Source organism: Clarias gariepinus, chromosome 24 (genome assembly GCF_024256425.1).
Source record: "Clarias gariepinus isolate MV-2021 ecotype Netherlands chromosome 24, CGAR_prim_01v2, whole genome shotgun sequence".
NCBI lineage: Eukaryota > Metazoa > Chordata > Actinopteri > Siluriformes > Clariidae > Clarias > Clarias gariepinus.
Window position 1 is genome coordinate 10,561,811 of NC_071123.1, and position 72,089 is coordinate 10,633,899.

A 72,089-nucleotide genomic window follows, 5' to 3' on the forward strand; every position below is an offset into this window, starting at 1 on the left:
CAGCAGATGTGCAGGCCTTGGCGGTGAAGCGGCAGCCACAGGACCTGGGCACCTTGTTATCATTGAGTGATCAGAAAAATAATACTCCAGGCCACCACTGTATTGATTTACCAAAGATAACTGATGTTCCTGCTGCTTCTATTTGGGTTACTTACTGTATGGTAGTAGAATGCAAACTTAAAATAAAATTGTACTATTTAACACTGAATTTTACTCTCTTTTTGCCTTTATAATTCCCATTGCACATTCCCCTATCAACAGACAGCTATCAAACAGGGAATCAATAGCTTTGTCTTAGACATATAGTGGCAACTGACCAAATCTTTTTGATTTAACACTGGAGGTGGCCTAACATTTACTCATCGTCTATACCACTTAATCCTGTATATAGGGTCGTGAGGGAACTGGACCCTATCCCAGGAGACTTAGGCCATGAGGCGGGGTACACCCTGGACAGGGTGCCAATCCATCGCAGGGCACACACACTCATTCACACATTATGGGCAATTTGGGATTGCCAATTAGCCTAATCTACAGGTTTTTTGGACTCTAGAAGGAGACTGAGTACCTGGAGAAAACCGTGGCCTAACGCACCTGGAGGAAAACTTAAACACTTAAGGTTCAGAAAACAGAAATATAGTATCGAGAATTTTCTATAGTTTTGCAAAATACTAGTCACATAAATAAATTAGAAGCCATCAATTTTATGTGTCTACAATGGTGGTGGTAAGGTGGATAGAACCAACTACTGTAATTACTCCAGCATTAACCTGTCTATAATGCTGTCTCTGTCTGATCATTATACACTATAAACATCTAAACAGGGCTTTAAAGTGACTCTTTCTTCTTTTTGAAAATAATGCATTCTCAGCATTTTTGGACACATTTTAAAAGCTTAGAAGAAAAGGTCAGATATAGCTTTGCTGTGAGCTGCACTCCCTAGGAAGTACAGTAACACTAGGCAGAAATATTTACAAGAGCTCAGCTTTGTAAGATCAGTCAAATGTAATCATTGGTAGAAGAACATATGTGCTGTATTACAGGGTGCATTATCCTCTGGTTGAGTTAAAATGGAATGACCCCAAATCTTTATAGTTATGAGTGTGTTGTTGTTGAATAGATTAATTTAAAATCAATTTTTTCACATTTTTATATAGCACTTTTAACAGTGGTCACTGTCACAAAGCAGCTTTATAGAATTCTAAAGAAAGTTAGGGAAATTAGTTGGAAATGTGCGAGAAAATATGTATAAATTAAAATGATCAGATTGTCCCTACTTAGCAAGCCGAAGGCGATGGTGACAAGGAAAAACTCACTGAGATGGATGGAATTGGATGAAACCTTTAGAGGAATGGGACTTAATAGGGCACTTATCCTCATTTGGGTAATATCAGATAGATTGATTTGCAGTCATACTGAGTGTTGTGACCCTGGAGGTTCAGTATAGCAGAAAAGTAGTTTTGTTACAGGATATTGTTTGTAGGAATTTCAGACCTAAAGTTTTGAGGGACTGCAGTCACAAGTGATCAGAGAACACAGACATATAGTGCGAAGAAAGTTTGAGTGATGTCCGTTTAGGATAGTCATGATTTGCAATTTTCTTATTATAAGTAGTTTGGGATCAAGATAGCATAAAGAGGTTGAATAATACATGAGCCAATATTAAGCCTTGTAATGATTTGCTCAGGTTCGTAACTGTATTAACACACATAATAAAATGAAGTACAAAAGGATAAAACATCTTGAAAAATTCCTTCTAAAACTCACAATTAATTAAATTCAATCTTATTTATATAGTGTTTTAACAATGGTCAGTTTCGCTAAGAAGCTTTACAGAATCAAAAGAAATAATAATAAGCTTTGCACTCTCAGTAAGTCTTATGTCCAAAACATGCACTGTGTTTTAGGAACTCCTCAAAAAAAAAAAAAAAAAAGAATAGTTAATTTAAATTAAACTTACAGTATGACTATTACATTTCGCCATGTTTTACACTATTTCACTACAGTAAGTCCAGTATAGTATATAGGTGTTATATATTTTACAGTAAGTCCAGTACAGTGTATCTATATATAGGTGCTCTTTGCATATTGACTATATGAAATGATTACAGATATTTTCTGTAATAGCTTAATCTCACGAGTTAAGCTTAAATATTTGAAGGTTGTTTCACAATAGCACAGGTGGTTTCAGCTGTAGTAGCATTTTAAAGTATCCACAGCACAGAGCTTACCCCAGAGTCCAGGCAAACTCTTTCCAACTGGATCCAGTCCAGCACTCCAGCATGTCTGTTACCTGGATCACTATAACAACTTGGCTGAAAAAAATAATCAGGTTTAATTGGTGTCACTAAGCTGAAAGGTGCTAAGAAGGGCTGGACTTCTCCTGTCACGCCTACAGGTGAAAGTCACACGTGCTACATTTGGCAATGCGTACACACCATTCATTCTCCCAGATTAAAAACTCACATCCGTAGTAGGTTCACTATCAGGCAGCAAAAGCTTTCTTGAGTAAAGCAGCAGTCAGAGTTCACCATCAGCTTGGCAACACCAAATAACATGGTGAAGTGCCGGGATATCAAGTGTAAGAGTCAGACAAGCGGTTACCAGGCCATGAAAGCAGGAGCTGGTCTCAAAAGAAAGGTCACAGAGGAGGTGGCTGTGAGAGTTGGTGTGTTTTGGAATGGTGGGGGCTTTAAGAAAGCTTTTCATTCCTTGCCCTGTACCAGGAGCAAACGTGTTCTGGCTAAGCTGCTGGTAGCCTGATCCATCCTCTGCACCACAAAGCTGGGGAAGGACAGGGAGGGCTGAAGGAAGCTCATTGTGTGGCCAGGAGAGGGAGTAATTTTGGGGAGGTTTAGGTTACCTGAAAGGAGCTCGACATTGTGGACAAAGGGAAAAAAGAATCAACAACTAAGCACCAGATGGATAGGGAATGGTGATGGGCCAGGACTGTTACCCCTTCCAAGCTCAACCCTGGTAGACCTACCAAAACACTGTGACAGCATTGAAGATCCTGGGTGCATTTGACCCCTTTCCCATGGAAATGGTTCACACTACCTCTTCAGTCCTTAGTTGTGCTTGTTAACATTGCAACTCAGTCAGTATTATTTGAATCAAATTGGTTGGCAAGTGGTTGGTAAAGCTGGTGACTTGTGGCTGCGTTTTATCGGACATTTGACTCTTATACCCAAACAGTGATGTTAGTGCTTATCACCAAGCATGTCACAGTCTCTTCTTTGTGAAACAGAAACTGGTTCAGATGACACACAGCCATCTTGGTTGAGCTGACCTATTGCACAATCACCAAGCAAATGTTCTGGAAAGGGAATTAGAAGAATGGGAGGAAGATGGAGAGAAAAGACATGGCTGATATGTCTTATTAGCAAACTCATTACATCATAAGGAAGACAAGATAGTGAAAAGATAGAAATCACTGTCTTTCTCTCTCCTGCCCTTTCTTCTTCTCTTACCTGTGTTTATACTGTTACTCTAGGATAGAATGAGTGCTGAGTTGTACCGTCTCACATTGTACTCTTTATCATCTTTTCTGTCTTCTTGCATGGATTGGTTAAGAATATGGGTGCATTTACACAACAAGGCAACAAGGTGTAATAGAATCCTCCACTGGGATTCCTACGTTGGACATAGGGAATCCAGGTTTGGCCTTCTGTCCAGAAGATTTTCACACGTCCAGCCCCTTTCGGGTCTCTAGTTACCTCCACTGTCCCTCTGTGAACAAAGGTGCATCTGACTCCCATCTCTTTCCCATCTACTTCCCAGACCCTATCACCATGGATTTACCAGCTATTTCCCCGCCTTTCGATTTTATCTAAGCACCAGATCTATGGAAATCAGCTCCCCTGGTGACTGACCCAGCCTAATGTGTGCCATTGCAAATGCGACTGTCCTTAATTAGTGTAGGAAACCAAGCAAACAGGAGGGGGAGCACTTATACACATCTCTTACATACACTTAGTCGTTAACTCATGAGCACACACTAAATGTTCTGACTAACTCATGTTCTCATTCTGACTAACAATGCTGTAATTCTAACCACCTCTCCTTTATATGTACAATGAGACTTTTCCCATCTTGTTTTTTTTTTTTTTGTAAAACTGAATGACCTAAGGGTGGACAACATAGCTTTACACTTTTATGAAGAGATTTTTGGCATGGAAGGAATTTAGAATGAAATCTGAAATCTTAGTCTTAAATGACTTCAAAACGTGGAGGAAAAACTGAAATTGTTCACATAATGGCAATTTAAATTATAAAGTAGCAGGCAGTAGTTAATTCCCTACATTCTTGCATGCTTTTTTTGCAATGTCCTCTGCATACCATCATGTTGGTTAAATTAAATGTTCAGAAGAAGAGCCAGATACAAGGTGTGTACATTTGAGGTATTTGTTATACAAGTGAAATAATGTAGAAATCACTGAATGTAATTAAATGTTACAGTTCGTTTTTTGATTATGAAAAACACTCCAATAGTAATTATAAATTAGTTGGCATGGGCTAAAACTGCCACTGTGCTGACATTTTTAATATTGCTTTTATTTACTCACCTGACTTTTGCTATTATTGACCCCCCACCAACCACTACCACCACCACCACCACTCCTTTTCTCTTCTTCCTTGCTCTCCCTCCCTCATCTGAAAAGTCTCAACCCTTTCTTCATCTCCATCCCCCTCCATCTCCAGTCACCCCCCTTTCCCACAAACACTCTCAGATTAACTTTAACACTATCTGCAGTCTAAAAGCTAGAGCCTGCCTCTCTCACTTCTTCTTCAGCTCGCCACGAAAGGGGCACACACACATACACACACAAACACTTTTCTCTCATCTTGAGATCATTTTTGCAAATTTCTAGCTTTTCAAGCCAAACGGCAAAACACGCCGCGGGCTCGGATTGGGCTTGATTTGCTGGTCTTGTTTTCCTCTGTAATCTTGCATACCTGGACTTGCAGAGTGCTCTTGCGTGAGGGGGTTTAAGGAAGCCTTTCTTGGGTGCCTTCCCCCTCCCCTTCCCTTTCCCCAGTTCCAGCACAGACCCTGTCCACTCCTAAAACAGTGTGGATGGTACCCAGTTTGATGGGATTGGAAGGCTAATGCCACAAGTGAGGTGCTGAGCTTCTGTCTTCTGAAGACAGGTGAGTTGATACCAGCCTTTGTCCTATTCCTGTCATAACTCAGATAACTTGTTAGCAGTAGGTTGGTGATGCTGTGTGTGTGCTTTTTTTTATTTTTTAAAGATAAGCCTCTAGGAAGTAATATCTGCCTTTCTTTATCCCTGACTCAGGTCCTCAGCTTCAGGCTCTCCCTCTCTTTTTATCCCTCTCCTCTCTGCTGTTTAGGATCACACTTAATGTGTGAATAAGTAAATCATTGGTTTATCTGGCAATACGTAGCCCAGAGATTTTGATAACATCTATCTCTGGCTTTGATGCGGGTCTTAATGTGTTGTCAAGAAGACAACTTCTCAGATCAGTTTCTCATGGGGTTAGCCAACTAAACCCTGTTTGAGAGATGGAGAGATGGATTTACTCCTTTGGCATTTCTCACAATCTCTTGTGGTGCACTTGGGATTTCCACCAAACACTGGTTTCGACTATAGTAGGTTTCATTTCAGAGTACATCACACATGACCATGTGGTCCAAACACCACATGCTCTCTGGAAGACTAGGTTTCAGTTATGTTGGAAGGTGGGGAACTGTAGTCATTTGTAATGAGGGGAGTTGCTACTTTGCCTGCTGGAGGAACTCTGGCATCAATAAAAATGAATCCCTGGTATGAATAAATAATAAATCTCAAGATATTACAGGCTACATACTTAAATATACTACTAGACCTGTTGTAATTTTAATTACTTGTGTGTTTTTCTTTTTGGAAATAATGATAGCTTTTAAGCTATTAACAAAATACTCTGTTACCAAGAAATAAGAGAATGCCTTAAAGACCATATAGTATTCAGTAAATGACGTTTTATTTTTTTTCTTATTCCAGGAGATAAGATTTGATGATGAATGTCATTTTAACTAGACACTCACTAATGATGACTCTAAAGATAAAGTTCATAATGTCAGCTTTAATTAGACAGCATACAGTATAAACCAATATATTTATTATTTAAGTTCATTTTACAGCAGGTACAGAAGCAAGACAAATACTCTTTTAAAACAAGACAGCACTCTAAAATACAATCAAATAAATAAATAAATTATATTACTTTTTTTAAAAGTGTGTAAAAATGCCAAAAATGTATAAGCCACATTGCACACTTGGTTTGAGGTCACCAAGAGAGATGCCAGTGTCTAGTGATGTCTCTGTGTTGCTTTCAGGCCAAGAGTACCTACTAGCAAAGTTTTTATCTTATCTGCTTAGCTACAAACTTCAAACTAATACAATGCACACACAAATATATATGTATGCAGTCAGCCCAATGCATTCCAACTTCATGAAAAGAATATGAAAAATTGCATATAGTAAAATAGCATGATATTATATTGATAGTATAGTATATTATATTATTGCAATATTATATATAAAGTATAGCGTATAACGTTTAGCAATAAATTAAGTATTAAAATATGTTTACAAGTTTGTATGACTAACTACATATATATATACATACAAATGTTAAAAAAAAATTTTTTTGTAATAATACTTATTGGATTTCAGATTTCAGATACTGGCATTGTTTTAGTCATGTAAACAATTAATTAGAAAACATCCAGTTAATAATGGATGCATTTTGGGGAAAACTCCATATCAAATAATTTTCTTGATTCAGCAATATTTGCAGAATAAACTAAAACATACATTTCTGATCTGCATTTATGTGTCCAAAAGCACTTTTTTAGTGCTCTTACAAGATACAAGATGTAATCACCTGAGACAAATCACAGAACAATTCACACTTGCACTTACGAGATAATTTAGATGTTTGGTCATCATGGGGTTAAAGGTGAAGTGAATGTGTTTCCAGTGTAAGACCACCCTTAACTCCTTATTGTCTGGGTGGTAAACTAAGAAGTAATGTAACTGTAACATAATATCCACCAAAGGGATTGGTCAGCTGACTCAGAGTTAACAGAATTCCTCTAGTTGTTTCCAACTGTTCATTTATGATTAAGCAGGATTTAGATCTTTCATCTGGATACACATTATGGTATTGGGATTTTCAGTAGAAATTGGATAAAATTAAACAAAGTCCAAGTTTTGGAGGCCATCAAAAGATTTGGGGGGGAAAATGTCTTTAAAATCAAGCAGACTGAAATTCAAACTTGGGTGCCTCGGGTTGTCCGTGGCAATTTAAGCCTCCTCAATTAGACCCATTAGCTGAACTGCTCAAGTCCCCTCTCTAAAGCCAATGAGACATACCACACGACACTGGGTAACAGACCCTCCAAATGACAGCAAGCAGTGAGTTTGACTCCTCGCCACTGGCTCACTCGCAGTGTAGAAGCCTAGAACTGCTCCTCTTGCCCACTAACACTGGTGAATGTGATCCCTGCACATTGTTCACTATCACATAATGGGACCTTTTCAGCAAAGGGCCAACAGGCCCACCATGGCAGGGAACAGAGAAAGCAGTGAAGACCCAAGGGATGCCTGGGAGACCGCTCTTAAAATCAGGGAAGATTAGAGCAGGTTGAACTTATCTTATTTGTCTTCTTAATGTGCTTTGTAGTTTAAAGTTCAATTCACATGCCTAATATAAGCTGTTATTAACCCCAAATCACCGGCATCAGTCATTCAAACACATAACAACATTTGCCACCATACGCTACCATTTAAATAATAGATATTTCTGATTTCGATAATTTCAGTTGTCAGCTTTTAGCTTAAACAGTTCTGCATTTCTTTAGGTCTTTAGGATGGTCAAAACAAGCACTTTAGTGTCTCTTCTCCAGCTTTTCAGCACTCTTGCTCCCAGAGGAGGTGAGTCTTCTTGCTTCTTTTAGTTCCTCCTAATTAATTTATTACTCATCTTGCTTCTTCATCTGAATAATATTCATCTGAATAATTTATTGGAAATTGACAATATTACACAAAAAAGAGTGCTGTTGTACAAAATATCAGCACAACTGTCATTCAGACAAAAGTTCTTACACAACAGTCCTATCTATGAAGAAGAAATTAGTATTGTTTGGCAAATAATAAACAAATATTGTCTGTTTTATCCTAAAGAATTTATAGCTAGATAGAGCATTATGTGTTGACATGCACATCACAGACTGACTGATAGCATGTAGTAACCGTTTCACTAACAGTTGAAAAAATTTTTGAATGTGTAATAATTACTGTACAAATATGCTGCATTTGAAGGTTTAATGCTTGGCATAATTTTTAGACTTGTAGGTTAATAAAATGCACCACAAATAGAATTAGAGTTCTGTAACTGCTGTCTCAGATTACTCAGGATATACATTTAAAATCTGTATATATGTTTAGCTTCTTTTTCTTTTCCTTAGCTTTTTCTCAGGATATCCTCTACCCCTTTGGACCAGCTCATAGGGACTCAGAAACTCCCAAGATGGATGATGGCAGTTCAACAGAAGTTTCTCTATTAATTCCATTTATCTTTTTCAATGTCCCATACCGCTCTCTATATGTGAGTGCATTAGAGGAAAAAAAACGTTATATTTAATAATATACAAATAAATATGTTATAGAAAAATATCATTATTATGAGTTCATAGAAATAAATAGTCAATTGTCAGGCCACCTACACATGACCACTAGTTATTTTTCTTATTATATAGAAATTATCCAACTATTCAACACAAATATTAATGTACTCCTTTTGTAAAATTAGATCCCAACAATGCTTTTTACCACACAGGTAAACAACAATGGTGTAATCTCCTTCAACGTTCAGGTGAGCCAGTTTACTCCTGAGCCTTTTCCCCTCAGTGACAGTCGGTCATTTATTGCTCCCTTATGGGCCGATGTGCACAATGGAATTCGTGGGGACGTGTATTATCGTGAAACCACAGAGCCAGAGATTCTAGCAAGAGCTACTCAGGATGTCAGGAAGTATATCAAGAGCATGTCATCCTTTACTGCTACCTGGATTTTTATTGCCACCTGGAACCAGGTCACGTTCTATGGTGGGAGTCAGACAACACCGGTAAAGAAAGGAGAAACACTCCTATTCCTAACCATTCATTTCAGAAGAATACATACTGTAGATGGATATATTTCTGGTGCCATATACATGAATACTTATATAGTAAAGTAGTATGTATTTATTTGTCACAGGTGAATACATTCCAGTCAGTGTTAATCTCAGATGGTATGGTCCACTTTGCCATGTTTAACTTTGGAGAAATTACATGGAGCACAGGAACGGCTAGTGGGGGAGATCCTCTTACAGGACTGGGAGGAACCACCGCACAGGTACACTTGATTTCAAAATTTTTTCTTCAAAAGGCCAATCAGAGTTTTACATAAAGCTGTGGCTTATGTTTCGGATATTATTGACCTTTCTAGTCAGGTTTCAATGGTGGGGATGTCAGTCACTTCTTCAACCTGCCTGGTTCCCGCACAAATGATGTGGTCAACATTGAGCACACTACAAATGTCAATGTTCCTGGTCGTTGGTTCTTCCGTGTCGACACCGAACAGATCGACCCAGCCAATGGCTGCAGCTACAATGGTAAAAGGATCATATCTGTATCTTAAACTTGAACAGTACTTTTTTATTATGATGTGGTAAGTAAAAGCTCTAAAAATTTTATAGAACTTGCATGTCTAATAGTTTGAGTAAAGTTTGTTTAGGAGGGGTGGGAATAGATCTATGATTCCTTTACAGTTTCATGTTGAAATGTTAAAGTTTGTTCTTTAACTTCTTTGAGTTCAACATTGTTTTTCTTCTTTGTTAAATGTTATGTCAAGCAGAATGTTGACTCAGCAAAAAAAAAAAAAAAAAAAAACACTATAATTAGCACAATTAACAAAATGACTCCTCCTGGGATAATGCATGTTTGCATTGTGGGTAATTATTGTAGCAAGCAGAATTATGGGTTATGGGTAAAGATGCAAAGACATGCTAGAGCTTAGCAATTGTTTTTACTTGTCTATATTGATGGTTCAACATAAGTGACTTTTGTATTAAATCCACTTTTTTAATCCCAATCACAATTTCAAAAAAATTATTTCATCTATTGCATAGATGGTTGTGCTAAATTTGGTGTTCATTGAGTTGCAATTGACCTACACCAGAGCGTTCAATCATATCCACACCTTGCGGAAGGTTCATGTTTTTATTCCAGTCAAGCAGAAACCACACCCGATTTCATCAGTTTAATTAGTTGATCTGGGCTTTATTAAAAAAATACACTGGGTGTAGCTTCTACTTGGGTAAAATAAAAACCTACCCCACATTTGCCATTTCTGGATAACAGTGGACATCCCTGTGCTACACTGTGTCTTTACTGGGGGTCTGAAAAGAAAAGTGAAGTGTCTGATCCTACTGTATGGAATTAAGCTGTCTATTATTACGAACTGACGCTTTATTTTAACATATAGCACAACAGGGAAAAAAGCATTAAAGCTTCCATGACAGAACTATTTAAACTTTAAACATCAAACAAGTACCTGATGTGGTCAATGGTATAGATATAAATACCCTGTTTACAGTTTATGCAACCATATTGATATGATGTCACTTCATAGATGGAGAAGCAATGGGTAGTTGAGACGACTAGTACAGTATGTGAAACTGCTCATATAATTTATGCTAATATTATGTGAAAGTATTACTTCACCTCTGTGTACAAGGTTTTATTATTTTCTCAGAACTATAAATCAAAATTTTATATTTCACATTTAGGGCGGTTTTATCGACGTGGTGAGGTGTTTTGGCTGTCCGACCAGTGTTCTCAGCGTTGCAGATGTCTGGATTTAGACAATGAAGTCATTTGCCAGGAGGCTCCATGTGGTCAGCTAGAGACCTGTGAACAGCAAGAAGGAGCATACTACTGTCAACCAACCCGAACTAGCACCTGTGTGGTCTTTGGAGACCCCCATTATCACACCTTTGATGGCTTTCTCTACCATTTCCAAGTAAGATTAAATGTGCCTAAATTTGGAAAAAGTTTGTTGTTGTTGTTGTGCATCTCATAGTCTGGACATTTTTTTTGATTTTCACATGCAGGCTACAATAAAATAACTAGGTTGTTCTGTTAATGTTATAAAATGATCTCCATTGTTATTCTGTCCATTCCTACAGGGTACCTGCTCTTACCTCCTGGCTCGGCCATGCTGGGAGGTACCTGGTCTCCCATTTTTCAGTGTTGAGGCTAAGAATGAAAATCGTGGCATGACTTCTGTGTCTTGGTTAAAAGATGTCACTGTGGAAGTGTATGGGCATCGAGTTACACTACCAAAAGGAACACTGGGCACTGTACAGGTAAAAGGTTCATGTATATTTATGCCATCATTTATATAATATAAGACAAAATAGTATACAAAAAGTATACATTAAATTTACTGAGGTATTCATTCATGGTTTCAGGTGGACAGTCTCTTGAAGACTCTTCCTGTCCAGCTCCAGTTAGGTGCTATTAAGGTATACCAGTCTGGTCTTGCAGTTGCTTTAGAAACTGACTTTGGTCTGTTAGTAACATATGATGGGCAGCACTATGCTTCGATCTCCCTTCCGAGCTCCTACTTCAACAATACATGTGGCTTGTGTGGTAACTATAATGATGACCCTGCCGATGACCCTGTGTTGCCAGATGGTTCTTTAGCAGATAGCATTGTTGAGTTAGGTGGAAGCTGGCGAGCAGAAGACACAGATTTTCGTTGCACAGATGGTTGTGCTCAGAACTGCAGTTTGTGTGAACCAGCAGCTGAAGCTTTTTACTTTCGTCCTGATTACTGTGGGCTCATAAACAAGACTGATGGGCCATTCCGAGACTGCAGGGCTGTCGTTGACCCCACTGCATTTGTTTACAGTTGTGTGTATGACATGTGCAGCAATCGTGACAACATCACAACTCTTTGCCAGGCTATACAGGCATATGCTTTAGCTTGCCAAGCTTTGGGAGTAACCATAAGAGCCTGGAGATCACGTACATTCTGTAGTAAGTCACTCCATGCTTATTATATATATATAATTAAAAATATATATATATATATTGGTCTTGTTACTTTTATTAATAATCATTATGCCTTTTTGTCCTATTCCTCAACTGCCATTGTTTTTAGCTTTAACATGCCCAGAGAACAGCCACTACCAGGTCTGCACAAGCACTTGCCCCCCTTCCTGCTCTGATCTGACCTCTCATCTATACTGCACACATCCATGTACAGAGGGCTGCCAGTGTGACCAGGGATTTGTCCTGAGTGGCAGCCGTTGTGTCCGCCGTTCTGACTGTGGCTGCGAGCGCGACGGCCTGTACTATGCTCTTAATGAAACCTTTTGGGTAGGTGAGGGGGGTGAGGTGGGCAGTGACTGTTTCCAGCGCTGTGTGTGTGGCCTTGCAGGTGAGGTCACCTGCTTTAATGACTCCTGCCAGGAAGGTGAGGTGTGCACAGCAGAAGTGGGGTTGCTGGGGTGTTATCCTCGTAGAGACGCCATGTGTTCATTATCACAGACATACATTTTAGCTACCTTCGATGGTTCATCCATGCCATTCCCAGACGAGAGCTCCTTCTACCTGGTAAAGACTATGGGACGCTTGCCAGCTAACGTGACTGCGGTGGAGGTGAAAATAGGAAGAAAGTTGGTGAATAAGGGTCCCACATGGAAAAGGCCTGTTGTCATCAGGGTTGCATACCTGGAAGCTCAGATTGGTGGCTCCGATTTTGACCTTGTTAAGGTGTCTGCAATCCAAACTCCATTTAAAATTTGTACATTTTAATAATCATTATAAGTAGTTATAAGCATGTTTTTATGCAAAGTAAGGTGTAAGTAGTATACTTACTTTAATTGAGCATGTATAATTATATAACAATGACACATGTCCTGTTTCTCCTTAGATAAATGGTGAGCAAGTTGTTCTTCCATATGTCCACCCAATGGAACCTCTTATTGTTTACCGTGCTCCTGGCAACGCTACTGTAGTGGAATGGACTGGTCTAATTCGGGCCTGTTACTCCCGCCAAGGCTTTCTCAACATCACCCTATCTACCTTATTTTACAACTCAACATGTGGCCTGTGTGGTTTCTTTAATGGAGATCCTTCTGATGATCTACGATTGCCGAGTGGCCGTCAGGCTGACACAGCTGACCAGTTTGTTGAGGGATGGAGGGCCATTGCTGATGATCTAACATGCAATGGTGACTGTGATGATCTTTACCGCATGTGTACAGATCTAAGGTTATACCAGAGCCCCTGGCTCTGTGGCAACATCAATGACCCTGGAAACAGCTCATTCCTGGCTTGCCATTTAGCTGTCAACCCCTCGCCATTCTTCAGGAACTGCCTGTATAACATGTGTGTGAAGGAGGGCAATCGCTCTGCTTTGTGCTCTTCCTTGCAGGCCTATGCTTCGGCCTGTCAGGATGCTCAGATCAACCTAGGGCCCTGGAGGAGTGCCACAAACTGTCGTAAGATATATTTGACTTCAAAAGCTAGTGTTATTTACATCAATAGTGTTTCAGTTTTAAAGTGGTTTTGATATTGTCTTGTCTCTCCCCTGTCCAGCATTGCCATGCTCAGAAAACAGCCATTTTGATGAGTGCACCACAGCATGCCCACTGACTTGTGAAAATCTGGATGAGCCAGAGGAGCCCTGTCCATATTCCTGCTCTGAAGGCTGCCAGTGTGAAGAAGGCTTTGTGGTCCGTGATGGGCTTTGTGTACCCCGTAGTGACTGTGGCTGCTTTTACCTTGGCCGTCAACTAGCAACCAATGACACATTCTGGACTGATTGGGAATGTCAAGAACGCTGTTTCTGCAATGGAACAGACAACAGTGTCTACTGCAATTTTTCTCCATGCCACCCTGAGGAATACTGCCAAGAGACCGATGGGCTATTTTTCTGTCAGCCTCGGACTGAGGCTCTATGTGCGGTGGCGGGATATGGGCATTTTATGCCTTTTGGAGGTGTCCCATTTGATCTTCAGAGTAGCTGCTCACTTCATCTGGTTACCACAGACTGTGCAGGGCTGAATGAAGATGACAGACATGGAGAGTTTGATGAAAGTTACAATGCTGATTTAGGACTAGGGGACCTGCCCCGGTTCCAGCTTTCAGCCCGCAATGAGGAGAGGGATACAGGACAGGCCATCTGGGTGCAAGGTTTTGTGTTGGAGGTTTATGGATATGAGATTGAGGTGTCAAGAAGCTTTAAACATACAGTCATGGTAAGATATATATTTACACTTACATTTACTCTTCCTTAGGCTTATCAGTTTCATTTCCTATATACCAGGCCCTACAGCTGCACAAGAACACAAGGCCATGGAATACTGACCATTTGTTTAATTTTTTTGAGGCAAAATATTTCATGATCACAAGAATGTGTCTGCTTTTTTTAATATATAAATGGTCATTTTCTGGAGGTCAAGCACATGTTTATGTCACAAAGTTATTTTTAATCAAGCAGACAGACCTGAATACAATGGAACATGTGAGGGAACATGAGGAATATCTGATTACAATCTATGTCTGTTAACAAGCTGGAGTAAAGTCACAGAAAACCCATACTTGAATGATAGCTGGAAGAAGTTCACAACAACATCTAAAGATCTGAGGGACTTTAGATCAAATAAAGATAGCAGAAGAGAGCAGAAGAAAGATGCAGTAAATTGTTCTTTTGACCTCTCTATGTAATACAAAATCAGAAAAATGGGAAATGGACGAAATGAAAAGAGAAACATGAATTATGCTCACACTACTACTACTACTACAGTATATATATGTAAAAAGTATTACATTTTTTAATGTGAATACTTTTCAATTTATTTCTGCAAGGTGAATAAAGAGCGATTGTACCTGCCTCTGAAATTGGGCCCAGGGAAGGTCAACATATACACCCTGGGATTACAGTTACTGGTGGAGACTGACTTTGGACTAAAGGTGAAGTAGCATTAATGCTATCACTTGGCTGAGAAAGAACCAATATTTAATCCAATGATGGATATTCTACATTGAGTCAAAAGGTTTCACTAAGCCATGTGCAGTAGTAGGAACATTGGGCCTAGTACTGACTGTTTCTAATTATCTTTGCTTCTTAGGTGGCGTTTGACTGGAATACACTACTTCTGCTTTCTCTGCCTCGGACCATTTTTAATTCCACTTGTGGTCTGTGCCAGGGAATGCCCATCTCTGGTCCTGCCCTCAGTGTCAGCGAATGGGGCATGATGTGGGCAGAGCGTGACACATTTTGTCAAGTTGGGTGTGGTGACTCTTGTCCACGCTGTGGATTAGTTGAAAGAGGCCTGACAGTGGATGTCCATACCCCTGTACAGACAATAGATGCAAACAACAACAATGACATTGAGAACTCTCTCCCAGGGAATCGTTTCCACCTAGCCGAGGGCTTGTATGTTTATGTAGAACCAGAGGCGGTGCGATTATGTGGACTTATTATTGACCGTGGAGGTGTGTTTGCCAGATGTCACAGCAAGGTGGCACCAGCATACTTTTACCAGAGCTGTCTGCAGGACACATGTGTGGACCAGGGAGCAAGAGAAACTATCTGTAACTGGTTGCAGATATATGCTGGTACCTGTCAAATTCAGGGGGTGTCTATGCCCAGCTGGAGGAGCTCTACTCCATGTGGTGAGACACACAATGATCTTTTAATTTGCCCTCACAGAAAAAAAAATACAACACACAAGGAACACACAAATATAAAATATAAGGAATATAAGGAAATATAAGAAATATAAGGACTATGCAAATACCTTGCATAGTCCATACTGAACACACTTTTTATACCATCTCACAACAGAATAGTGCAGTGAACCTTTTACTGCCACAAACCCTCTGCATGTGTGTGTGTTTGTTTCTAGTGCTGTCATGCCCAGTTAACAGTCACTACTCGAGCTGTATGATGGTGTGCCAGCCCCAGTGTGCCCCAGCACGAGGCCAGAGAGACTGCAACCAGCACTGTGTGGAAGGTTGCCAGTGTGATCAGGGTTACGTGCTCAATGGGAAAGGCTGTATTCTTAACCAGAACTGTGGCTGCTATACTGATAGCAAGTACTATGAGGTGAGAGAGGAGGATTTTGAGTGCATTAAGAGATTCTTTAAACAGACAGGATGAATGCCATTGTGGGTTACTATAAAAAGTGCTTTAGGTTACAAGAGGCTTCATGTAGTATGTAAGATTCTGTATGTTTCAGATGTCAGAATAAGAGGTCCTTTGATATGATTGTACAGTATAATAAGCTTGTTGTTATGGCAATTACCATACAGTAATACCATTACCATTTTAGATGGTGCATTATATCAACCTAATTCTTTTTTTTATGTCATATTTGATTAAAATGTAGCCAATTCATAGAAAAAAACTAAGTTCGACATCTTGATTGGTCTGCAACCTTTTTTAATTTTCACTCTGTCTTCTGCTCATCCTAGCCTAAGCAATTGTTTTGGAACAACGATTGCACCAAGCGATGCCAGTGCATTGGCCGCAACCTGATCCAATGCGACCCTCGCCGCTGTAAGGCTGACGAGGAGTGCGCACTACGCCATGGCGTCCGTGGCTGCTTTGCCCGTCGCAACCAGCATTGTGTTGCATCAGGTGGTGGAGTTTTCCGTACATTTGATGGTGCCTCGCTCCGCCTGCCTGCCTCTTGTTCCTTTGTCCTGTCTACTATCTGCCACAAGTTGCCCGAGCTCTCCTTCCAGCTCATTGCCAATTTTGACAAGTGGAGCACACCCAATCTTACCACCATCTCACATGCCTACCTCTATATCAATGAGGAGAATATCCTAATCTCTGGCAACACTGTTAAGGTCTGTAAACCTTTAAAACTTTAATAATGTTGAGTGTCAACTAATTATAAATGGACAAAATCATAATTGCCAGAGTCACTTCTCAACGGTATTATTTTTTGTAAGGTTAATGTTCAGTTCACTACTTCGTTTAAATTGTTAACACTGTAAACTATTCACAGTAGGTATAGAAATGAATCACCCACCTTTAATCACCCACGTTTGCAGCCTGAAGTGAAGACAGTTTTTGTTTTATCCAGCTGTAATTTGCGCAGAAGGATTGATTCGAAAAAGGATCACTCTATCTTGACAAGTGCCCCAGTCCCTGCTGCAGAGAAACACCCCATAACAGGACTGTAAGAATAGTGTTATTTGGATGGTAAGCTATTATTATAAGGATGGTAAGGTATTGGATTTTTGCCAGACATATTGTCTGGTGTTATGGCCAAATCTTAAAATTTTAGTCTCATCTGACCACCTGCATTTTTCCAAAGCTCAGTCGTGACTGCATGTGACCTCGATTGATGAGTGTCTTTTTTTTTGCAATCCTCCCATAGCAGCCACATTCTGAAAGAATTTATGATGTTGTTGTCATGTGCACACAATGCCATGCTTCTAGGGAGTGATAAAGCCAGTGTCTTGCCACCCATAGTTGATTGTTCACTTCAGTTGCACTATCAGGGATTGAAATGCTCCAGTTTTACATGCTGAGCTAATTAAAATGTCCAAAAAAACAAAAGTTGTGTTGTGTCTTTATTTCAGGCTGCAAAGCAACACGCACATGTCCCTTTTAAATGTGATGAAAGGGGTGTGTGATTAATTTCTATACCCACTTAAGATTTAAGATGTTATAGGAGAATTTATGTATAACATTTTCTACTATTATTTGAGCAAGTGTCTATTATGATACTGAATGTTCCCTGCCCCTCTCTCTCTTTAGGTAAATGGGACACCAGTGTCTGTGCCTTTTGTAACAGGCCTGATGACACGTGTTTCCACATCAGAAGGTTTTCTGGTGATCGATACGCCACAGGACATCCAGGTCCGCTATAACCGTTTCAACACACTCAGTATCACCATGGGACCAAGGCTGCAGAACAAGGTGTGTGGTTTGTGTGGAAACTTTAATGGCGACCCCAGTGATGATTATATCACTTCCCGTGGCAAACCAGCACTTAGTGCGCTGGAGCTTGCACAGAGCTGGAAGACCAATGGTATGCAGAACAGGTGTGTGTCCATCATGTTTTAATAGAATGTCTTTTATGATATTTCCTATCCTTCAAAAATTTTAGTCTTTTTGTTCTTTCTATTTCTCAATAGTTTTCTCAATCTTCTATCCTTTTATTTCACCTTCTTATTTCATTCTCTTTTAACCTTTTTTTCCTCACAAAATCCTACTTTTTTGCCCAGATAAAAAAAAATGGATTCTCTTAATCTTTCTTTTTTTCTCTGTCCACCTGTGTGTATCTGCAGCTGTGATGAAACTCAGTATGTGGCTCTTGCCCAGTCCTGTGATAACACAGACATTTTGGAGCTGCAGGGCGAGGACAGCTGTTTGAAACTTACCCAGCCAAAAGGCTTTTTCCAGCCGTGTCATGGACTTTTAGACCCACAACCCTTTTACCAATCCTGTTACCTAGATGGGTGCTACAACCATCGCAAGGCTCAGGTTTGCGGCTCTATGGCTGCCTATGCGGAGGCCTGCCGCTCCTTTGGCACACTTACCACCAAGTGGATTGCCCAAGAGAACTGCTGTAAGGGCACATTGCCACCTACTGGACTGTAGAGGGGAAGTGTGTTTGAGGGGGTAGCGGGTGGTGGGACAAAAGCTTAAAAAGATCATTTTACATCTGACTATGATGTTTTATACTCTTGTGAGAAAATATATAAATGTTCATATTCTCAGCGGGAAATTTGTGTTTTAAAAAGTTTATTTAGAGCACACAAATTTCCAATTAAATGTACAACACAAACTTTTTAACATGAAAATTTTCATTAACGCTATAATGACAGGGGAGGACAAGATAGATAACTAACTAAATAAGAGGTAAAGGCTGGAATCTCTATTAAAAACTCTTAAAAGCCCGCTAAGTTTAATAGCATGACAAACTTAACTTTACAGAATGAATAGATACAGAATACAGAATTAACCAACCTGAATGAAAGCAAAGATTATAGCATAAAATATATACAACATAACAGACATTTTCTGTTACCAGGAGATTCAGTCTGATAAAGCAATCACAACTGGATAAACCAGACATAATTCCAAATCAATACAAAAGCACCTATAGCTCAATGTTTTGCAATGACTATCACAGTCTCTGGATTTACATCCTACTGAAAAACAGGGTTCCACATGCACAAAGCTAGGAAAATTCAAAAATAGTGTAAAACATTACATTACATTACTGTGCAAAAGTCTTGAGACACACCTCATTTCTTCATATTTTGCTTCAAAAGACCCACACGTTCTTGTATATAGTTGTGTGGATTAGTTCTTCAGGCTTCCTGGAGGACATTTTGGTTCTTCATTTTGACAAGTTTGTCTCTTAGACTCAGTCTAGTTTCTGTACCTGAGCAATTTCAGAGGAATGTTTTTCATTTGTTAAGCCACACAGTGACATATTTAGGCATAAAAAGCATCTGACTTAAGTCATGAACCAGTAGGAAACAAGTGCAGATGATAATAAATGATCAGGCCTGTCATCATTTGAGTGGTTGGAACGGACATAAAGGGAAATGAGGTTGCTGCTGAGGTTGTTACATAAACAACCAATCTTTAAACTGCATCTTTAGGCACTTTGCAACCTGTCACACTATGAAAATATTTGTTAATATTCATTTCATTCAATTTACATAATTTATTATGAAAAATGAAGGGTGTCAAGTTTTTTGCATGGTACTGTAGTTCCTATTATTTGCATAACTAGCAAACAGCTTGTTGTGCTAACTATGTAGTGCACAAAAATTTTATTCTGGCTGTGTAACATTAGCTGCGTTAATTTTTTGACCTATTACCTACACTTTATAGAAAAACTTAAAACTTAAAATTTACTGGCTGGTGTTGCATATTATGTTTAACAGATTAAAACTAATATGGCTGTGTCCAAAGTGGGAGCAATTTAGTCTAACCTTACCTCTTATTAACCTCATCTTTTTCTTTTCTCAATGCCAGAAAAAATACTGTGACTTATTTTAATGTAGGAAATTCTTGAATAGTAAAATAAATTAATTAATTCTACGCCTGACCATTTACCAGTAAGGCTTTATTATTTCTCTTATCTTTTCTCTCGCAAGTGCCCATGTTTAATGTAATTTAGAATGAGGGCAACAGATGGGTTTGTGTGTGCTAACTTTGTGTCTGGACCTGTCTTTAGCAGAATGGATCTATGACCCCTGTGCAGGGGAGATCTGCACAAACAACACCTGTGAGCAGGAGAATGGAGGAGACCTCTGTGGCTGCCCAGAACTTCCCAGCACAGAAATAAGTAAGTGACATGACATTGTTTTTAAGCAATATCAGAGTCTTTTAGTCTTCGTATTGTGCACATTGTCCATATTTTCTTTTCTCCCTCCGAAAAGCAGCATGTACACTTAATATAAACACTATTTTCAATCATAGTCTCCAAGAAAAAACATGCTGATAATACAATACGTTAGCTCAGTTTTTCCCAGAATGTGGGCGCCCCTGGTGGGCCATGATAGTACTGCAGGTGGCATGCAAGAGATCATTTAAAATAAATAATTTTATTAATTAATTAATTAAATTTTTACCTTCTTTATTTTGGTAATTAAGTTTAAAATAATTAAATATTTACAAACTATTACAATTTAATGTAATATTTATGGGCAATTATTTAGATTATATGTATAATATTTATAAAAAATAATTAAAACTAATGAAACAGAGGCATAGGATTTAAATTCTATACAGTATGTTCAGTTAGTGAAAAGTTATAATTTATAATCATAATTATAGGAAAAGGAAGACTGTTAATGCTGAATAACCATCAACATTTTTTATTGCCAGCATCAGACAGTCAGAAAGCATACACATAATTTTTTTAATTTGTTATTTTACACATTATGTGTATGTGGATGGATTATTACCTTGCACTGCGCTGCTAAAGGACCATGAACATATATTAGATTGGATTCGATTCGATTAAACTTTATTGTCACTGTGCAAAATTACATGTACAGACCCAATGAAATGCAATAATCAGAAGTGCATAAGTTGCCTATTTCCAAGAAATAACAATGTGTTACAGTATAAGAAACAGAAGATGCAGTAGGTAATAAAGTTATGGTATATACAGTATAATAATATGCAGTGTGTGCAACATTGTGCAGTGAATGTGCTATAATAAACAGAAGGTGCAGTAGGTAATAAAGATGTAGCTCTGAGGCACCTGTAACGCCTGCAAGATGTAAGAAGAGTAAATAGTCCATAATTGGGGTGAGAGGAATCTTTAATAATGCCACAAGATGATTGTCCTTTATGTTGTTAGTTTATATGTAGCACCTCGGTCCTGGAGGACTGTTGTTTTATTTTACTGTGTATTAAACTGTATATAGTTAAAATGACAATAAAAGCCTACCTGAATTTGAACTTGAGATATGTGATTAAAGGTTCGACTGGGCTACAGGAAAGTATCAAATTGGTCCACAGCCTTCTTAAGTTTGGGAATGGCTACCTTAGCTAAAACAGCTGTCATTTCCTCGGGATGCAGGTTATACAGCTTATACTATGGCTAAAGTTACAGCTACATTCTAATGATGCCGCTTGTTACTTCAGTGTTGACAACCAAGCAGCTTTTATATACTGAAGTGTCAAAAGAAAAGGATCAACTAAAGGTTGGTTTGATGGTTTGAGATAATTTTTTTGAGAAAAGAGACATCGGAAATAAAATAAATTAAACCAGTTACAACAGCCTTTGTCACTTTGTGAATAGAGTTAGCAGACAGAGCTAGGGTACTGCTATACTGTATGTATTGGGTTGGTAAAGCTACTAGTTGTTACACTTTATAGGATAGACTGATAATGTGTCATTAAGGTCATACTATACAGTTAATTTGCGATTAAAGAAAATGGCTAGATTTTTCTTGCATCATCAATAAGCTAGATCTGGGACCAAGGAAAGATTGTTGAAATTGTGATAGTATGATTTTTGTTTATTATTTAAAAGCATGTTGTGTTATTTTTGGCACTAACAGATTTTTAGCATTTTTATGGCATCATCTACCAGTCATCACACTTTAACCTTTTAAAATTGTATTAATTTTTTTTTTTTATCTGACTTTACCAGGCCTTTGTTTTCTATTATCTTGGTCGCAGTGGCACTAAACTCAGCCACTGATGAGCATATCCCATGATGTCCTAATGCGAAAAAGTCTTATGATTCTTCAAAGTGTGCATTCTTGTTTGAAATTCACATACATCTTCCTATCTGATTTATATGCAATGTTCTGATTTTCTAGCTATTAAAAAATATATATAGTTTTTTGGCTGGTTTGGTGCTTTGCAACAAAAGATAACAAATGACAAACTTCTGACATGCACATAATTCAAATAAATAAATAAATAAAATTAGAGTGCAGAAGCTGCTGCAATGTCAAAGCATGACCCTGACCTCAGGGGCCACCTACCTAAACAGTTTTGTCAAATGCAAGGTGAAAACATAACATGCTGGTCACATAGAAAAATATTCTTGCTACCTCAACCACGCTTTTTTAATAATTTGTGTTTATGTAACACCAATTCCTGTACCAGAACCGTGAATGAGCTGGAAGATACACTGTGATTAAATGTGTAGTTGCAGGTCTGGGACATGACATGGAGGTCACATGTTTTTACACATCTGACCAGAGGTGTATAATGTCAGGATCAACTTTAAGCATTAGTCACCTGTGCTGTAATGGAAATAATCAGCGAAACCAAAACATGGGGTGCTAGATCTATTTTATGGTCAAGAGACGAATCATTTAATTTATTGAGACTAATTAAGTTTTTTATTAACTTAGTTATTACTTATATATAAATAATAACAAGGTGATTTTCTGTAAAGTTGCTTTGTGACATTGTCTATTGTTAAAAGCTCCTAACAAATAAAATCTTTCTGTGTTATTGGTACTCATGTGTAGTTGCCAGGACAAATCTATTAAATATAGTTTTGGGTTATCAAAATATATACGGTATGTACTATTTTTGGCAGATTTAAAAAATTTTGCCCAACCACTTGTACAAATCCAGGTAGATAGAAACATGGCCTTTAGGACTAAAAATAACTGTGTGTGGACAGATTTGCCTATAATGAGTTAAATGGACCATTAGGTTAGATAATCAATAGACAAACTATAATTCTTCAACTTAAACCAATAAATCACAACCTGGTAGATGAATAACTGTATTATTTGCCTGTGAGGTGCCAAGACACAATGTACACTTTTAATACTACATCCCTAAAACAACAATATATATTAACAATGTACAATGTACATCCTTAAAACAAGATCACATTCACCAAGTGACGTTTGAATTTCTCTTCATTTGTTTGTGTATTATTGTCATTTCTATTAAACAGGTGAGGATGACATTATTCAAGCTGAGGTGACATGCAAACATGCTCAGATGGAGGTGTCCATCTCAAAGTGTCGCTTGTTTCAGCTCGGCTTTGAGAGGGAGGATGTGCGTATCAACGATCAGCGTTGCTCTGGCATCGAGGGTGAAGATTTCATCTCCTTCCACATCAACAACACCAAAGGCTATTGTGGCTCCATAGTGCAGGTGCACCAACATTTCATCAAAAACATTTAAAACGAGCCAACACATAAGCATATTAAGATAAAAAGACATAATATTAATAAGCTGAAAAGTTGAATATGATGGATTAATACCCTACAAACTAATAGTGCATTTACTCTTCAGTAATAGTGGGTGACATGAGTGTACTGTTCTTTGTTGCACATGGAATACTATGAATAGGATGTGTCCTTTCACAATCTCTAATCAAGTACACATGTTTAAATTTTACAAGAAATGTATACTTATGTTTAGATTTACATAATTTTACAGATTTTTTTTTTTACATAATTTTACAGCCCCAATATAATCCACCCTAAAGAATATGGATATAAGGGAGGGCCAAAGAATACCATCAATATAAACTTTATTAAAAAGGATTTAATACAATGAGCTACTGTAGCATTAGGGAATTTCAGAATTACTTCACTACACAGAAATTAACTTACCTTAAACTTAAATTAAGCAAACTAATGCAAAACAATTTTACAAAAACAGTCTTAATTATTTAATTATACTTTATGACTTATGTATGTAAGCTTATAATATGATTTTAGTTGTTATCAGTAGTGGATAGAATATCGGTCCTATTCAATATGTGTTTCTAACACTTTATTAAAAACTCAGCAATTTTTTACTTATACTGTACGAATGATATTGTTTGATAAATAAAATTTAACAAAGCTATAGATATCTTTTTAAAAATAATGATTAATGAAACAGTTCATGGTGACCCTACTGTGGACACTGTCTGGACACTATATGTATAAAAGTACCCTGATGTCAAAAAAGTAACCAGCCTTTTAAATGTAAGATCTATTAGAACTTTATAATGGGTGTAACCCCTGACAAGGACACATCATTATAATGTTCTATAGAAATAATATCATAAACTGTACCCAGCTCTGTAATTATTATAATAGTCATGGCAATTCTTTTGCCTTTTTGTTCGTATTGACTGTTTCTCATAATGCAGTTTTCATTATGTCGTCGTTGGAATTGCTCTCTGCTCTGAGAGAGCAATTCCAAACCACTGACACTGTGAGCACTTTGTGTCCGTCTTTGTTTCCAGTCAAATGGCACTCACATCATGTACAAGAACACGGTGTGGATCGAAAGCGTGAACAACACAGGGAGTGTGGTGACCCGTGACAAGACCATCAATGTGGAGTTCTCCTGCGCTTATGAGCTGGACATCAAGATCTCCCTGGAGACAGTGCTTAAACCCATGCTGAGGTCAGAGGTCAACTGAGGTTATTAAACTGCATTTCACAATGGCTCCATGATCACACAAAGGCCTTACTCATGAGTCTTAACTATGTGTTTTCTATAGATGGTATGTAATCCAAGAAAGGTTAAAGATTTGACTTTGAACCTCTGCTTGTTGTAGTTTTGTTTTAAGAAGTAAGCTTACAATGTACAATGCATCTAAAAAATAGAATATCAGTTTTTAAAAAGTGATCCTCCCACATATTCTAGATTCATTACACCTAAAGTAAAAGATATCAAGCCATTTTTGTTTTCACTTTGAGGATTTTAGCTTAAAATCCAGTATTTTAAAATATTAGAATATAACATAGAATAATAGAACATTTCGTTTTGGGTTTGAGAAAATTTCTATTCATACAGAGTAAATACTATGTATCGCTCAGTCTAGTTCAGAAAAATGATATGTGTAACATTGCTGACTTGACAGCTGTCAAGAAGATGATCATCATACACCTTCCATAAGAAGGTCATTGCTGGTAGGGGATGGCTGTTTGCAGAGGGCTGAATGTTGGAAGGAAATGTTTGGTAGAAAAAGTTGCAACGGGGATGACTGCAACCTTAAGAAGATTGGAGTGGTGCAAAAGCACCACTCCAATCTTCTTGGAGTTGGATCCCTAGTATCAAGCCACTTCTAAACTAGAGACAATGTCTTTTTACCTGGGCTAAGAGGAAAAAGAAATTGATTGTTGCTCAGTGGTCTAAAGTTCTCTTTTCAGGTGAAAGTAAATTTTGCATTTTATTTTGAGAGTGGTTGCCTGAAGTCCGGTATGAAATTTCCACAGTCAGTGAAGTTTTATTGATTTATAATGATGGTTTATTTAGATGCACTTTCCTAGCAGGACTTGTCCACAATCCCAAAACTATCACTAACTGATTCGTTCACCCTGATACTACTGTACTTAATTGGCTAGCCAACTCACCTGATCTGAACCTCATAGAGAATGACCAGCTTTTGTCAACAAGAAGATGGGAAAGAACCGATCCAACAATAAAGACGAGCTGAAGGCTGATATCAAAGCAACCTGAACCCCATAGAGAATCTATGAGCTTTTGTCAAAAGGAAGATAAGGACCACCCAACCCAACAACACAGATGAGCGGAAGGCTTCTCTAAAAGCAGTCTTCAATAAACAACAGTCTTCAGTACCTGATCGCCTCAAGGCCATGCCATGTAAATGCAGAAATTTATGCTAAAGGAGCCCCGACCAAGTGCATAAAATTTTATGATCATAATTTTTTTAAATTTTTGTGTATTTTAAATCCTTTTTATGATTGACTCTAGTAATTTTTTAAAATACTGTATTTTTGTAAAGTAAAAAAGTATTTAATTTTACATGTAATTCATCTAAAAGAGTTTCACTTTTTAAATAAAATTAAAAAAAAGAGAAAAAATCCATGATATTCAAATTTTTATTTTAGTCTAAAATGAAACAAAAAGCAAACAATAACAGCTTCATAACTTTTTTTTTATAACTTACTTAAAAAGATTAAATATTTATGTTCCAGTTCCACTTTACATCATTAAACTTGTTTAAACATGCTCTCTCTCTTTCTCTCTCTCTCTCTCTCTCTCATTTCACAGTGTAATTAACCTGACCCTCCCCACCCAGGAGGGGAACTTCATCACCAAGATGGCTCTTTATAAAAACGCCTCGTATCGGCAGCCGTACCGTGAGGGCGAGGTGGTGCTCAGCACACGAGATGTGTTGTTCGTGGGCGTTTTTGTGGAAGGAGCTGATGACAGTCAGCTTATCCTTATAGTGAACATGTGCTGGGCCACACCATCACGTTATAGCAGTGATCGCCTTCGCTACATCATCATAGAGAGAGGGTAAACACAATTGCATGCATGCACACACACAAATACACGGGCACCATAATATTTTTATGACATTAGTTTTGCTTTTGAGTTTGGTGACAAATTATGGTACAGGCATATATTGTAACTCTAAAGTTCATCAGTACAGTTATTTAAAATTTTATAGTGCTCACTGTGTAAATCGACACTTTCAATCCTAATCAAATTTGCAGACTGAATAGACATATTGAAATTTATGATGTCTGGCATGTTTTATTTATTAACTTTTTCGATTATGTATAACAGGCTATTGTTTCATTTATTATCATATTTTATCAGTGGAAATATAATAATAATAATAATAATAATAAATACATACATACATACTACTACTAATAATATATTTATTATCTTCATAGAAAAAATTAAGCTATTCCTACTGTATATTCCAAGCATTTGGCTTGATTTTTATTGGTGTGGGCAGGGGTTCACCACTGCACTGGATGTCGGTGTGATCTGGCAACCCACACTTGTGGCAAGCACAAAGAAATTGAGAGAGAATGTTTGAGTGGGTGAAAATACAATTTATTAGTGAGCACGTAAGAGAGTTTAAGTGAGTGGAAAATAATTGCCCCATGTGCAAAAACAAACAAAAAGCATTTTTTGTGCTTATGAATATACAGTACCCTTGAACTTAATTTATAAGTGCTAATGTTACATGCGCATTTGAGGTTAACATACTTAAATATCTGTTTATTATATCAGTGGTGAATTTTGAAAGCCAGCAAATTGTGAATTCTATTCTCACTGACTGTAAAAAATATCCTTTGTTGAATTTGGTGAAATCATCATATGTTCCTTCTGTTATGGGCTAATCCCTGAGGGTGTGTTGGTTTCAGGTGTCCCAACATTAAAGACAACACTATCGGCATGGCGGAAAATGGTGTGTCTCTGACCTGCCGCTTCCACGTCACAGTGTTTAAGTTCATCGGAGATTATGATGAAGTGCACCTTCATTGTGATGTTACATTATGTGACTCTGAGACCAATGCATGCAAAGTGGTGAGAATACACACGCACACACAAACACACACACACACACACACACACCTATTTTCTAATCCTTTACAAAGGTCAGCATGTATGGACCTGTATGATCCAAATTTTTGAAGTCTACATCATATTGTACTTATGTCACAGCGCTGTAATAAGTGTAATTCTGATTATAAAGGGTGTTGTCTAACAGCAACTCTGACAAAACTTCAGGCTGCCAGACAAAAACACAGTTTTATATGAAGACATGCTCAGTCTAATGTCATTGTTTCCATAGTAACAACTTGAACAGGGCCTTGTATGGGAGATGCTGTTCTGTTTTAGTTTTATCCAACACGTTTATTGAACATGTTTGAAATGAGTCTCTGGTGCACTTTGTAATAGTCTGAGGTTTGTAATAATTACAAAATTGTTGATAATTTTCTGCATAATTAGGGCCCAAGCACCATGACTTCAGCATAATGACGACATGACTATGACGTAGTTACCATCGCACTGATAATGCTGTTTTAATAGTGCTGATGTCATAAATGTGTGAGGGCCCTCTCGTTCTTTTAAGGATTTTTTTTTTCTTTTTTCGATCATCTGGGCCTTTTTGTTGGTCTTAAAATGCTGAAAAACTCATGGAAATTGGCCCACAGTTTGGAATCTGCTACCCTTATTAGGTCTGTGATTCTTGGCCCTGAGCTACAGGGATTTCACAGATTTTGCTTCATGGCGCATATACTGTACACTTGCACATACACATTTAGATCCCCGATCGAGAGGAACAATTTTCACTGTGCATGTCATGGGCTTAAATTAAACAGGAGGTCAGGTATTTTGGGTCATTTGCAAAACGCACACAATGGACACACATTGCATACACTACAAACACACTACACACACACACACACACACACACACACACACACACAACACATTGCACACACACACATCACATCCTATAGACACTTCACACACACAACCTAACCTACACACACAAATACACACACCCTACAAACACATATATCCTACACACACACACACACTGCATGCACCACTTACACAGACGGACAGACACACAGGGTAACCATGTTAAGCCATTAGGGTCAAACTTAGTCACATGATTATGATTTTGCATGAAAATTTCTAGATTAAATCACATGCATTAATGTGTTAATATTCAATTCAATTCAATTCAATTTTATTTGTATAGCGCTTTTAGCAATTTTCATTGCCGCAAAGCAGCTTTACATAGTCAAAAGAATTATTTAGGTTTGTATGAAATGTGAATTTGTATGAATCAAAATGGTCAGTTTGTCCCTGGTGAGCAAGCCGAGGGCGACAGTGGCAAGGAAAAACTCCCTGAGATGGTAATAGGAAGAAACCTTGAGAGGAACCAGACTCAACAGGGAACCCATCCTCATTTGGGTGAAACAGAGAGCAGTAAATTATCTGCATTTATACAGTGTGTAGGGTGGGAGGCAGTTCAGCTATAATAGCTGATGTTAATTGAAATAGCTGATGTTAATTGACACCCCTAATAAATTGCTATGTTGAACTTTGTGATCAAGGTGAAATAAAGCACTTTCTCTGTGAGCAATCATGGGTGATGTACTTTACTAAAAATCTATTATACAAAATCTTTCTCACTAACCCCACTTATCTCCTTTAAAACTGATTGAAATTAGATTTTATTTATAAATTTTTACATCAAAAGCTTTTTGCCCCTCTGTGGGTTTAACTCACATATGTGAACATCTACACCTGATGCAATTTCCCTCTGGGATTAATAAAGTTATTTGAATCTTGAATCTTAAATGTTGTACACGACAGCCAGTTTTGGTGTCTTTATTACGATAGTGGATTTAATGAATTATAAATTTTTATATTGAAAAATGTTGTCCTGTGGACAATGCGATATTAACTGCCTGATTCACATTTACACAGAGTTATCTGTTTCCTATTGTTACAGATATAATAATTCAATCAGTTATATTTAGTTAATGTTTACATTCATTATTTATAGTGAAACACAGTAACATTAATTGTTTCCCTCAATAAAACTGGGTCGATAGAAATGAGAGAGAACTTTCCTTTTTTTGTGAATAATATTTATTTATATGATATGTATTCCTAGAACTGTCCACACAACAGAAGGAGCTACAGCGACTACAGTCAGCAAAAAGAGCACATACTCTCAGTGGGACCAATCAGGAAACGAGGTACAGTGTCCGTGTGGTTGTGTGGGTGTGGCAAGATTATAATTTGTTTATTCATTCATTTTAAATAAAGCATTATGCAGATCCAGAGTTTATCTCTGAAATCCTAGGCAGAAGGCAGGAATAGAGTCCATTGCATGGCAATCATGGACACACACATTTACTCTCTCATTCACACCTAGGGGCAATAATAATGAGGCCTGAAATATACTGAATCTGTGAGAAATAATTAAGCAAGGGAACTGCATTTTTAGCTATACTGTATATGTGTGTGTGTGTGTGTGTGTGTGTGTGTACTGCAGAGTCCGACTGGTGTGAGGAGGATAATGGAGGTTGTGAGCAAATCTGCACTAGTCAGGGATCAGGCCCAGTGTGCAGCTGTGTGACTGGAATGCTGCAGAGAGACGGGAAGAGTTGCCGTGGTGAGTGACACACACACTCACACACAGAGAAAGAGAGAACTTCTTTACAAAAACATTTTTAAAAATCTGTTTATTCATTACCATGATTGACTTGAAGCGTTTTAAGTCGCTGAGGAAAACCACTGCGCCCACTCACACAACCAACTTCTTAGTTTTATGTAAGTGCATTGTTCTTGCACACTCACGCTATTTAACAGGTTCTTCCAATTTCCTGTAACCCTACACCAAAATGCATGCGAACATGAAATAAACAGAGGACACATGATTCCTCCATGCATTCCATGTACCATGCATTGTTCACCTGTAAAAGCCTCTGGGATTAAAATAATTGACATTGTATTACATTACATGTTCTATCTGTCTATTTCAAGATAATCTCATAAAAACAATCTTTATTTCTCTATATAATCCCCTGCTACACTAAGGCAATTATCTCAGTGTTTCACTAGTGCTTGGATACCATCAAGGTAGAAAAGAAAGTGTTCTCAGTCCCATGATCGGGCTGCCTGTTTGAGTTGAACTCATTTAATGGCCCAAACATTTGGAAATGGCGTGGAACGAGCTGGGGACTGTATGAGGGATGTGGCAATAAATCTCAGCTGAGTTTCTGTAAGGTGCAAATGGTGTTCAGGAAGGATTATCCGCTTTCAACCAATGAATGTGTCCTTTCCACATGTAGGCGATAAGTAATCTGTCGATTCTGCTCACTGAATGTTTAGTGGGCTCCGAGCCACCTCGGCCAGGATCGTCCTTCATGGACATACAGCCTTCTTTGAAACGTTAACTATTCAAATATTTCACGTCAGTTAAGAGTCTCATCACTGTATTGTTCCTGAAGCCGTCCTTACAGTAAATGTCAATCGGTTTTATGTCTTTATTGACCAGAAATGTTATCACATGTCCTGGTTTGACTTGAACACCAATCACATCTATCTATCTATCTATCTATCTATCTATCTATCTGAATTGTTTTCATTCTTTACCTCTGAATGTTTCTATCTTTCTCCTCAGAGTTTGCACTGACTGATCCCACACATCTTTTGCTCTTTGTCTTTTTTTTCCATAGCTACCAGTTCCAGCACAGATCTCCAGCCCCTCTCTTCCCTGGTTGCCATTGGCATCTGCGTCATGCTTCTGATACACACACATGCCTCTGTGCTTTTCTTCAGCAGAGCTTAACGCCAACTAAACCACGACCACGCTGAGAAGAGGAGGAGAGGCGGCAGAAATAAAGGGGGCTGAGAAAGCAAGATAGGAAGAAAACAAGAAGAGGAGGAGTGTGTGTTTTAACCACACCACACTGCAAAGAACTGTGATTTAGCACTCCTCATTCTGCTGCATGGACACTTTAAAAAGCAAAACCAGCATGTGTAAAATAGATCCACTTTCGAAACCATTGTTTAAAAGAACACATGCAGTTCCCCCCTCATAAAAAAATAAAAAATAAAAAAAGCATCTGAATTTATTAGTTATAGATGTTCAGCTATTAAATACAGAGATTAGCAAGAAGAGATTAGTGAGAAGCAGTTTAGTAGATTATGATGTCGATAAACACCACTTTTTGGGAGATTATGTTGCAATAAGTGGTTAAAATTCTCAGTGCCACATATTTATATTTGACTTTTTAAAAAAATAATTTCTCCCTATTCAAGTTCTCAACATTTTCAATTATTTAATTTCGTTTTTTGCCATACTGAAGTATTTTTCACATTAATGATGGTGAAAAAATGTTTGTTACATATAAAGTATTGAACATTTTACTGATGATTAGTAGATGATTAAGTCCCATTGATACAACTTGGTATACCCATGACACTATCGTTAAATAAAATGGCACCCCTGGAGCAGAGGAAATATGTTACAAAACCAACACTAGTATTTCATTTGTCCTCAAGTAGACATGTTGTTTTTTACAGGGTTAGTCATTAAACCGGTATATACTGACCATTTTTTAATGAACGTGTATTATTATCATGTACTGTGATGCTGAATAGTTTGAGACAAAAAAAATCACCATTTATTAGGTTAGCCGTGGGAGAATAAGTTATATGCACTTGCAGATTAGCCTTGACAAATGAAAACACTTGAGCATATGGAAGCACAGAGAAAGGCTTGGTATCAGATGCATGGTCAATACAACAAACTCCATATTACTGATAAATGACGATGAGGATGTCAATGTTACTGTAGGACAATTTTATGATCACACATTTTTTTGAGAATAAAGCACGAGCTGTACATCATTCAACCCACTTTGATTCTATTTCAGGGTGTTTAGTTAGTCAGAAGGATTGTATGCCAAAAGTGCAACTCTATTATTTCCTCTCATGAATCCTTGAGTGTGTTTCTCTCTTTACTCTTGGGATTATGAACAATATATGCACTTACTGACCACAGACACACCGACGCTTGTCGGGCTACGATTAGAGACTTTACCTCATGATTTTTTGGACAAAGTATTAGCTGCTCTTTATTCTATATCTACTATTTGTGTCCCATTGGTGACTCCAGAACTGCTGCTGATTTCATTGAAGGGTTTATTCTGCCCACGTAGAACTAGCGTCACTACAGTAGGTCAGTTTGGTGAAAATGGGGTTCCAACCACGCAGCAGCACAGCCTTTAAATGTCCCATATTTTACCATTTTTTACATTTTTGCATAATCAATGCTTAGAGTTTGTCAAAATTTGTGGGTTTTTGATTGTCCGCCCAACTCCACTTTGTGATTGACCCCAAGTTCTCAATGGGATTAAGGTGTGCAGAGTTTCCTGGCCACAGACCCAAAATTTTGATGTTTTGTTCCCCGAGACACTTAGTTATTACTTTTGCCTTATGGCAAGGTGATTAATCATAGCATTCCCCTGAAGTTTGCCTGTAAATGCATATTTTTAATCCACAAATACCCTCCATTTATACCTCAAACACTTCTCCCCGATCACAGTGTTTCATTGTTACAGTATGTCCATAAACTACTTGTTTGTGCTAGAATGTATTTTTTAAAAATCTAGTTAAAGTCCTGACCAATAGAAAAATGTAAAAAAAAGAAAAAAAAAAGATTTAGATATAGAATAGATCCGAACGTCTAAAAATTTTTGAAACTGCTCAGATGTACTGTATAATGAGATAAGTTGCTCTGAATAAGGGCATCTGCCAAATGCTGTGATTCTAATAGGTCAAGTGGTTAAAACTGTAAGTTACCGGCATTCTGATGGGAAGGTATACTCTGGGGCACTGTATTGTGGCTAACCCTGTGCTCTGACTTCTTCTTCCTAACTGAGATATGCAAAAATAACAACTTCCCTTCTACAAGAGCCTTTAGGGAATGAATAAAGTACTCTCTTCTTTAAATGCCAAGGCACCACAATATTGCTGATCCACATGCCCAGTCTCTCTTTATTTCACACTCTATAAAAGGGGCTACACCTAAAGAAAGAAATGGTTTAGGTCAGTGTGGTGTAGGTAATACAGTGGCTGCTGAGTGTGTCAGTAAACTCAGTAGCTTGCTCATTTCCGCGTTTGTCAGCCACGTCGCCATGGCGACAGCTTGGGGGCGGCGCCTTGACTACAGCTAAACCCAGCCGCTGATTTCTCGCTCTATCGTTAACACACGCTTCTGTAACGTCGCGGAAGGCTGGGTGACACCGACCGAACCCCATACTGACGGAATTCATCTGGAACGGATCCCGGAACACGGGAGAATGAAGCGGAGCTCCTCCGGTAAGAGGGACTATTTGGGCTACGCAGAGAGAAGAAGCAAAAGCGGCAGGATTAGTTTGTAGGCCACAAAGTGTGACATAATCTGCTTTATTTCTCACTAGTCAGGGTCAGCCAGCTCGCCTTAATCTCCTCTAGTATTCTGAAATAAACGATTTGCTTCCTAATTAAGCTAATTTCCCTGCCTCCGAGTGTTTATAGCAACGGCAGGATGTGTAACTGTATAGACAGAGCTTACTGAGCAACCATCGTCCTGTGCTTTATATACAAATTATTCACATCTTTCGCCTTTTCATTCATTTTTTTTTCAAACTAAAAGTTTTAACGTTTTTTACATTTCTTTATCACTTATACATATTATTTCTCAGCTAAAATACTGAGCTATTAATCACAGAGACTACAGTGATTCATTCAAAAACCAAAGTGATTCATTTACATGATTCATGCTTCACTACTGAACCACACATTACTTCATTCATTTTTAAATTCCTTTATCTGGCTGTAATACATGTAAAGGTACTATGGTAAAATGTGCAAAACAGACTGACAGATTTACATTTCTTACAAAGAGAATGGTGCGTTCAATATTTTGTAAAAAATTATAAAAAATGATAGATCATTGTTCTGTCTTTTAAAAGCGTGCATGGGCAAATTCCTAGATACTCCTGCAATTGGCTTACATTGGTGGCTCCGTTGTAGGGTTTTTTCCTACCATGCAGAAGGCCTGGGTTTGATTTCCAGCCAATGCCTAAACCCCAGCAGTGGTTAGCACAACGGTAGCAGCCGAAAGACTAACATCGCGCTTAAAGGAATATTTTATTATGCAAATAAACAAGAATGCAGATTTTAAAATATGTTAAAAGCTTGATAAAAGAAACATTAACATGTCAATTATTGACGTAATTGCATTTTATTTCAGTTTCCAAACTGGCGTATACCAACACATGACAGTTTATAGGAATAAAGAGCTGCGCTTATGCTGTGTTGGGAATTTTGACGATGTGGTTTGCATTCACCTTTTTCCATTTAGGGATCTTCTGACTTATCACCTTTATCTCATGTCGAAAAAAAATTGGGCAAAGTCCTTTCCAGCATAACCATGATTTTATGAAGCATAAAACATTTTTTGAAAATTTTGAGCATTGTTCATCCCACCAGTTCCAGAGACCTGTGGAATCATTGCTATGTTACTGTATATTGAAGCTCTACTTTATGGTACTGTAGCTGAACACTTTTTTTCCCATTTGGCTCTGTCCCTTTTGGTTTGTCACATTGGATAATTTGATCCACAAGATCTGGCACAGGTTTTGTGCCGGACGCCCTTCATGCCCTCCCATTTCCTACCTGGGATTGGAATTGGCAATGCATGGGTGTAAAGTTATGGGTCTTGCCCAAGGACTCAACATTGGCCAACCGACGATGCCAGAGCTCGAACCCCCAACCTTTCAATCAGCAACCCAGAGCCTTGCCTCTGCCACCACTGCCCTGCCCAAAACCTTACTAACACAATTTATATTATTTTTCTTTTAATTCGTCACCCTATTAGTACAGTAATAAATCTGTAATGAATTTTCTATTGCTGTGTCTATTTTTACTGATAACGACCTATTTTTTTTAAAAAGGAATCTTCCTTGCATCATTCTCTGTAGGTGTTTTTATGTAAATATTGTAATATTGTAATATTGTAATTATACTGTAATATTTGAGCTCAAAATATAATCACATACTCTGTTGGCTACCTCAGTGGGCATCCTGACGTGCTGACATAATAGCTTCCACATTGGGAAAGCAGCATAAGGATGGATGTCTTCTGGTGCTTCTTATAGAAAAACACTGCAGAAATGCAGAAACCCTTGGCAGTAAAATCATGCTTATAATTCTGCTTACAACTTAATACCATTGAAGAAACATGACTGTCAGAAATATTCTCTTTTTTCAGTTTTTCACTGCCTATTGAAAACAGTTACAATAACTATGTGGGTACTTTCTTAGGTTAAATATTAGGGTGGGACCATTTCAATAAGTCATTACCTGCTGCACTCACTATCTAGGAAGTTAATTAGTAGGGTAGTTGGTACTAATAAGGCTGTTTGATGGCCAGGCAGTGGCCAAAATCGTAGACTTTTGCTTAGCTAATCAGTAAAAATGGCTAATTCCTACCTACAACAACTCGGTGATCATAGTGGATCTATATCACCTTGTTTAAAATGTAATCATCTGCTTTTTCTAATTATCTGTATTTGATGTATTCTTGCAGTTTGGATCACTTTGCTTCAAAGCTAAAACCCTTCACCCAGCTTTTCATCATGTCTCCAGTTTTCTCATCTCCCAAATACACAACCGGTTCTACCCTACTTAGCCCTTTTCGCCCATACGACCCCTATGATACTTATGGTCCCTATAACCCCTATGACCACAGCCAGACTTTTATCTCTCAAGGTCATCCTCAGCCTTTCAGATACTCACCCTCCACATCACGATACTTTTTTCCCACCTCATGCCCAGCCCATGTAACCCTCTCCTTCCCAAATGAGCGAGGACGAGCGGTGCCCCGGGCCAACCCCCATGAAAATTTCCGTAGTGAGAGCTCAGGCCGCATGCAGGCCAAAGGTCAAATCTTTCCACCAAATGGGGTACGACGTCGATCACCATCGCAGGGGTGGCACCGTTCAGTGAACCAGTTAGATCTGGCACAGGAATTGGCAATGGTGGAGCTGTGTGGGCATGGCGAGGGTGGAAAAGGAACATCAAGGGCTGTTTCTTTTGGGGAGAGTGCCAGTCGGACTTGTGGCAGCTGCTCAGGGCCGTTCTACTGGAGCTCAGAGGTGAGAATTACAAAACATAAATCACACAAATGACTGTAAATCGTTTTAATACTCTCTCTCTCACTCTCTCTCTCTACAGTTTCTTAGCAGAAACCTGAACAAACACACCCCAAAAGCAAAACAATAGCTTTGTACATTTGTAAAAACACAAGACATTTCATCATAATTAACATAACTGAGTCATCATTTCTTTTGAGTAATACTATGGATTATTTGAGCAATAATCTTACCAGCATTGATCGGAAGCACAAACAACAAAGGATTGACTTGTAAAAAAATATGTGTTTCTGTTCTGGTAAGCAATGAAAATCTGCTGGAAAAAAAAATTGCTTTCCATTAACATTCTCCATCTAATTTAAAGGGGGTTAGAGAAAATTTGTATTTATGAATGGGAGAACATGCCAAAATTAAAGTTTATAGAGAAATACCTGAGACAACTCAGAGTACTGTACTTATATTACGCCATGTTTAAGTTTTAAAAATCTAAAGATTTAATTTAGTATTATATGCATTTAACAGATACCCTTATCCAGAGTGACTTACATTTTTATTTCATTATACATTTAGAGGTAAGGGCCTTGCTTAAGGGCCCAATGGAACAACTTTAATGGTTGTGGGATTTGAACCTGGGACCTTCTAAACTGTAGTTCAATGCATTAACCACTGAGCTACCCCTCACTTATATAGTATTTTTCTAAAAAAAAAAATTTTGCCCGGGTAATAGGCTTTCATAATTATTGGCAACAGAACATTTCATATTTTAAATTCAAATTTAAATTTTATTTGTCACATACACAGTCATACACAGTACGATATGCAGTGAAATGCTTATACGGCCGACAGTGACCTTAAATATTTAAAAACAATTAACAAGAAATAAAAGAGAAATAAATAGCTAAAACTATAAGCAAGTAGAACAAAATATAAAAAAAATAAAAGAAATATAAACCCTAATAAAATCTGTAATTCCTATATTTGGTCCTGTACAGCTTTCTAAAAAGTTTTACAAAGTCAAAGACACATACAGATGGATTTTTGTAGAGCATTATGTTGCCAAGACAATGGCAGTTGCAGGTTAGAATGATTTATAATAAAAAAAAAAATCTTTAACATTAAACATGATTGCAGACCTGCAGCAGGCATGGCTGAGATCATGTACAAACAGATTAAATCAGGCAATGTTTACAACAAAAAAAAGCAGGTGAAAACCAGATTGTACAAAACTTTTTTCGATTAAGGTAATTTGGACAAGAGGCAATCCATGAATGCTGATATAGAGTACAGTATAAGAACACTGGGCCATTTAACTATACAGTAAGTATACGCTTCACAGGTCTTCAAATAATCATTAAACCCTAAAGAATGGCACTACTTGATGTGTGGAACAAGGGAAACTACACTTACTCTACATATCATACTAGCTTTCTGTTTGACGAAGTTTGGAATTAAACTGTGGAACAGTTAGTTATTCTTAACTAAATGATAACTGTTAGTTATTCTAAAGAGAAATAGGTGAAGACATAAAGAGCTGCTTGGAAGATTGGCAGGACTGTCCACCACCACAGGTTTATTCTCCTCACCTTTTGGCTAATGCCAGCAAAAATCAACTTACTTTCATCCCTGTTAGTTACAATAATTGTTAGGCCACTTCCTTGTGCCTCCCTTGTGCCTACAACCACATCACATCATTGCTGATATTCTGATGTTGCTTAAATTAAAATACAGGAGAAAAAGGCATTGGTAATGTCAGGGAACCTTAAGCAGATACTTCACTGAGAACTGTTGGTTTGTGTGGGTGATTATGCATGATTATGCGGTGTTCATGATTTTAAAAGATGGTGATTGAGAAAGTGAGAGTGTTCATTTGTGTATAGAAAATGGCAACCTTTTCTATATGTCATGAAGCAAGGTGGAGGTTGATGTGAGGTTGATGCAGTTCCTTCAAATGTTTGGCCACACCAATAAAAAGTTTGGATTTTCTGCATTCTAGAGCAATATTGGATTTTTTCAAAACTATGAAATAACACGTATGGTATTGGGTAATTAAAAACCCATAACACCAGTCTATTGTTATTTTAAGACATGTGTTTCTATGAAGGTCAGCTGATCTGGAACAGTTCTTGCAAGAACAGTACTGTCAGGTGCATTGTACAGTAGGTGCAAACCCATCAAGCATCATAATGAAACTGGCTCTCATGGAGACCTTCCCAGGAAAGCCAGACCAAAACTTACCCCTGCTGCATTTAGTTACCAGACTAAAAAAAATCACTAATTTATAGCACCTCAGATTAGAGCAGTTATGAAGGCTTTACAGAAGTAGCAGACACTTTTGAATATCAACTGTTTAAAGGAGATTATTGCATATTTTGCACTCCTTCAACATTATGTTACAATGTATAAATACATAAAAATCAGAAAAGGCTATGGAGTTAGAAGTTGTGTCCAAACTTTTGACTGGTTTTGTGTTTGGTACTGTATTTAGTCTTTTTCCTTCTATTCAGTTCAGATAATAAATGTCTTAAATATGGAAATAACTAGTGCAAAGATTTTGTTTCAGCAACCAATTTTATGATTTAGATTCAAATTCAAATTCTATTTGTCACATACACAGTATGAAATGAAGTGAAATGCTTATACGACAGCCGATGACCGAAGTATGTAATAAGAATATAAATATGAAATATGTATTTCATTATGCACAAATGATAAAATATTTAAATAAAATAAATAAAAAAAAGAATTGGAGTATAGAAACCATGTTCAGTCATGGGCAAGACAATGTGCAGAATGTGCAGAATAATGTGAGAATAAGTCACAGTCCAAAGTCCCAGCGTGTACAAAATGTGTGATGTGCATTGTGATGGGTAGTGAGATTGTTAGAGTGTTCACTATACAGTCAGTATGTGTTTCTATGAGTGCTGATTGAACGTTCTGGTCGTATAGCCTGTGGAAACAAGCTCCTTTTCAGTCGCTCTGTGTTGGCCTTGAGGGAGAGGAATTGCTTTTCTGACCGCAACAGAGAAAACAGTCCATTGTTGGGGTGGCTGAGGTCCGTCACAATCTTCCTGGCCTTGTTCCAGCACCGCTGTAGATTAAGTTCAGGTCAGGTTGCTTGGTGCGGATGATGCGCTCAGCTGATCGCACCACCCTTTCTAGAGCTTCTACGTGGTACTGTTCCCAAACCAGGTTGTGATGTTTCTTGTCAGGATGCTCTCTATGGTGAAAAAGTTCCTAAGCACCTTAGAGGGCAGTCAAAAGTCTTTCAAGCGTCTGAAGTGGTAGAGACGCTGCCGGGCCTTTTTCACCACGGTGTTAATGTGACAGGACCATGACAGATTCTGCATGATGTGAACACCGAGCTATCTGAAGCTCTCCACACTCTCTACTGGGCTCTGGTAGTTCCTTTCCTGCTTCATACCAAAGACCACTATCAGCTCCTTTGTCTTACTGACGTTCAGGAGGAGATTGTTCCTCTGGCACCAGTTCTCCGGATTCCTAATCTCCTCCAGGTAAGCAGTCTCGTCGTTGTCAGAGATCAGGCCCACCACGACAGGTTCGTCAGCAAACTTATTAATGGTGGTTTAGTTGGTAGAGGCTATGCAGTCATACATATACAATTAGTACAGCAGGGGGCTCAGAACACAACCCTGGGGGACTCTAGTGCTGAGGGTAAGGAAGGCTGAGACATGTCTGTCCATACAGTACTTACTGTCTATGGTCTACCAGTTTGGAAGTTGGAGATCCACTCACACAGAGATGGGCTGAGTCCCAGGTGCTCCAATCTGGTGGTGAGTGTAGAGGGAATTATAGTGGTACTGTAAATGCTGAACTGTAGTTGACAAAGAACATTTTAACATAATTCCCCCTCCTAGTGTCCAGGTAAGTGAGTGATGTATGAAGGAGGTGAAAGATGGCATCGTCTGTTAAACGGTTCAATTCAGATTTACTGCATGGTCATTAATTTGTTAAAAGAGCTTAAAGTTAAAGAATCTTACTTCCTGGCAGAGGCAGCTCAGCTGGGTTAAAAAAAAAAACATTCAATATATAGCATTCAAAAGAACCCTTGGACAACTAGTCTCAAAAGAACCTCACAACACAAGTTCCGCCATCATATTTACAGAGCATTTCTTCTTGTACACAGTTATACCTGTAAACACTCCTACAGTAGTTGTTGCTGTCAATTTTTTTTTTTTTTTTTTACAATTAACTACATTTATCATAACATAATATTAGACAACATGCCTAAATAGATCCAGTTTTTGAAATGCTTTTTTAAAGCATTTTAAGATAATTTGGCTTCAGACGGCTAAAAAAAAAAGTGGCAGGCAAGTTCGGACTTGCAACTTGAAATTTCACACTTACTGGTCACACTTTTGTGCAAACACTTGGGGTTAAACCCTAATTAACACCCAGTGCCTTTCCTTCAACATTTAATAATGCATATTACACCCATACTGTACATGCATGCTCGAACATGTATAGGCAGACTCAGACATAAAGTGTATAAAGTGGTTGTTGATGTCACATTGATTATACAAAATATGCAGTTATATTGGCACACCTGGGTACATTACAATGTGTTGATTGTGCTGAGGAACATTTAGTGCACAGTTCTATTTATGTTGTTTGCTGTCAGTAAGGCTTGTAATGCTACAATCTGATCACTAGATGATGCTCAATTTGACGCTGTGGGATCATATAAAGTGCAGAATCTCAAATCTTAAGGACAATATCTGCAAAAATAATAATAAGCAAAAAAATTAATAAATTACACCAAAGTGTTGCAAAGGCAAACAGTAAGAACTAATTTTCAGCATTTTTCTTCTTTTCTATGCAGCTTCAAATTTTGCTGATTTGTTTTCTAGTATGACTTTTTTTTTTAAGCAGACATACATGTTTCATGTCTATTGGTTAAGTGATATTTAGGGCAACCCCTTTTTTAACCTTCTTAATTTTAAGCAATAGTTTCCTGGCATATTCAAATGTATAGCCAACAATAAAACTTAATTTTTGTCTAAAACAGATACTGAAATAATATTGGATTTGTTTATAGCTTTAACATTACATAACTTGTTAAAGAAAAAAAAATGTTAGTAGAAAAAGAAAAAGGGTGAAAGAGCAATTGGCTTCTATATTATAAAGGAAAACAACACGTCAACCATCAATCATAAAAATAGAGAAGAAAAGTGACACTAAACACAGTATTTATTGTTCAGCGGATGCAATAAAGAACAAATTTTGTGTTGGTGCGCATAACAGCCCAAACTCCACTAGAGGGCAACCTTTGTTTGTTGATGATGCCATCAGACATAAAACCTCTGTTGGAAGTACTGGCACATTGCTGTCCAAACCTATTAACATCAAAAGGAAAATACAGTATAGTTATAGTAATTAATTTTATAATGCATGTAATTAGTCCTTAATGAGTGTACGTTTATAATCTATTTTTTGCGCATATGTGATACAGATTGTCTTACAAAGCAAATAATGATTTAATTAACTGAATAAACCCAGTGGAATTAGTTTTCATGCTAGCAGCTTAAATTGGACCAAGATATAATGTCTTTTACAGAGGCTCCAAGAAAGAAATTGTACAGTGCCGGTCCTTGGCAGCTTCTGCTCAGTGCCAAGAGCAGTGTCCAGCAGAGTTCCCCTCTGATTCAATAGCATCATAAATTTAACTGTTCAAGTTTTTATGTGTGCGTTCCTGCAAAATTCAATGGAAAGTTCAATAAATGGGTTTAATTATCATAAACTATGTTTTATTGTAGTCTTATCGGAGAACAATTTACATGTACACATGAGCCACATTAGTTAATGATAACACAGACCAGGCTGAACTCTTTGTGACCGATGTTATCACTACCTAATGCATGTAAAATGCCTAATGATGATGTTGAGCAATGCCTAAGCTATCTATTACCAGTCTGTTTGTATTAGGAAATTTTACATTGTTCCAGTGCCCCCATGCTGTCGAAAATTGTACATTATAAGAGAATGCTATAATAAAATATAATAAAATAATTGCTATATAATAGAATATGATATTTCATGTCACTAATACAGAATTCCACCACACTTACCTGTAAGAGTATGGCTTTTAATTGTGCTCTTAGAACTTAGAGACAAAACCGCTCTGGGTTTGGCCTGCAGTAAAAATGTCTTGTTCCCAGAATCTCAGACTGTTTAGATTAGGTGTTCTGCTGTCTTGTGAAAATACATCTGGAATCTGGCCATTTGTCTGACCTGGGTATGCGTTCTGGCAAGTAATGACCCATGGACAATGCAAGATTTTAAGTTGGTGGACAAAATTTCTGAACATTGTAAAAGCATTATTTTGAAATATTAAGTTTAGCAATTCTGGCGCTAATGTGTCAGTTTCATTGGTGTAGTAAATAAGCGGTTGTGTACCATGTTGATGGCAAGACGGTGGTGTAGTGGTTAGCACTGTCGCCTTGCACCTCCAGGATCCGGGTTCGATTACCGGCCAGGCTAGATTCCCGTCTCTGTGTGCATGGAGATTTCACCGTGCTTGGTGGGTTTCCTCCAGGTACTCTGGTTTCCTCCCACAGTTCAAAGTCATGTAGATTAGGTTAATTATGTTAAAAATTATATCTATGATAAATCGAACATAGACATAGATGCAGTTGTGGCTCGGCCGAATTACAGCTGTGGCTCGGCTTGAAAAGTTTGGAATATATAAGATGACAAGCACGGTGATATAAGATAGAGATATAAAAATCTTTAAGTTGAAGCTTTTAAATCTGTTTTAGGAGGGCGCACAGACACGGAGACGTAAGGGTCTGACAGACTTAATCACTCTGTTTAGGCAGAGATGAAGCAAGTAAGCTTAGTAGCAGGTAATCAAAGAGCAATGTTGATAATGTATAAGGGGAATCAAAAATGATCTACATGATCTGCTGGCTGTCTTATCAGCGCTTTCTGTTCAAGGCTACTGTCTACTTTGAGGTGTTAAAGCATCCTCCCTATAGTCTTGATACTGCTCCATCGGAATTTCACCTGTTTGGTCTCCTGAAAGCAGCCCTACGAGAACAAAGATTTAGAAGACAGCAGTGCATTAGTGGGAATACGAAAGCTTGTTAACAGATATGTATTTAGGAATCTCTGTAGCCCAACTACATGTCTTTGGACTGTGGAAGGAAACTGGAGTACCCAGAGGAAACCTACCAAGCATGGGAAGAACATACAAACTTCATGCACACAGACCCCAAGGTGGGAAGCGAACCCCGACCCAGGAGGTGCCCACTTTTACAGTGCTAGCCACTATGCCACTTTGCCGCCTAAGCGGAGATTATGTCAAAAAATTATGTATTTGTTTTTTCTAAAAGTTAATTAAATTAGTGCATATTAACCAGAGGACATATTATTTTGACCCACTCTTTAACCAAAGTGAATACAGAGTGGCGTGACAGGATGTTTGTAATTAAAACTAAATTTTATTGCAAAATACATCTTGAATACCAAAGGGATTTAATCAAACTGTTGTGATTCTTTGTGTTTTCTTAGAAAGCCTCAACGTTGTCATAAAGATATGAAATACAGCACAAATATTATCAGTATCATTAAGGCATACTATATAAAGTCTTCTTGGACTTACATTCTATGTACACATGCCTAAAATGTGTCTTACGTAACTGTATCTTCTTTGCCTATGCTGACACAGCTATTCTGAGAAAGTTCTACTCTGTTGGACACTTTGTATGTACTAATCAGCTCAGCAGGTTACATCACATTTGATTCTTTGAAGCCTGCACTTTAGCCTGCTTATTGTAGATTAATTACAACAGCACATAATGACAGGACATTTACGATTTGCTTGGCTATCTTGCAGTAATGAATATCACCATTAGATACATGGTTTATTCTAAGTGGCACTGTGGTTCCTTTCCAGAGTGGATTTTTGTGCTCCAATTTGTGCGTCTCATTGGTTTCTGGTGTTATGAAATAATGTGCAGTATTATATAACTTTTAGGAGTACAGGAGTTGGCAGGCAGGATTACCACAATCACTTAGTATGTAATAATTTTATGGCACCCGAATAAAGGAGAAATCCTTTATACTGGCATCCACAGCTCTGCGGTTATTTTAATTTGATCAACATCCATGCTTTCAACAGTGTATGACATGATATTGCACTTCACTTACCTTTTTTCTGTACTGTGAAATAGTGATTTGGAACGAAACCTGTAGAATCGAGAAAGAAAAAGTTTGTTTTAATGTGTGGTTCCTATACAGTAAGACTTGTGTAATTTGTGTAGTTACTATATAGTAACTACAAAATGTTCAGTTGTCTGTATAACAAACTCTTAAGTAACACCAGAATGCTAATTGTCTATTGGATGTTTTTGGTAATTGGTATAGAGTTAGACTTTTCTTAGTAGATTTGTGTTTTACTGAGATTCTGCAGTAAAAAAAAATTCTAAAAATTTTATGTAATTTTTTTAATGTAAACTTACATTTTATTTCTATTTAGTCTTTAACAGTCGACATGTAAAAATATAGATAAACATTTTTTTAATATTACAATACTGTGCAAAAGCCCTGAAGCACCCCTCATTTCCTCATATTAAATTAAATTATGTCGATTAATTTAAAGAAATGGGAACAAATGTTTTACTGTAACAGGCTGCGGAGTGCATAAAATGCTATTTAGAAATGGGTTGTTCATGTACCAACCTTAGCAGCATCCCCATTTCCCCTCTCATCTGTTTCAACCACTTAGCATTCAGCATCACCAGTATCACAGCATCACAGGCCTAATTATGTGTCATCATCTGCACCTGATTTCTAACTGGTTCATGTTTTTCTAGATGTTATTTTTTTTATGCTTGAATGATCTGGAAGCCTCTAGAACCTGTTTCTCAAGAAAAAATTACAGTACTTTAAACAATTAAAGGCTCTTTGAAGGCAAAATATAAATAAATTAAGGGTGTCTTAAAAAATCTTTTGCACAGTACTGTTGCTAACCTTATTATAAGTCTAACTCGAAGAATGCAAAACGTTTTTAGGTGTTTTAGGCAAGTGACTCATTTGTCATCCAGAAGTGCAAAAAAGTAATATTATAAAAGTGTAATATTATACGTGTATCCGTAGCAGACATTTTAGGATGCAGCACTTGTACAGGTCACTGGAAGCATGGAAAAGATGCATCTATGGAATGACTAAGACTTCAGGTGTTTTTAACGTTTCCACAGCAATGTTTACAACACAAGCCTCAACTGCACCTCATAAGGGTGGAGACCCTGATAAGAAGACAACTCGGATGAGCTGACTCACCTCAAGCGTTATGGTTTCATGCTCGTTGCTATTAGTAGCAGTAAAACTTTGGTCATTACTATTATAGTCTGATGATTTAATGAACTATCCGAAGAAAATGTTGGAGGATTGCAAGTGTTGTGCCCAATTCCTCATAACTGAGCTAACTCATGAGTCAGATCTGATATTTTAGCAAATAACTAAAGCAATACTGTAGAGTATGTAGTTCTGTATTTATATTTGTCAATATATTCATTATCACACACATAGTATCTGATGAAAGATGAAGCAATGAAAACGGGCTAAACCTGTGAGCTGACACTTCCCTTGATTTGCGTCAGGTCCTAATTCTTAGAGAACACCCTCTGTCATCTGCATTCCAAAGGGATGTTGTCACAGTGGATCTCTGGCTTAAGTGTTTTAAATGCTTATAGTGGTGTGTGTGTGTTTGCACGTACATGTATAGTAATCTAAAGTATAGTGTGAATAAAAATAAATCAGACTAGACATTTTTAGAAAAAAATAATTATATTCATATAATTTAACAAAATTACATAAAATCACAGGCAAGTAATTATATATAGAATACCTCACACAAAATTGGATAATAAACACACAAAAGGAAAAAAAAGCTAAAGGTAAATACTCTCATTAAAACAAAAAAAAATCTTTTAATAAAAAAAATAGTACAAAAAATCTTTCTTTAAATTTAAAATTTGTAGTATGATGTGCAGTAAAATTCTTATTCCGACATAGAATTTATGTCAACATTTATTTAATACAGAAGGAAAATGTATTTTAACATAGGTGGCAGCAGTACAGTACAATTATACAAGGATTCGGGAAAAAAGTTCCGGTTTTTAATTGTATGTGCAATAGAATTAAGTGTACAACATCAGGCTGAGGTAGTTTTAGTAATTTAATTAAATTGCCAACATATAATACAGTACATTTATAAATATATGCTAATACTGTTATATTGACAGGAATGTAAGGGGTTTGGGTATCGTGCAGAAAAGAAGTTCAAGGTCCAGATGCAGGTGTTTTTACCAAGAGAAGAGTATATTGTTCTCACGGCCAAAGTCCTTTATTATCTTCCTGGCCTTGGCCCAGCAGTCCTTACTTTAGATAGACCTTAGGTGTGTTGACTTGATCACATAAACGCTTGCCTTTGGAGAATCTGCCTGTCCTGCTCATTGCTGATTATAATGCTTCCTGTCCCATTTCTCTTGATGGTGCGAATCTACCATCTTCACTGTTCTCCAGTTTTTACTGTCCTTCAGTTAATCCTTTTTATTCTAATCAGAGGTCAGGCCCAACACAGTTTTGTTAGCAAACTTGACACTGTGGTGACACAGTCATACAAACAAAAAAGCTTATTACGATATATCAGAGCTGTATTCAGTGTGCTTTAATATTGAGTGTGCTCTATCTTGAATTTATTCTTTACTGGTATGGATTCTGACTTTTGATCTATCTATCTGTCTGTTTGTCTGTCTGTCCGTCTGTCTAAATTATTGCCACTGTAAAGTTGATTTTTGCAACTTATTTAGTTGTTCTTTGGAAGCATCTGTGCTAACTAAGTTGGTCTGTGCTAATTATTTCTCTCAGGTGGAACAATCAGGAGTAGTTTTAGTCTCCCTTAAGGGGTGAATTCTTGGTAATGCTAACTAAGATATTGGTTATATAGGGGTTATCAGGTTATAAGCATATTCTCCATATAATTGGTAAATTTAGCACCTTTTTTGACTGGTCAGGGTCACCAGTTTCCTCTTAACCCTACTTAAACTCACTAACCTTGCCTCTAACTAGACTACAGAGACATGCATTTTGACCTCTGCAACTAATCCAGAGTGCACCTGTATGACTTTTAAAACATTCCAAGGTTTTCCCAACATATCCAGTTGGAGGGGGCAACTGGTTCTGGTGCCTTTCTGGTGTTCATTCTTCTAAAAGCCTCCCTCACGTCTTGCTCTGAAATAATGAGAGTGTTTCCCATTCTCGGCATGCTTGCTGCCATTACTGCTGATAGCACTGTGAACACTGCTATTGCTGTAAGCACCATTGGGCTTGTTTACCGCAGCCCCTAAATAAGCATAAAAATGTTCACCCTTTATAAACATCGGAGACAAGCACATTCACTGTTTGAAGGGTCATTTTTGAAACTGTCCTTTTCGGTGCATGTCATAGGACCCAACGTTTTACTCATCTATGTTTCCGGTGATATGTCTCGCATGTGTAGTTGAGATCTAGAGCAGCACAGATCCTTTTGGTCTTTTATAAACACGATGATGTCAAGAGCTGCACCTGTTCCACAAGTGCTAATTTGCGTCATCTAGAGTGTCCGGCAAAGCAACCATTATTAGGTCTGTTCAGCATGTGACCTTCCTCTGAACCAGAGCTTCCTGTTGAAGCTTTTGTTTGTATGTAGGCATAAGGAAAATGGTGGCATGGTCTACTTTCCCAGAATGTGGTTGGGGCTTCTTGTTGGTGTCTTTGAATGTAATGTGCCAGTGGTCCAAGTTCCTTATGCTCCTGATAGGGCAGGTGTGTTTTTAAGATTTATTTTGTTAATGTCACCTGCTGCATTGACCTTTGGGTCCCAATAATGTGCCTGGTGTTGAGTGCAAGATTCATGAAGTTCACTTTAGGAAGTGTCCATTTCTGCCTGAGTTGAAATATTAAGAGAATGGCTAAGCTGTGTAAAGCTTCAAGTGTTTTATGACAACTGGAGATGCCACTCTGTTTTTTATAGGTTAAGGCTCAGTTTAGATGCAGCTTGCCCTGTCATTGCCAATACACCCAATTAGTCATGATTTAAGATTGTCTATAGAGCACAGAAATCTTTAAAGATATATGAGCCGTGGACCTCACACGTCTGAGGCTATAAAGAATTATAATTTCAAAGTACTGACATTTGTTATTTATGTATTAAGCTATTTCTCTAATTATCTTAAGGTATAGTACAGTTCTAATGCCTTAAGATGCAATTTTCATGTTTCAGCACTTCTCTAGTTCAACCTAATCATATCAACAGACCTTATTATAGGCTTGTATGTTATAAAACCTTGCAGACCTAAAGCTGATTGGAGAAAGACATGGTCATAAACCTTTACGCAGTGCCGTGTCTTGTTGGGGGGAGGGGAGGACTAGTACTAAATTGTAAAGTTTAAGGGGTAAATATTATATATTATATTATATATTTCATAGCAACATCTTAGAAAAACGAGAAGTGCAGACTCATGGGTGTACATGTGGTAGTAATTGGGCATAGAAGATTTGAGGATTGGTTAAATTGAATAAGCAAGTACAGTAGGTTGTTGAATGAAGTGATAGGTTGACATTTACATTGAAGCATTTGACAAATGTTCCTTTCTGACTTTAACAAGCATCTGTGTTTCAAAGCCAGAGATATATATAAAAAAAAAACCTATGAAAAATTTGTTAGACAATTCATTCTGGATCAGTTATGGAGTCAAATAATATTCATGGAAAGATATGCCAGAAGCAAGTTGCAGTGGTCCAGTCTCGAGAAGGGACCGAATAAGCACCTAAGCGTCCCCTATGAAGAGAAATGGCTGGATCCTCCTGATGTTGGACACAACTAAATGACTGAGTTTAGGGCGGTATAATTAGGGGTTGTTTTTCTGAATAGTGGTTCCCCGGGGAGATCTTGACATTAGAAACTATCTCCAGGCATTTACAGCAGTTCAGTCCTGCTGCAATTTATTTCAAGGTGATAAGATACGGGTGGGAACCTAACTGCCTCCAGGCATGCTTATTTGACATGACCGGCTTGATTTATACACTAAAGCCAGCAGGAATTTGGAAAAAGGAATAGTGCTAAAACTACTAAAGCTCAACTTTTTTCACACTATCCAGAATTCACAGCATAGCCATCCAAAGGTTTTTAAGTAAATTTTCATTTATGCATTCACTACAGTTTATGCTGTCCATGTGAGGCCATCCTTAACAGCAGCGAGTGATGACAGGTGACAAAAGTTTGACTTGTATGCCCCTTGTAGTGATAATATTCACATTCGTTAAGATACTTTTTTACTCCAAAGTGCAGGTGCAGTGCATTCCTTATGTAACATATTGTTTGGTGCATTAATGCTAATAACTTCCCTTTGTGTCTGTGCTGCCGCAAAATATAAATTTTTAACCCACACTTGATCTCAACTGCACTATAGATGATGGCATTCATGACTCCAGTTGCATCAACACATCTCAGCTAGAGGTCTTCGTTGGAACAGTTTATGCCACAGGCTTCATTCTCCATCACTCCCTTTTGCCTCTGATCCATTTGGCAAGCTATTAGAGCAGAAGAGCCTCTGGGTCTCAGTTATGTCTGTAATATTTGTAGAAGACAACCTCTGCTGCTAATGTGAAGCTAGTCTTGTGATTTCTCTTAAAGGGAAACTGTTATGTAAAAGTCATTTTTGACAGCTTTTGCACACTTCCTTGGGTCTCCAGTGTTTGTGTATGAGAAGAAAACATCCCTGTGTGTAGAAAATGTCTTGAACATGCCGTTGCATAGGCTCTCCTGGGTACCTTACAGTTTTCCTGTTTCAGTTTATTGTACTGCTTGAAGGTTACTCTACTTATTTTTTTAAACTTAAAGTTGTACTGCTTGTTTATTAAGTTTATCATGGTTGTTTGTAATGCACACTAAAGAAGGATAAATCTCTAGGCTAGTAAGTAATCAGGTTAATATTCAAATGTACCAGACTATTTGTGTTTCTTAAAGGCTAAATAAGGTTAGGATAGTCATACTAGCAAGCCAGTTAGCTAATTTTATAATGCAAATATATTAATGAAAGTTCAAACATGACTGATATGGAGCTAAATACCCCAGCCCATCTGTTTCTTAAGAGCCGAATGAGGCTAGGTTTAACCGTTAGTAGTGAATGAAACTGGGTGGGTTAAAAGAAGACTAATTTGTTGGCCATGTTCAAGTTAATTTCCTGCCTTCTGATTGGCTACAAATTCAGCAAAAAGGCATATGAGGACAGCGTAGTCATGTGGTTGACAGAACATGTGATGAGGAGTTTACGGTATTCACCATGCATGCGCTACATTCTTACCATTCCATTCTATGTCAGTTTTACAAACGCCCATGTGTACTATGCAGCACCACTGCACAAGCAGATAGCACGTGTTCATTGCATGGTGCTAGGTGGATACTTATCTTATCATTGTCTAGATGCCAATCTTATCATCAATTGGCAGGTCTTTAAGAACATGTGCAGGTCTAACTCAAGGTTATTAAATTTTACATTTGCACCTTAGTAGGCATTCATATCTTTTATATAACATGGAATTGTCTTTGAAAAGTCTTTAAAGTCTTTGGCAAGCTGAGAAAATGTCCTTTTTTTATTAAATACTGTATAATGCAGCAAGGTGTTTGCTTAATAAGATTATAATGATGTATTGCAATCTAACCTTTTGACTGCTTGTTCATGCAGACATTAAAACCATATGGCTTGCTTTTACTGACATTTTTTTACTAGTGGTTGCAATATAGCATACATTTTTATGTACTACTTTGTTTTCTTATAAAAGTAAAATCAAAATCATTTCTATTTTATAACTATCATTGCATGCTTCAGTTGCTGGTGTTTTCCTGACATTAAAGAGAATTCTTCTGTCAGTGCTCTTGTAAGTGTTGCATATACTATACAGTGAAACCTTGGATTGTGAATAACGATTTGCAAGGAATTTCGCAAGATGAGCAAAGGTTTTTTATACATTTTGATTTGGAAAACCAACAAGTCTTGGTTTATGAGTACCGAGTATCATGTATTACGCATTCTTGTTTTGACGCTAACCGTCACATGATCACAACTAAACCAACGGTTTTTCTCTCTCTCTCTGACTGCGTAATTGCTGGTAATCGTCTCCCCTGCTGGGTCCCCTGCTGGGTGCACGTCTCTCTCTGGTATAATCAACATCCGTGCACGCATGTACTGTTTACTATAACACAATCATTTTGTGTTTGTAAGCATGTGTCTACAGCGCGCGTGTAAAGCAAAAACAAGTCTCTCAAAAAACAAGAGAGGTTAAAAATCCATTTTTGCTCGAGACTCAGTTTGCTCTCCATGCCACACACACACACATATATACACACAGACTCCTCCTACTTTTGCCTTCACAGACACACAGACACACACTTTCTCTCTGCTCTACAGAGAAACACTGCTCTGTCACAATTCTTTTTAAAGGTAAAGTGTAGGTTAATTTGTTTTATTTTTACTTTACAGCAGTGATTCCGTTAGTGTGTCGCTCAATCAAGTGTCATTAGAGAGATTTCTTGTTTATTTTTCCAATATAACTGTTTCTGTTGTGGGCGCGTTTGTTTGAAAAGAGTGGAGGAAGGGTAACTGTGTAAGACGAGAAGGAGGAGAGGGGGAGCTTACTTTAGATTCACACACACACACACACATACACAGCGTGCACAAACGGAAACACTTATCTGTCGGATTTATTTTTTAAACTTTTTTTCAAGGGTAAAGTGCACACTAATTTGTTTTATTTTTACTTTATATTTTGTGTTAATTATTCCTATGTATTTATTTTTTTGGGCTGTGGAACGAATAATTTGTGTTTCCATAAATTTTTATGGGAAAATTTTATTTGGTTTACGAGCGTTTTGGAATATGAGCCCGCTTCCGTATAAAAATTATGCTTGTAATCCAAAGTTCCACTGTAAATACTAGGGATGTAACGGTATTGTAAATACTGTCGTACCGCAATAAAAAAAATTTCCGATAATACCGTAGTCGCATGACTCGATAAAACGACAGGTCTTCTGAGAAAGGTTTGCTCCGGCGATTGGAGCAAACTGGAGGTAGCGGGAACTACAATTCCCATCAGCCCAGGCGTGGCCATCATCCTTTGCGGACTGTCGTCGCTACAGATCCAGTAATGTGCACATCCGATTTAAAACTTGCGTACTCCATAATGATTAATTACTCTTTCCATCCCTTTTCCTTCGCCACTAATAGCAGCACCCGCTATTTTCGCATTACTGGATCTGTAGCGACTTTCTTTCTCTCTCTCTCTCTCTCTCTCAACACAGCAGCCATGTGCTGACTCTGAGCACAGAAGGAAGTTAATTCTGATTGACTGTTTCAGATAATACGTCATGCAGCCATGCACATGCATGAACACGTCTGCAGGTGCAATGAACTCCATGGTGCATTCATGTAGTGTTTTCTCAGACCAGGCAAAATGAAATTACCACAGGAATAACACATATTTGGAAGTGGATAGTGCAGGATTTAAAAACATATAGAAAGCTACAAAGAGATTAGCCATGCAATTATATATTTTTATAATTCACTTTTATATATGAGTAATTTGGATTACAAGCACGTTTCCGGAACTGTACACTGTTGTCACTGAATTTTTAATTGCTTTGTATAGAAACATAATGTTGTTTCCCAAAGTATTTAAAAAACAAACTCTTGTGTCCGGTTTCAATTTTTTATAATTCTCACTTCATAGGCAACTTTATCAGGTGTGATGTATATTTCACAAAATGTAAAATACTTTTGGAAATGACTAGAAAACTTGAGATAAGAATCCTTGGTCTCCATTTGGGTTGCATATGAGTTAATTAAAGTTCAAGTCACACCATGAGAGAGCACCTCAACATTCTTTTCATTTTTTGAATGATCAGTGGATACAAAAATATAGAAGCAGATGCCTTTAAAATGGCTTGTTTAAATAAATGTATAAGTGTACAGTACTTTTATCTAAACGTATCTAAATGTGATGGCCTTGCATTCTTTTCCGGCATTCACTGGCTACATTTACAGACTTATTATTTCCTGTCAGTAACTGATCATTCACGTATTACAGAAAGTACGTTTTTGATGTGTTAATTAACGCTGCTGTCAATGTTAAATATGTTTGATATCAGCATACATTTTAGTGTTAAGTTATGTAGATTAAATTAAAGAAACGGGGACAAATGTTTTACTGCGACAGGCTGCAAAGTACTTAAATAGACAATTTCAAAATCAGTTGTTATGTAACAACCTCAGCAGCAACCTCATTTCCCCTCTCATCTGTTCCAACCACTCAACATTCAGCATTACCAGTATACTAATCCCCAGCCTGATCATCTCTCATCATTTACACCTGTTTCTCACTGGGTCATGCCATAAGTTAGATGTTTTTTATGCTTAAATGATTTATAGGTCATTTTATGCTTAAATGAGTCATAGGATTAACAAACAAAACTGAAACTCTGAAACTGGTCAGTTACAGGGACTGGCCTAAAAATAAAAGCTTATAACTTGCCAAAAATGAGAGCCAAAAAGTCTACAAGACTACATTAAAAGTACAAGAAAGTCTGGGTCTTTGGAAGCAAAATAAGATCAAAGGAGGGATTAGACATTTTAAAACAATACTAAATATATCAAAACTATAAACACATATGGCATTAGATAATTAAGTAACAACAACAACAGTCAATTGTTATTTTAAGACAGGGAGGTTAGCTATTCTGGAACAAGAAATAAATAAGGCAGGTTCAAACTTTTGTGTGTGTGTGTGTGTGTGTGTGTGTGTGTGTGTGTGTGTGTGTGTGTGTGCGTGTGTGTGTGTGTGTGTGTATATACACACACTTTCAGGATATTGCCATATTTGGCATGCCGAGGTATCCTGTTACAGAAAATGAATGAAGTTGAAAAAATACACACAACACTTTTGGATGTGCATCCCTGTTTTGTAACCACTATTTTTGTACCGGCGAATCCGGTTGTTGTCACGAACACAGTGTTCATGTACATACTACAAAAGTGGTTTTTGGATGAGGGCAGAGAGGGTGGAAATCAGGGCAAAGACAGAAATGACGTGATCTATGGCACATCACCATGGTTCATCACATATGACAGGCAGGACAATTGAATTCATGTTTTTGACTTTAAATCCTAACATTATGGATTTAAAGTGACACACAGCACAGAGTGTCAAATTCAAAGACATCACTGTGTCTGTCTCTGATTCGTTGTGTTTTTTATCCTATATCATGTCTGTTTTCTCTTTGTGACACTGTCTTCCATTATTCTCTTCCCTAAAATCTTTATAATAACCACAGCTCCACCTTAAAACCTTAAAAACAAGTGCCAAGTCCTTAGTGTTATTTCCTCATATTTCGTACATTAAATTTCTCTGAACAAGTAATAAAACAAGGAATGGTTCTGATTATACTTAAAAACACACAATAAACCACTGTTCCTGTAGTTTAATCTCTATAACATTTCCCTCAGTTCTGTCCCTAACAAGTTCCACTATCTCTACTAGCATTGTTCCCTTCATGCTTCATACACTGTACATTTTGTACCATCTGTTCTTTGTGGGATTTCACATTCTTTAGGGTTTTTGGTTGTTCTTTGGATAGTTGCTGGATCTTACAAAATTTAATAATGTTGCCGCTGTTTAACACCACCATGGAATTGAAATGAAGCAATCAAGATTTGAGATTTTCAAAAGTTAATTTCAAGGGATTTGACCAAAATACATCCCTTTGGGTTATATATCCCATTGTATTTTAGTCTCATTCCAGATTTAAGGCAAATCCCTCTTGTAATAACCTCATCTCCCTTAAGAAGGCTTTCTACAATATTTTGAAATGTGGCTGTGGGGATTTGGCCATTCAGCCATAAGAGCATTTGTGAGGTCAGACACTGATGTTGGGAAAGGAGCACTGGAACACAGGTGGCATTCAGTTTCTCCTTAAAGGTGTTCTTTGGTTTTGAGGTTATGGTTGTGATACATGCCAGATGAGTTCTTCCACTGCAACCATGTTTCTATGGACCTCACTTTGTGCACAGAAACACTGATGTGCTAGAACAGGTTTAGGCCCCCTTAGTAGCAGGGAAAGAAACTAGCTTATCTAGCTAGTCTGGGTAACTAGCTGGATAAGTATAACAAATGGAGGTTGCTGTCAGTTTTATTAGCTTGGCTCACAGGTTCAAGCTGTCATAGGCTAACCTTGACTATCTGTTTGTATCCACACTACAAACCTGTTATGACTACAGTCTCAAACAGTCCAAATGAACTACTTACGTTTACACACTTGAATCCTGCCTCAAAGCAACATTTACAACCAAACTGAAAAAGTGATTTCCTCCTTCGAGATAAAAAATGGAAGAACTTGAACCAAAATACAGGAAATTTGGCTATTTTTTGTTAGCCACTATCTTTCAGTCAAGATTGTATTTATAAGGTCTTAAGTACCTGCTTAATAGGTAACAATGGCACTTGAAAGCTGGGATCGCACTGCTTGTTTGTTTTTCCTCAATCGTTGCGGACTGTGTGAATGGTACAGTTTCATTTAGGTTTTTGGAAGCATTTTTGCAATGTTGTTCTTACTTTATCATACTAGGCGCAGTAATCAGTTTTGCGGCTTATAATTTTATCTGGGGTCAAAGTCTGTAAACCTTTTCTGATGAGGATGATGATGCAGACATTTTTTAGTCATTGATATGAACCTTTGCACAATGTTTGTGAAAAACAAGTCAGAACCTCAAGTTAGATTATTTGTGGATCAGACCTTGTTTTTGAAGGTTCCGTGAAACATTCCATTAAAAATCCATATTTGGTAGAATGATGCTGAAAGGTGCTGTTCCGAAATCTTTAACTCTTCAGGCTTCACTATACTTAAAACCTTAAAAACAAGTGCCAAGTCCTTAGTGTTATTTCCTCATATTTCGTACATTAAATTTCTCTGAACAAGTAATAAAACAAGGAATGGTTCTGATTATACTTAAAAACACACAATAAACCACTGTTCCTGTAGTTCAATCTCTATAACATTTCCCTCAGTTCTGTCCCTAACAAGTTCCACTATCTCTACTAGCATTGTTCCCTTCATGCTTCATACACTGTACATTTTGTACCATCTGTCCTTTGTGGGATTTCACATTCTTTAGGGTTTTTGGTTGTTCTTTGGATAGTTGCTGGATCTTACAAAATTTAATAATGTTGCCGCTGTTTAACACCACCATGGAATTGAAATGAAGCAATCAAGATTTGAGATTTTCAAAAGTTAATTTCAAGGGATTTGACCAAAATACATCCCTTTGGGTTATATATCCCATTGTATTTTAGTCTCATTCCAGATTTAAGGCAAATCCCTCTTGTAATAACCTCATCTCCCTTAAGAAGGCTTTCTACAATATTTTGAAATGTGGCTGTGGGGATTTGGCCATTCAGCCATAAGAGCATTTGTGAGGTCAGACACTGATGTTGGGAAAGGAGCACTGGAACACAGGTGGCATTCAGTTTCTCCTTAAAGGTGTTCTTTGGTTTTGAGGTTATGGTTGTGATACATGCCAGATGAGTTCTTCCACTGCAACCATGTTTCTATGGACCTCACTTTGTGCACAGAAACACTGATGTGCTAGAACAGGTTTAGGCCCCCTTAGTAGCAGGGAAAGAAACTAGCTTATCTAGCTAGTCTGGGTAACTAGCTGGATAAGTATAACAAATGGAGGTTGCTGTCAGTTTTATTAGCTTGGCTCACAGGTTCAAGCTGTCATAGGCTAACCTTGACTATCTGTTTGTATCCACACTACAAACCTGTTATGACTACAGTCTCAAACAGTCCAAATGAACTACTTACGTTTACACACTTGAATCCTGCCTCAAAGCAACATTTACAACCAAACTGAAAAAGTGATTTCCTCCTTCGAGATAAAAAATGGAAGAACTTGAACCAAAATACAGGAAATTTGGCTATTTTTTGTTAGCCACTATCTTTCAGTCAAGATTGTATTTATAAGGTCTTAAGTACCTGCTTAATAGGTAACAATGGCACTTGAAAGCTGGGATCGCACTGCTTGTTTGTTTTTCCTCAATCGTTGCGGACTGTGTGAATGGTACAGTTTCATTTAGGTTTTTGGAAGCATTTTTGCAATGTTGTTCTTACTTTATCATACTAGGCGCAGTAATCAGTTTTGCGGCTTATAATTTTATCTGGGGTCAAAGTCTGTAAACCTTTTCTGATGAGGATGATGATGCAGACATTTTTTAGTCATTGATATGAACCTTTGCACAATGTTTGTGAAAAACAAGTCAGAACCTCAAGTTAGATTATTTGTGGATCAGACCTTGTTTTTGAAGGTTCCGTGAAACATTCCATTAAAAATCCATATTTGGTAGAATGATGCTGAAAGGTGCTGTTCCGAAATCTTTAACTCTTCAGGCTTCACTATACTTGCAAGTTTACAAATTATTGACTTGTTTTCCTCTTTAATATCAATCTTTCACGTTTCTTGCCATGAATTATTCTGCTATTATGTAAGAGTGCACTGCTTGTGGTTGGACTTTTACCAGCTCAACAGAGGTCAAAGTACCTGAGGATTTCCTCTGGCAACTCTACTGCGAAATGTTACTGTTTAATTCTGTACTGCATGAGAGCAAGGAAGTGTATGTTAGCACATCAATCCATAATGTCTTCATCCATATATACAAGCTAATGCAGTCTTAGGGTTGGTGTGTGTGATACAGTATGTAGCTCTGTAATGTTGAAAATAATGTGGGAATTAAAACAGTGTGGTAATTTGTTTGATTCATTATAGGGCCTTCTTGGAACTCCATAGAGTTTGACACTCATCCAGCTTCTTTGGTTTCTTTCTGAGCTTATCGGCTACCTAAGGAAATCATCAAGACCTTCTCAAGTAACAGACCAAGAAGTTTTTTGCCATATCAGTAGCTGAAAAATCCAACACAATTGCCAAAATTCAAATAACTGCTCATGAAATTCATGGAAATATTTTATTTTAAACGGTTAACGTTATATATTTTTCATTTCAATGCATTAAATTATTTTATATACTGTATATTCATAATTTTTATATGCAAAATATATAAGATGCAAGTAAATTAGTGGTAGGAGATAAAAAATGATATGATATATGCAGAGAACTTCATTTTGATACAGGTCAAAAGCTTATTTTAATATTTACATCAAAGTTCAGAGAAAAAAAAATGTTTATCTTGGTCATAACATGGTTGCCCATGCCAGTCTGCAGTGGTATTTATATATACTTCAAGAACTGCTGATCTCTTGGTATTTTTTTGTAGAGATTACAGGGAACTGCGTAGTTCTGTGGGCAAAAAATACCTTATTGATGGGAGAGTGTGTATGAAAATGGTTAGATTGGTTTAGGCTGACACCAAGGCTATGGTAACTCAAATAACCATTCTGTACAACCACAGTGAGCAGAAAAGAACCACAGAATTTATAGCACTTCAAACCTTGGGGCAACAAAAGACTATATCAGATTCCAGCAGGAATCTACGGCTATAACAGGCACACGGCAACTGTAACTGAACAAGCAAAAATTGGTGGGAAAATTACTGCCTATTTCTTTTTCTTTATTTTTTCATAAGACTTGAAGTATTATGGGCTTATGCTGTAGTATACAGGTCCCTGTGAATTATTTACTGAAATATTACAGAAATGAAAACATTACCATGAGCCCATTAATATAAACACATAATTCAAGTTACTGCTGTCTAATAAAACATTGTAAATTAAATTATGACAGTATAATAAAAATAAACATATTCCAACTATGAACGGTTACAGGCAGCACTGTTTTTTCACCCACTTGCCTGCATAGCTTGAGATAAGCACGTGGAACAATGCTGACTATGTAAAGTTTTCAAATTCCAAACACTTAACATGCAATAACTGTTAAGTATTTGTCTATGCAAACTCAGCCCAACTATGCCTTTAGAATATCAATACCTCACACTGTGTCAATACAGCAATTTCATGAAACTAGCGCTAGCATTATGTTGCTTGCAAAGTTTACATTTAATCAATTATTTATTTTTTCGACTTTGTGTTTCTTTAAACCTAAATCACTCTGCTCTACCAAGAGCACGACTGTCAGATATGAACTGCGATACAGCCATAGAGCAGGTCAAATTACAAATGCAGCCAGTTTTGCTTTCTCAGAAGTCTTAGCACACCTTGAGAAATTTTTTCATCATCTGACCTCTGAGTAGAGCAAAGTACACACAGACGTGTGACCTGCTGAGTCATGAGTCTGGTCCTGCTTCGAAGACAAATCTAGATTATAAATGCAAACTACTGTATATACTGTAGGTACAGTAATTTATTTAACTGTGTACTGTACGTACTGTAGTTTTCCTTATGCATGGAAAATAGGAGCATCGTCTGGATCTGATCTTTATTTTGAAGGCAGTGCTGGTCAATGTTAAAGGTTTTCCTTGCCATTGAAACAGAAAAGTATGTAATAATGATGGTAGTATAATTGACTGGGTTGGTTGTTTATGTGTTTTGTTTTCAGTGAGCACTGGCTGAACAGAAATGTAGCTTTATAAAGCCCCTTCTTGTTCAAGAGTATTATACCACACTCACAATACATCTGGTCTACTTTAAAAATTCAGTAGGTCTGTTGCAGAACTGGGATTTAATGAAGTATAATAGCAGACAACCTGAATTTGCAAATCTTTTCCACACACTGTGTCTCATATCAGTATAATTAAGTGAGTAATGACTGATTACAGAGCTCATAAGATACACACAGATGACAGAGCGGACAATCATTTAAAAGAAACATTTAATTGACTGTGGTTATACAGTACCTTGTTTAAACAGTTAAGAGAAATTGTCTTTTTAGGTTTGTCTTGGAACCTGAGCATGAAGAGTGCCTTGTCAGTTGATTGTGTTCGTCCAGTGCAGTTTAAGTTGTTCTTTGTTCTGGACTTTTATATACATGAACAGAACATTTCCCAACTAACTGAAAACTTTATTTCTCTTACTGACACTGCAATATAATTCCATACACAGCAATGGAAAAGACTTTACTTTACATCTCTTATTTTCTGAATGTAATTGGGGAAATAAAATGCACACACAAACTCATGAAATACAAGAGACATTCAATTCGAACCAAGACTTTTTAAGACTTCTCAAACCAAGTCAAACCAAATAAACCATAACCATAAATTGCCATCATCCAGGGCGTATCTTGCTTCATTCCCTAAGTCTTCTGCGATAGGCGCCAGGCCCCCGGTATAGACGATGAGATGACGATGATAAAGTGACCAATAAACCTTTTTTTTTTTTTGCTCTGTGACAGTGTTGAGTTTCACCTATATATATATATATATATATATATATATATATATAAAAGCATGTTAAGCATGTTAATTAGGAATGTGTGTTATTGATTAATGGCATACAGCTGTATGTACAATCGTGATTAAATAATTATTTTTCCTGTGCATAAGGCTGTTTGGTACTTGTTTTATGTATGCTTTAATAAATTCCGCATGCTGGCCTACAACAATAGATGCCCCTGATTTCAAACCACTACCTGGGGGTCATTTCTCAGCTACCCCCACTACCTGGGGGTATTTCTCAGGATTCTTTATTCTGGAATTTAGGTTACTACTAGATCCGGTAAAGGCCAGCATGGAAACTGGTGGGTTAAAGTGAAATAGACCCTTAAAAGTGTGCTGAAGCACACTTTAACAAAGAACAATGTGCAAAGTAACTTATTACACCCACCTCCGGAATGCCTTTTTTTTTTTTTCTGAAGAATAGTCATATTCTCACACCACAACTTTTTTTTTAGCATGGAAACAGCTTTTTGTCTATTTTTTAGTTAACAGGTGAATGTCTTAATCCACATATGCAAGTCTGTTTGCTGAAAATGATTTAAGGCTAATATTAGATTCAATAATGTTAAAATTTGAGCTTCACTTAAAGCTTCATGTATGTACAGCAGAGTCATTTTGACTTAAAATTAAAAAAATTTAAGAAGCAATTCTAAAACTGACAGTCACTCATTTGAGCCGGATGCTTATTACAAATACAAAATACTGGAGTATACAGTGAAAATAATAAGAGTACTAGTGCAAACACTGAAGAGTGCTAAAACAAGTTTCTTTGTATTTGATGCTTATAATTAATGTGCCATCTTGTGTGTGTGTGTGTGTGTGTGTGTGTGTATCCACTAGCTGTCCACACACACAGCATCCACTAGCTGTAATTAGAACGAGGCAGGAAAGTAATCAGACCCCTTTACATTGTACGTTGTTTACTGTGCTATATATGGATATAATTCAAAATGGATCAAAAAGCCCTATTTTTTATTCATCTACATACAATAATTCATAATGTCAAAGCAAAAATTGGTTTTTACATATTTTGTGAGCAATTACAGCTCCCTAAATATCTTTACGCATCTGGATTTGGCGAGTTTCTCTCATTTCTCTTGGCAGATTCTCTTAAATTAAGTAAAATTGGATGGAGGGAATCTGTAAACTGCCATTCTTAGGTCTCTGTGGGTATAATCCCTGTAAAAATAAAATTTTGCCTTTGGCTCGGTCACTTAAATGCATTTAGGGCATCAACCCAAAGCCACTTAACTGTTGTCTTGACTTTATGCCTCAGGCCATTGTTGTGAAGCTTTTCCCCAGTCTGGGAGCCCTGGATCAAGTTTTTTAAGGACCTTTTTTTCTGACGAGTATTTCCATTGCTGCCACTGTGAATCCCCCTGTCTGAGATGCTGCCACCACCATGCTTCATCATACTGTAGGAAGCCAGTGATAAGTTTTATTTTCCTTGACATAGTGCCTCGAGCTTTTGTGTCATGAGAATGCATAATCTTTCTCTTGCGTGCTCAGAGACCTATACAGTAGGGGTCTACCATATGCTTTTTACTTGTGTTTCTGTTAAATCTATAGCAATATAAAGTGTGAAGAAACCTAAATGGTTTAGATATTTTCTGAATCCACTGCATGTCAATGGTAAGTTCTCATGAGGATCTTAATAAAAAAGTGTGTGTGTGTGTGTGTGTGGGTGGGTGGGTGTGTGTGTTTGTGTGTACGTGTGCATAAATTCCATTAATTTTTATCTGATCAGAATTGCGTCAAACCTGCCACATTCATAAAGATTTCTGTAATAATCATCATGTCATGCGTAATACAGAGCTGTAGATTTTGCAGATAACTGAATATCTGCTGGATCATTTCAGCCAGTTCCTCTTGACTTTCTTATTAATTCAAATTACGGCCTAGAATATGATGCATAATAGAACTACGGTACATTGGAGACGTTTGTTAAAAATAAATGGTTATTCTACAGAAAGTCATAGATATAGTGACAGACACATGACAAACACTCTCCAGTCAGAGGTCTGAATCATCCAATTACAATATTACAGGGAATCATTTTTACATCATTTTTGCATTGTGGCCATGTTTATCTAAGAAACCTTATTGCTCTTAGCTCTAAAAAGGGTTGGCACCGTAATAAACTACTAAAAGGGTAATGGCAATTTTTTTCTTTGTTGCATAGACCTTAACCCGTAAAGCCTAAGTGGCACAGATATGTGCCGGCAATTCAGAATAGTTCAATGGCGATTACAAAAAAATATATGTTTATATAGAGGAATGTTTTAATGGTGAGGCTTCAGACTTTAAAATTATTCAAATATTCCATTAGCAGTAAAATGGAGGCATTTTAAAAGTAATTTATACATGTCTGCAACTGTTTTTGTTTGTTTGTTTGTTTGTTTGTTTGTTTGTTTGTTTGTTTTAATCGTCATTGACCAGTGTCATTTCTGCCATGGATCCGTGCCTCTTGAATTATAAGGGTTGTATAGGTGGCACAGTGGCTTAGTGAAAACCTGTGCATTGAGTACTGTCGCCTTGCACCTCCAGGGTCCAGGTTCAATTTCCATTTTGGGGTCAAGTGTTGCTTGGTGGATTTTCTCCGGGTGCTCCGGTTTCCTCCCACAGACCCAAAACATGCAGATTAGGCTAAGTAGCGTTCCCAAATTGACCGGAGGTCCTACCACAGTCATAGAATTGAAATAAATACAATAGATATCACCATTGGCCTCCACGGTCCTGAGTTGGACTGTGGAGGTTCCCAGATGGATGGATGGAATATTTGCATACAAAAATAGAGGACAGCTTGCCTCCCTTAGTGACTCATGATATAATAAGCAGTGTTGTACTATTTAGTACAGGACAGTCCTGTATTATAAGGGATGGATGGCTGAACTATTACCACCCCAAATTCTGATCTATATAAGGTGAGTCAGAGCACTCAAAGCTCTCGTCACCTTGAAGCATCTAAAATAACATATTAGCTCAGATGCGAAAACTATTTACCCCTGGTACTGAAATGAAGTGAAAAATTTATGATATGGACCACCAGTATTTATCCAGGCACAACAGAAACTATATATAGCAAAAAACAATTTAGAAATCAGTCTGATCAATATATTTTGCTAATGGTGCTATTACATTTCAGTCTTGCTTTTTATTTATTCTGGATGTTTAATATTGTTATTATGTTCCATGGAAATGTAATAATACACAGTCTACCTCATTACCTCATTATACACAGTTTGGGTTACTGCCTCATTTAATCACCTTTCGCTTTGGTTATAGCACATAGTATGGCAGCCAGTCAGAGAAGAAAAACTCCATATATGTGATAACCTGTACATTTAGTACATTCAGGTCGTCAGCTGACTTCATTTTATTGCCGTGTACCATTGCTTGACCTAAACCCGAACAACTTAAGCAACCCCAGATCATACAAAACTCTGCCTTCTGAGGCTTGCATATATAGTGGCAACCTTGCATGATGGGTGCATTGCTTCATCCACTTCCCTCTTATCCCTCTCTTTAGTGTCAGTCTGAACTCATCACACCACATGGTCTTTTTCTATTGCAGCAAAGTCCAATCGTTATGCTTTCTAGCAAATTGAATTTGTGTGATTTTCCTATGGTTTAGTCCCAATCATGTGAGTACTCATCACATAGTGAAAGTAAAGGAATGGAACTAATGTTACTTTCTTTATTAAACATAGCTATGTTTTTTACTGTTAAATTTTTGCCATGAAGCTTCACCAAGTGTTTAAGTGATCTCCCCATTCATGATTTGTTTCCTGACCACATTTCTTTCTAGGTTTAGCACTATTTTTTAAGCTTTTGATAATTTGTTGAAGGGTTCTTAACCCAGTTCCATTCATTAAAAATCTTTCCTTTTTTTGCTTTATGTGGCCCAATAATTTGACCCTTGTAAAATTAAAACATTTTTTTATCATCATCATTTTTTGGTCAGGCAGTGTAGTAATTTCATTAAAGAGCATTACAAACTAATCATAATATTTGACTTAGATTCATTTATTATTTTACTACTACTTTTAAAAGCTTTCATTTACAGTACCTACAAATAATAGTAATGTCTTAGCACAGACCAAAAAAGTCTGCTTAAATTGTAGTGAACTCTTTTGTGACAGGTTGAGACATACTGTAAAATGCTCATTATCACAAGGTTCTCTGATAGTCACTTAACTTGTGTGTGCGTATGTAAACATTGTTCTTAAATGCATGCAGCAAGGTTATTAGCAATATGGCTATAAATTCAATGTAAAGCTTTGTGCTCTTCGTTACACATCTGTAGGTTGCTGCGACTCTGTGACGAGTAATTTACGTCACTGAGAGGTTCGTGTGAGTGTTGTTGCAGCGCGTGCGCCGTCAGCCATTGTAGAATCGTTTAGAGGTCAGTGCAATGTTGTGTTTTTATTTTTGACTGGCGGGTCCAGACTGAGTCACTGCAGTGGTCTTGGTGACATCATTCCGTCTGTGCTGCAGCTTATAATAGATTAAGTCTGTCGCTCACATGCATGCACAATATATATTTCTCCCTCTCTCTCTCTTTCTCTCTCTCTCTGTCTCTCTTCCGTTGTGTGTGTGGGTACTAGCAGTGTTAAGGTGACAGCACACTGTTTCATTTTATGCCTAGAGACAGCATCCATTGCTTTCACACCTTTCCTGTCTTCTGAATGAACGAAGCACTCCACACGTCACCCCCCACCTTCATTATTCATCCGCAGTATTTCTGTACACCTACATGTACACGATGTTTATCACATTGCCACCGATTGCCCTTTTAATTAGTTAGATCTTTCTCATAGGTGACTGTAGGTATATAAGCTATCGATTTAAGCCCATCTGTTGCTCTGCCTGTTGCTCACACTATCCATCACTGGCAATGTACCGCCATGAGCCAGATGTTATTTGGGTCCACTCTCTTGCCAAATTGAGAATAATAAGTAAGTGGTGCTATCTCAAACCCCTTTTGAGTGATTCATCATCGTTTTAAAGCCCTCGTTGGTAGCAGACTTGTGATTCCTCCCAGCTGAAAGTACTTTAATATGCATTTGTTAATATTCAGCCAGCTTATAGACCACAAAATATGTACCTATATTTAGCTTCCGTCAGTCATTTAAGCTTACATTGGAATGCAACGTTTTTTTTAAGCTTAGCAGACTAATACACTGCCCGGCTGATTTAAATAATCAAACACTTTTTGAGCATTTGGTTGGATAATTACTGCAGTAATTCATCCTGTTTGTTTCAGCTGGCAACAATTCTTTTAACCCTAACTAAATAGCTTCACGTTGCTTAAACAACAATGTTAGCAGATGTGTAAAAAAACGTGGGAAAGTGACCGTGTTTCTAAAGGGGCAAATTATTGGCCTGCGACAAGCAATGGATGACCATGATGTGTTGTAGAAGACTTAACACAAGGTTTTGACTGTCATGTCATCAGTATAACATCTGAGCCAAATATTAATGCAACTCTGGATGGATTGAGATAAATGTTATCATGTTTCATGAGGTTGCTGACACAATGCAATAATCAAAATCAAAGGCAGGCCAATAAAATAATAAAGTGTTACCTAACCCCTTTAAGTTTCTCAGCCAATTCTTTTATAATAGTGTATATTTTTGAATAGTAGGTTAATATTGAAAATATTAAACACTGATTTTGTTTTTGTTACGGAATTTTAAATAACAGATTTGTAGCATTATTAAACTGTGTGAAGAAAATATGCATTAAAGGTCTTCCTCTGGGGTTTAATGGTTGATTGCAGCTGAGTGCGGTCAATGTTTCGGTATGTTTAACAATTTCGCCTCATTTCGTTTGTTTAATGTTTAGTTTTACTTCCTAAAAGAAATTATGTTCACCTGGAAAAAATGTAAACAGTATTGTATGGGGTGGGCAATAGGTTAAAAAGTGATAGAACACAGTTATGTTGCACATTATTTAGAGGGCTTAAGTTAAAATGAACACAATGAAGTCAAAAGACCTGATGTCGTCAAATTATTAAGTAAATAATAGTATCTACTATCTTCAGCAAGAAAAATGTGTGAAATGATAGTATCTACTATCTTCAGCAAGAAAAATGTGTGAAATATAAAGTGAAAGTAAGATATTAGTTGTTGGCTATTTGCTCTGGAGAATGAAGGCAAAGCTCGAGCAAAACCAGTAGTGCTAAACTCATTCCATAAAAAAATTCTCGTTTTCCATGGAACATATTGTTCCTTTTTATGAAGGCTCAATAAAATTGCAAAGTTGCTAGATGGTAGAAGCAGCAAAATGTTGTTTGGTCGGTTTCAACTTAACTTAACCCCTGTAACCTTTGCGATTTGAACATAATATTTGTGACCATTTTTTTTTTCAATTAAATTGACACAACACATCCTACTTAACATACAGAAATTCTTTCTTATCTACTTTCCACAGTGTGTCTTTTATCTTAAAGATAGTTCAGATTGACATTTTCTACCTTGTGAGTTTGTGTCTCTGATCACACAGTGCATGCTGTAGGTGTAGCTCAGTGGTTAAGGCATTGGACTACGGTTCGGAAGATCCCAGGTTCAAACCCCACAACCACCAAGTTGCCACTGTTGGGCCCTTGAGCAAGGCCCTTAACCCTCAACTGCTCAGATGTGTATAAGATAAAAATGTAAGTCGCTCTGGATAAGAGCGTCTGCCAAATGCCTAAATGTAAAATGTAAATGTAAATGTCTGTAGTATCAATATCTTAGAAGATGCTTATTTTTTTTATTTCTTTTTTTACTTTTTATTTCTTTTATTTCTATTTTTTGCTGAACTCTTTTGTTATGCTTTCACAAAGGCAAGGGCAGAAAAAATATATATAATTATATAATGTTTTGCAGATGGTCAAGTCAAACTCCATGTTCATTTTGGAATGCTCGTCTTTCACAATCCAGTCAAACTTCAAAACTCGGTCAAAGTGCAGCTATGCACAGGAAATTCAGCACACTATGCAATAAAAATACATTATGATATTTGTTCTACTTTATTTCTACAGAGGGAGGGTCATGGATGCAACAAACGTAGCATTACCTCCTCTCTGCTCCAGAGCCACTGGTTCGGTTCTGACCTTCTCGAGTTACTGTCACGTCTATGTGGGTTTTCACATGAAAAAATACTACACTTAGTCATAGCCCACTTGTCAATAACACTACTTGTTTAGTCTGCTCAAACTAAGATCATGGCAGAGTTGTGTTTCGTGTCTTGTGTTTGTTCTGCTTCGAAGGGGTCATTACACTTTTGGAGGGGAAACTGGTGAGTAGCTGGTGCTCCTTGGTCTTTGCCCAGCCATGTAGAATCTAGCATTTAACACGCTAACATGAATTTCTACATTGAGTCAACTCAGCACTTAAGCCTTACATACTGACGATGACAAAGAACAAACTGGGAATGGGGTCGAAATGGGAAAATGTGCATTTATCAAGTTCATACTACTTCCTAGCCACGTCTCTATCAGGTTCTCAATATGTCTATCATGTTGTCTTTAATTTCCTACGACGCCCATGATCAAACATTTACCAGCACCAGTGAGATTGAACTGAGTTATTACTGTGTCTAATCAGGTTGCACCATGCTCTTACCAAGCATGTATTACATGCTTACTGCATTGGCGTTGCGTCTGGCAGGTTGGTATAAATACCACGACACAAGCAGTACTTTTCATCACTAAGTGATGGTATGAGTAATTAGATCCTGTATTAATACTAAATTCTCAGACATTTCTCTGATAAACCTTCCCCTCTGCACCATGCTTGCAATATGTCAATGAAGTCTCTAAAAGATGTTAGTTTTGTTGTTGATTGGTCAATGCAATCGTTACTACAGTACATCCTGTGTCTTGCTTTGACTCCGTCCTCACCAGGCTTGTTTTGAGCATGTCCAAAAAAACAGTTCTACATCAAGGGAGACAATATTATGCACTTAATAGTTTCTGTTATGTTCCTGCAAAAAAAAAAAAAAAAACAGCTGTACTTTTACTAAGTAAGGTAAAAACCCCATCACACTGAGCAAACATCCGGGTATATAACACAGGTATTAAACTTGATCAATAAAATTTTGTGAGCCATTTATTTTTGTATTTTTTGTTTTTTCACTTACTTTTGTGTTCAGATTATGGTCTATAGTAAACACCTAAACACCTACAGCTACAGTGGATAGAAATGTGATTTAAACCTGGTGTCCTGCTCCTTTAAAATGATGTAATGATGTCATCTGAGGTCAGATTTAGGTCTTATGCATTTTCTCAATGACCGTTTGGCAGAACACAAATCCATAGCCCTGTATATGTGTTTTGTACGCGTTGAGTACAAAGAGTACACATGCAGCAGATACCAATTTGTGGGTATCTGAAATACCTGAGACTGATGTCTGCCCACACAGCTGGAGGAACAGAAGGTGTAAACCTGTTCCTGATGGGTGCATAATTATCTTTTCTGCCATCTCTGATAAAGGAAGACCATGAGGTGAAAGAGCTAAAGTTAATGAACCTTCTGCTCTAGGCATATAAACCAGAGTCATTAATTTTGAATTCCTGCTATTAAGGAACACATGCCCTATATAAACATTGTTTAAAATACTGTAGCGTTGGAAATGCATGCATAGGTAAGTCGTTTGGCGGTTGTGTGACCCGACTCACGCTTATTCGCAGCACACAATCGAAAGCCTCACTAACAATGATGACGAAGATTGTGACTCTGAGGCAGGTTACTTACCTGAGAGTCATGATTATAATTTTTTTTAAAAGAATTAGTAATCTGCATGGGTAAGATTGTGCTTAATATAATAAAACACGACTTCATGTCTTTAAGGTTACAATAAAGCAGAACCTTAAAAATGGTATTTTGCTCCATTTCATTGCCTTTTAATGTGCTTTTACAATTAATACAACTATTTGTTGGAGTATTGGAGAGACAAGAACTGTGAAGTGTATGATCTGATATGTTTACTAATAAATGTGGAATAGAAGGTTGGTGGTATATGAAGGTGGTATGGGCACATAGTCTAAACAGTCAACATCTTTTGCAGTGTTTGCATTAATTTTTAGGACACACATGATCCTTGCAATGCAATATATAAGCTAATATATCAGCTTATATAACTTATAAGCTAATTTCCACTGAGTTTCTTGGACTGGTGTGGGGTGAGGAACAAATCTATAAAGGCCTGTTGTTTTTAAGCAGCCCCTACTTCTGCCGGTTATGTGTGCTGTCTCTATAGAGGTGTCATAATCTGATCTGGGGTTTCATTAGCTATAAGCTCGGCCTGACGTACCCGTTTTTTGCCATAGACGTTGCCGCCTACGGTTACAGTTGGTGTGGAATGCATGACAGAATAGTTGATGATGACTACTGTGGAAACACACAAACATGGGCAAACAGAATTTCTGTTGGTAGTGGTAGACTTTCAGAAGCTTCCATCGAGGGGTTGCCACAGCGGACCATAGCTCATCCACACTTTCACGTAGGCAGACGACTCACTACACATTTAGAGCTCATTGAGCCGAACAACTTTCATGTTTCACCAATGAGCATGTCCTGGGCTCAACGCAACAGGAGGCCGGTTATTTTGGGTCGTTCGCAAAACGCACCTGATGGATTTTGATAAACTCCTCCTAAGGAATTTTTACGATCGTCACCAAACCGATATATGTCATATGACATATGTCTATGTCTTTAGATGTGATCTAAAGACATAGATATAGCAGAAAGATTTTTGATATCTTAAACGGGTTAGCCATGATAATGTCTTAAACTTACACTGAAAAATGATTAATAACTTTCTGTGTGGCAATATATTGAGTGACATTATTTTCAGTGACACGTTCAGTGACATCATAGTGTGATGCTTACTTTCCAGCATCTGCGGCCTATTGTACACACGTACACATCACAAATGTTAACACTCACACGCACAAACACATTTCACCCACACTCACCCACACACGCGAACGCACTCAACAAATATTTAGAGCCCAAACTGACATTAGCACTGACATTAGCCCTGTATAGTGTGTGATGTGTGCAATTTGTGCGGTGCAACCCCGGTTGCCCGGGGTGGCGATGGCGCAGGGTGCTTGGGCCCATCATTGTTGCTTGCAACTATATTTTATTTTCTATGTAATATTGCCTACTTATAACAGACGAGTTAATCTATCCCCTCTTATACACTTATCCCAGTGTTTCATTCACAATAAGCTTGTTCCCAGTGTCACGTGACACCTGTATAAGAGAACAGAGGGCATTTCTGCAGATGACTGAGAGAGCTATTTACCAAGGCAGCTGTAATGTGCTGCTTGAGGCTGAAATTCCAGCACTGGGAGGTGATTTTCCTGTTGTATCATATAAACTCATTAAGTAGATATGAATTAATTAAATCCGGTTAATTAGGCAGCGAAATCTCTCTCCGCGCGTGCTGCAGTGACGACATTTCACTGAAACACTACCTGACTAGACAACCCCGGGGTCATATGAGATCATCGAGAGGGAGAGAGAGAGAGAGGATCGGACAAACCAGGGAACGTTAAAACCGAGCACCGTCACTCGGAGACAAACGCGTCCTCGCCTCGGAGAGAAGCACGGAAAGGTCTCGGCTCGCCCCACGCGCGCTGACGTCAAG

At 37.6% G+C, this 72,089-nt stretch overlaps 1 protein-coding gene across 1 annotated transcript; it reads left to right on the forward strand.

The window, feature by feature from the left end:
* Positions 1-7,879: 7,879 nt before the first annotated feature.
* On the forward strand, positions 7,880-32,036 carry tecta (tectorin alpha). The gene is made up of 25 exons (XM_053484883.1): positions 7,880-7,943; positions 8,477-8,616; positions 8,848-9,135; positions 9,267-9,404; positions 9,498-9,663; positions 10,840-11,072; positions 11,239-11,418; positions 11,524-12,094; positions 12,219-12,832; positions 12,993-13,563; positions 13,661-14,322; positions 14,933-15,037; positions 15,196-15,742; positions 15,976-16,175; positions 16,544-16,924; positions 17,844-18,130; positions 18,377-18,657; positions 20,284-20,394; positions 23,491-23,693; positions 24,781-24,944; positions 26,559-26,807; positions 27,674-27,836; positions 29,950-30,034; positions 30,334-30,453; positions 31,520-32,036. The coding sequence occupies exons 1-25, from the start codon at positions 7,880-7,882 to the stop codon at positions 31,630-31,632; spliced, it is 6,636 nt and encodes a 2,211-aa protein (XP_053340858.1). The 3' UTR covers positions 31,633-32,036.
* The last annotated feature ends 40,053 nt before the right edge of the window (positions 32,037-72,089 follow it).

Excerpts from the sequence above, each read along its gene's own strand:
- tecta (XM_053484883.1), top strand. The coding sequence starts at position 7,880 with ATGGTCAAAACAAGCACTTTAGTGTCTCTTCTCCAGCTTTTCAGCACT. Across the intron at positions 9,664-10,839 it reads CAATGGCTGCAGCTACAATG|GGCGGTTTTATCGACGTGGT; the intron begins GTAAAAGGATCA and ends TTTCACATTTAG. Across the intron at positions 16,176-16,543 it reads CTGATAGCAAGTACTATGAG|CCTAAGCAATTGTTTTGGAA; the intron begins GTGAGAGAGGAG and ends TGCTCATCCTAG.